The sequence below is a fragment of the Erigeron canadensis genome, chromosome 3 (genome assembly GCF_010389155.1).
Source record: "Erigeron canadensis isolate Cc75 chromosome 3, C_canadensis_v1, whole genome shotgun sequence".
In the NCBI taxonomy this organism is placed as follows: Eukaryota; Viridiplantae; Streptophyta; class Magnoliopsida; order Asterales; family Asteraceae; genus Erigeron; species Erigeron canadensis.
The window spans coordinates 45,837,980-45,895,492 of record NC_057763.1 but is presented as its reverse complement, the minus strand read 5'-3'; the positions used below and the strand labels follow the sequence as shown (position 1 = coordinate 45,895,492).

Here is a 57,513-nt window from a genome sequence, read left to right as displayed (position 1 = left end):
TATGGAAGAAGGACTTAATTTATCTAGCGAGAACGGTGCTTCTACACCTGAAAAGGTGGAGCGTGTGCAAAGAGTTCCTTATGCTTCGGCTGTGGGATCTATCATGTATGCGGTAAGATGCACTAGACCTGAAGTTGTGTTCGCTCATAATATTGTTAGCCGATATCAGCAAAATCTTAGAGTGGATCAGTGAACTGCTGTGAAAAGTATTATTAAGTAGATGCGGGCTACTAAAGAATTATTCTTGGCGTATGGTTGAAATCCTGATCAAAATTCAAATGGTAATAGAATTTGTGATGTTGGATTTCATGACTGATGAAGATGTTTCGAGAATATCAGTCGGGATACGTCTTCATTTTAAATGAAGACACGGTGGAATGCTAGCTAATTGCAAACCACAGTTGCTATGTATGTAACAGAATCTGAGTATATTGCCGTCTCAGAGAAGACGACATGAAGGTTGTCTGGATTAGAAAGTTTATTTTTGGATTTTAATATGATAATCCTCAAAAAACACACCTATGGAACTGTACTGTGATAATTCGGGAGCAATTATCATTGCCAATGAACCTGGGGTTCAGAAAGGTGTCAGACATTACCTGAGAAGATATCACTACGTTCATGAGCAAAGCGAATTGCATGAAATCAAATTACTAAAAGTTCACACAGATTATAACTCAGCGGATCCTTTTACAAAGGTATTGTCAAAAGGAAAGGTTAATAAGTATGCCGTGGGCATAGGTCATTGCTAAGTTATATCATGTAAATCTGTGATTGGTATTTGGATAATGGGATGTTAAACAATTGTTATTTTCAATAAATAAATTTTTATACGCGATATAAGTGGTTTCATTTTTATAATAATTGTGTCCTATATTTGCATGTTTAAATCCATGAATATTAGTTGAATATTCTAAATGTCTATTGTCGATTAATTATATGGGAATATAAATAAAGTAAGACAATTGTGAGAGATTGGTGAAAATATTTAAGGGGATATTTTGAAGATGGTGGATCGTACCAAACTCACATGATATTCAAAAGGTGAATATTGGACTTACCCCACAGAACGAATTATCATTTTATGGATCGGCGTCATTAAATGAAATTCGTGAAATGGTTACTTTATTTATCCTTTGACTTGAGATACAAGTGAGTTATGCATGTGTAGATTGCATTTCTTGATATAGTTCCTATCTGTTCTGAACAAGGCAGTAATAAAGGGCTATTTTCAGAAATGTTAAGAAACGACATGGCCAGACACTTGTAGTCAATACAGGATTTGTTCCTTCAATTTGCAACTGAAGTATGATACCATTTGGCGCCCTCATTAATTAATTGAAGATGTTTGTATGGCCACACCCAAATGAACTCAAGAAGTTGTCTTGACTAATTTGGTAATCTTAATTAATTGTAGAAATGAGAAACATAATCGTTAAATTATGAAATGACATTGATCCATATTCATAATTAACAAGGGTATCTGAACAAAGGGATATTAAAGACTAAATCATTTCGATTTGGCAATTTAAGAATCTATTTATAAATATTTCTGGGAGCATTGGAGTGTTACTAGACGCCAACCAATGTTATTGCCTTTATAATAACATGCTCAAGTGGGAGCTGTTGGAGTGTGATCATTTTATTATAAATCGCATGTCCGGGAATAATTTAAGCTTACGGGGTCACACGAAATGACATGGTAACTCGATAATATTAATTGATATATTAAAGTAATATATTAATTAGTTTGATCACGAAATAATTAATTAAACATAATTAAAGGGTTAATTATATTTAATTAGTTAAAAATGAGGATTAAAATGTGAAAATTAGAAAATGGATTTGGGCCCTAAAACTAAAGGGGCCGACCATGACAAAGGCCTTGTAAGCCTTTGTCTAACTTGTTTTCCAAGATTGTTTAACCTAATTAACCCCTATATATAGAGGGCTTAATTCTAGGTTTTGGTGGTTAGACATACTTTTTCACATAAGCAAATTCTCTCTTTTTTCTTCCTTGCTTTGAAGTGGCCGAAATTCCTTCTTCTAAGAGGGGTTTCGACTTTGAAGTTGAAGGTTCAAGCAAAAGGTTTGTTTGGTTTGTGATCGAGTACTAGCATACGTTATTCGGGGTGTCTAGTGTGCGATCGTAGAGGAGTTTTGCATTAAACCTAAGCATTAATAATAATCTTATTATTATTATCTTTATTGGAGCTTTGCATAAGGTACACAACTCAATTCTATTCTTTATTAATTAATTTAATTGCATATTTGTTTCGATTTCTTCCGTTACGCTTATTCGTGATTATATGGTTATTTATGTGTTCATATTCTAACAAAAAGAACCCTACACTTTTCTCACATTTTATATTTGGTTTGATGACTTCCTAATTTTGATCACTAATCTGGAGTTTGTTAAGAATATGTCAATATGGTCCCTACTTGGTCAATTTTGATAAGTGGCTTTTAATTAAGGTTCACGTGACATTAATATAAGATATAAATTTCTTTGACTTTAGTCCTGATATAGGGTAATGATCAATCCTCCTAATTGTTTAGCTTAAAAATCTTATTAATGGGATCATAACATATGAAAAATCAGGGGGTGAAATTAGGAAAAAGAATTAGTGGATTACATGTGTTAACAAGTAGATATATTAGAAGAATTTTTAGGATGATTGGTTAGCAGGATTTATCATTTTCCTAAGATATATAGTCGTGTACACCACACAAATTATTCATATTCGTACAACATAAACATCATTTGAACTACTCTTCATGAAGTTCAAAACCCGTTTCGACATATCAGTTACGTTGATTAATCATTTTTTTTTTAATATACATTGATTAACTAATGTATTTTACGTGTGAATCTTAACGATACACCATTCAATTAGGTATGATGGATAGATAATCTTGTTCGTATCTACGAGTAAACTGATAATAATAATAATAATAATAATAATAATAATAATAATAATAATAAATTTGGTCACGCTAACTTTTTACTTGCACCGGTGAAATCCTTCATTGCAGAATTCACCACTGATCCATCACTTACGCCTTTCAACCCCATCAACAACCACCCAATTCCACAGTCATCGATTTTATCACCCACTTGTTACGGATGGTCTAAGGTAATTATAATAATGAGATATTGGCCTTGAATTTGTAAATAAGGAACAGGCAAAAACCCGATGAAATCCTTCTTTGCATTTACAGATGCACGAATGGCCTTGTTTTCAAGAACATGTTTTAACACATAGCCATTTATATAATTATATTTAGCCCTCAGATTTTTCTTATTTTTTCTTATTAAAACTGCAAAGCCACAAGTATTTATCAAACGAAAGACTAATAATTTAAAACTTACAAAAGAAATTTTTTTTTAGAAGATCGATAGGCTACAAGATACAAATGTCTATAATCTATTACTGCTATCTTTCATTGGTTTGAGTATCTTGTGGTTTCACCCTTTTCATTTTTCAAGTTACAAACTATATTAGTGTCACCTATATATAGTCTTCTAGAATCCAGATCATATTTGGGCCGATCCTTCTTTTATTTTAACCCCAGACTAATATTTTTAAGCCCAGAAGAAAGTTTATTATACAAGCCCAATAGAAATAATTTCAGTTTTGGTTAGTTATCTGACTTATCGCAAGTTTTCAACGCAGATTCGCGGAATACCATTTTGTATCTAGAAACGGAGATTAGCATCTGCTAGAAATTTACTTTTTTACATCAAAAAAACATATTGAGTAACGATACACATAATTTATTGGTATGTCTGAAATGAATTTGGTTTTGATATATACGAAAATCATTGGATAACTGGTTAAGATTCATAATTTCTTTGTTAAAAGTTTAGGGCACGTTTGGTAGGGAGAATTCCAGAGAAATGAAATAGAGAGAAATGAAATGGACTGAAAAATTTAGTGATTTCCTTTGTTTGGTAATGATAGAGAAATTAATCTGAGAATTGAAAAAAAATCATTTTTTTATGTTTGATAAAAAAAATCTGAAAAATGAACAATAATACATAAACAATTAGACATAGACATAAACCATTACATAAAAAGTTATATTAAAAAAAAAAAAAGTGTACAATTATACAGTAAGTAAAGTCAGTAACATTATCAAAACACCATCTTGTCTATATCCATTCACTCTTTTTTTTTTTTTTTTTTTATCATTTCCAAAGCATGTGGTGATACACAAAGTTCGTCTTTACCATTTGCCCTCACAAAATCCATGAAAATTTACACTTTCATTACTCTAAAAATTCCATCAACAATATGCACGGCTAAACCCCTTTTCCGGTGCTCTTCATCGTCACCATCAACATTACCACTGTATCACCACCATTAATCCACCGAGTGAAGAAGAAGATGAAGACGACGGCGGTGATGTTGATCTCATCGATGACGGCGACTACAATTCCACCTTCTCCGACGTTGCCGCATCTGTGACTATCGCCGTCCCCGACACCACCAGTAAACAGATCGGGTTAGTATCAAATGAGGATTCGATATGTGTTTCATGGGTGATGAAGATGTATGTGGGTTTTTTGTTCAAAATAGGAAAAAGGAATTGAGAAATAGATTTCTCCGTGTTTTATTTTTATAGCTGTAAAAGAGGAAAAAATGATTTCCTCATAAAAAGTAAAGAAATCATGTCTAGTGTAACTTAATTTCTCAGAGAGTTTTATTTCTCCGTGTTGTAATTTCTCCCTTATTTCTTTGATGTACCAAACAAAGGAAATTATATCATTTCCATTTCTCCTATTTAAATTCCCTCTACCATACATGCCCTTAGGTATTAATCTTGCCATTTATCAATACATAAACTTGTAAGCATATTTGTACATTTACAAGTCAGTGATATTAACCATTTTTTAATTTTAATATGATATATATTTGTACCGTATAGTCGTATACTATAGACAATCTTACAAGCAAGTTATTTAGATAACAGGTAGGAGATACCCAATGACAAGTACAAGTCAAACTGAGCATGGGACCTACAAGAATAGGAGGTCAAATAACATGAAAGACTTTAGGCGTCATATATAATAATCAATCTTAACCACTTCCACCATTCACGGGCCTCACGGCTAGCTTTATATTTCAACCAATTCCGCATATTAGCAAATCCTTTTAATACTTTGTTTGGCTGTAATTTCAAGATCTCTTTTACATATCAAGATTAGAGTTGAGGGTTTGGGTTATTTTACAGTTAAAATAATTTAGTTGGCTCAATCAGCGTGCTAAATTTCCTTACTTTTGTTTACGTTCTTATACTCGATCGGCTAGAGTCGTGGCCGCATTGACCCCAGATATATGAATTACTTGAAAATGATTGTTTGAATCTTCTCATGTGCAAATTCATAGTTTATTAATCTTCAGTTGTTAGTGAACGTATTGGGGTTTTTCCTTGACATAATTGTTGGTTAGATCATGGTAACGGGATCCAGTTTAAACAAACGACTATCCTCTCTCGAGTTAAGATTTCACCATTTAATGAGGATAGAGTTTGTTTCTATTTTAAAATCATTTGTTAAAAATATAAATGTAAAAATACATAGTTTTCATGAGTTTTGGACAATACCATTTAGAAAGTAATTAAATAGATTTATGTTCATACATCTATCTATCTATTATATTAATAAAAGAGGATTATAATGACATAAGATTTTTAAAAAATTATATTACCATGCATCTTTTTGATTTAATTATGATATTATCATATTTTTTTATTTAAAATTCAAGATATAATTTTTATAAATATGTATCATTGTTATAGATTTTTATTAAATGTCCACATTATTTTGTAAGATTTTAATCACCCGATTTTTTGTTATAATAGACCGAAAACTATGGTGCTTTTTTTCAGATAACGTTTTTGTTTTTGTTTTTGCCAACCGAATGTGTTTTAACGTGTGTCCACAATTACATAGCTATTGACTCCGTTTAGTTTCGTTTTTTACATAATAATTTATCACAATTTTTCAACTTATCTAACGTTGTTATTATAAATTTAATATGAACATATTTTTTAAAGATATATGGGTATCATTCGGTTTATTTGCAAAGCGTTTATCAGTTAACTCAGATTGAACTCGAGTTGATTAGCTAGTATATAAATAGTTAGAAAAAAGTTTAGTTATATTGCCAAACCATAAATCAAAAGCGGTAATATACACACACACATGTATACAAATAGTTATATATGTAAATGATATATATATATATAGGATAAAGATAAAATGAGAAGGTACCTTAAGGAGAGAAGGGTCGTTTTTAATTTTTTTAAACTTCTATTTTGAACTTTTTTTCTTTTTTTTTTCCACTTTTTTCATTCTCTCTTTAATTAACTAAGTCCATATAAAAATTTTAAATTGTTTTAAAAAATATTCTTTTTTCAAAGGGCGTAGCCAGTAAGCTATAGGCGAAGCCTCTCGGCTTAAGGTGGAGTCATAATAGCTAAGGTCGAAGCCCGTTAGGTAGATCACCCCATCACCAATCACCCCCTATGACTTATCACCTTCTATGACCTATCAATCCCACCAGCTACCCCTTATTAATATCCTTAAAGGCAAAGCCTGCAAGTCCCTTAGCCACCGGATCACACGAGATTAAGTATCTGATGTATAAGTGCGGAAAATCTTATACACTAGCAATCAACAACACGAACACGAATATGAATAAACTGGAACCGTATATTACTTCAGTAAATGCAATTACAAGTAACACACCAGGTTCGGAATACGAAAATATGAAAAAACAAAACGACTGGAAGATTAACCTTAAACATAAGGTTTAATCTCTATTTATACTAAAACTTAATGGACTTGACGGACCTCGAATTTCATGGACCGAGCCCAACTCGAGCTTGACTAGGTCGAGCTCGACCAAGTCAACGGTTGACCAATTCGAGGTTGACTTTATTATACGCGAAAACTTAACGTTTATTACAAGTACATATTCAATAGACTCAAGACAAACTTCTATAATGATGTTGTCACCCGGAAATGCACCAACAGACTCCCCATTGACATCAGCATTTAGAAGTTTTCATCGATCTTCAAAGTCTTCACTTGTAATGAATATAAATAGTAACAGAAATGCCCAATCAAGCACTCCTTGACTATTGCTATCAATTCTGACAATCATTAGTTAAACAATCTGCAATCAACAAATTTTCGTTAACTAATAATATTATGTCTTCTTTTGGTAAGACTTGATCTTTATGCGCTGCACACTAATCTTCAAACTGCAAAATCTCTGTATCCTAATGACAATTAACAAATCCAATACTCAGATTGTAATTCTCCCCCTGAACAATAACATCCAAATTAAGCTCCAAGCAATATTATCACGCCAAACATCATCACTTCAAAGTAATACAGACATCGTTGCCTCCTCATGCAATTCGGATATCATCACTCCAAATATTATGCAAAATAACATCGCTCAATCTATTTTGATCTTCAAGCTTAACCGACATATGTTAAAGAAGTTGAATCTCCAACAATCAGAATCGAATTTAATCAGCTCTCACAATGATAAGAAATTTTGTAACTTGAATTTCAGATATGCAGCACTCACAAGATCCATGTCTTCAACCAATAGTGTCTGACTTTGTCTTGTATCTTCATGAATCCACCAATCACCTAAAGTCTTTCATATCAAATCTCTTCTCAAGGTAAGCATCTCCAAATTACATAGAGAACCACTTAATCTGCAACCTCTTCACTAGTCACCGGATTAATTATCTCTACATCATTGGCATTAAATAAAGGTTTGATTTTCAATTACTCGGCTACAAATGATTAACTTTATCACAAAAGCTTTTCGACAAATTCCCAAACACATGTTAAGCAAAGATCATGAACAATTTACTCGGATTTTCAATCACGATCTTCAATCTTCATCTGATTCATTTGAATCACCTAATCTTAAATCAGGCGCCTTTAATCCAAAAATTCGGTCGGACACATGTCACACGGATTCAAAACCAGAAAAATGCCATGACTAGACCCTAACGAAACACCATGATCTTCATTGCTACGAATACCCAAGAATTTTGCATGGAAAACACGGAAGCTTTGAATTTTTATCCCCCCTTTTTCTCTACAAAATTCTTAAAACAGCCTATATGTTTGTTTTTGGTTACAATATGTCTCTCATTCTCATATTCATCCCACGGTTGTTCACATATGCAATCCAGAGATAACACAATAGCTCATTGCCATAACAACATGATGACACAATTGTTCACATATACAATCAAGAGATAACCCAGTAGCTCCTTGCCAAAACAACATTATGACATAATTGTTCATATATTTCAATCAAGAGATAACCCAGTAGCTCCTTGCCAAAACATCATTATGACACAATTGTTCATATATTTCAATCAAGAGATAACCCAGTAGCTCCTTGTCAGAACAACCTTTTTGGCCTAGTCTTGAATTCCTTCTAAGATTTCTCAGAATCTTCTATAAAGGATAGAACTCTAGCCACCATTGATTCGAGTTGTCTAAATTTAGAACCTAAAGTTGATCAAGTTTTCAAGTCTATTGCTTTATTACAGAATTCGAACCAAAACTCAAAGAGTTTACAAGTTCAATATTCCAACAAGCTTAGACCAAGACTAAATCAAAATTACAAGTTCTTGACAATTCGAAAAGTAATAAATTAGAATCTAAAGTTCATCAAGTTTACAAGTCCAAAACCCTCGATTAACAAATATCAAACCTAAACTCATAAGAGTTTACAAGTTCAATATTTTAGACAAGTTCGGAACCTAAACATAATCAAGATTGCAAATTCTAAAACGTATATTACTCGAACAACTCTCCAATTGCCACAGCAGTAGACATAGGTATTTTGAGAATACGCCTTAACGACCAATGGCTAACGATGGCTTTGATGGGCGGTTTCGCTAGAATAGGTAATAATGTGATCACTGTTTTAGAAAGATACGTATATATATATAGTGCACGAACCTTCGAACACAAAATATTAGAAGGTTGGTCGAGCTAGTAGGAGGTCAAGTTCGAGCTCGAGGTTGAGCTCGACCTGGTCGAGGTCAAGTGATGTTCCCAAAACCATTGGAAAGTAGACTCATTTACAAATTCGTGGCCGCTTGAATCGTCAAAAACGGAGTTACGGTTTGAAAGTTATGGCCAAAACAAAATCAGCACGTTTTTCAGCAGTCAAGCTCGAGTGGTTGAGCTTGGATAGGTCGAGCTTGACAAGGTCGAGCTTGACTAGGTCTAGTTTGACTAGGTCGAGCTCCAGACTAGGTCGAGCTTGACTAGGTCGAGCTCCATACTAGGTAGAGGTCGAGCTTGACTAGGTCGAGCTCCATACTAGGTAGAGGTCGAGCTTGGGAGGTCGAGCTCGACCTGGTCGAGCTCGAGTGGAGCGTCTGAAACTTGACCGAACCGAAAACCTTGAAGAATCGAGTGTATACACCTTAATCGTTGTTGAAACCTTAACCCCGAACCAATAGAATACCTCAACTTGGCTCTAATACCAATTGCAAGTCCCTTAGCCACCGGATCACACGAGATTAAGTATCTGATGTATAAGTGCAGAAAATCTTATACACTAGCAATCAACAACACGAACACGAATATGAATAAACTGGAACCGTATATTACTTCAGTAAATGCAATTACAAGTAACACACCAGGTTCGGAATACGAAAATATGAAAAAACAAAACGACTGGAAGATTAACCTTAAACATAAGGTTTAATCTCTATTTATACTAAAACTTAATGGACTTGACGGACCTCGAATTTCATGGACCGAGCCCAACTCGAGCTTGACTAGGTCGAGCTCGACCAAGTCAACGTGTTGACCAATTCGAGGTTGACTTTATTATACGCGAAAACTTAACGTTTATTACAAGTACATATTCAATAGACTCAAGACAAACTTCTATAATGATGTTATCACCCGGAAATGCACCAACAAAGCCCGTACGATACCCTTACATGTATAACACACTAACTTGGGTTAGAAATCTTTTATTTTTTTCAATTTTTTAAAATTTTTTTATAGATTGAATTAATTAAAAAAAGAATAAAAAAGAAAAAAAATCATAAAAACAAGCTAAATAAAAAATAAAAAAAAAACGAATCTTCTCTCCCTTCTATACTTAAGAACATTCTCTCTGGATCTCTACCATATATATATATATATATATTGATGGTCCATGAATGCACAACTTGTATTATGATTAGCCAGTCAAGAATGTAAAGAAGAAACTAAATAACAATAACATTAACAAGTTCAAATGCAAGAGATCTAAGCAAGTCTAATCATATGTATCATTGATTAAACGATGAATACATGGTCGATATTACAAACTTGACTTACAAGACTACAAATGAACAAAGTAATTGCTAAGTCTAGAAATACTACAAACTTAAACAATTACAAGCAAAGTGACACACACTTTTTATGGTGACAAACACACTTGATATGTTGCGGCTGAGTTGCCTTTTATAGAGGAGGATTAGGGCAACACAGCCTTCCTTTGATAGTGACTTGATGGTGGTTGTCGATCTTCTATTGGCTCGATGTACTTGAAACCAGGAGCCTTTGTCTTCTTTACCAAAATGGCTATGAAAGAGAGAACCATTGTTTTGGTCCCAACTGTTCCTTTGCCATTCAAGGCAAATTCTAGTTGGAAGAGCCACCATGTGACTTTTTGTCTTCATCTGGTTTGAATTCTTCCCGTCATGACAAACAATGTGGGCAGCATACAACCTGCTGAAGAGAGTCACTGGATTTGCTGATGACTCGCTGACAAAACACTTCAGCGAACAAGTCTTATCAGCGAATCCAAGACTCAACATATATGATGATTAATTTCGAGTGGTGAACTGGTGAAACCTATCAATGATAATTTTTTATTTATTTATGTTTTATATTCGGTATTCATCCATACCAATTTGGACGGATTGGGTGTAACTTCCGGTGATCGAATTATCATTGTCATATTATCTAACTTTATACGAGTATTTGTATGAAATTCGATTTATGATACCTAAACCTTAATAATCCTAGATAAATCAGACCCATTTTAACTAATTACATATAATGATTGTTTTTAAGAGATTTTAATACTAAATATTAAAATATTAATTTATAGGCATGACTAATTTAAGGTGGCTTTTGACTTTGATTGATCTCCCGCTTATACTACATTCTACAAAGATTCCGGATGGAAGGAACATGAACAGAAAACATCCAAAAAAAAAGAGACAAAAACTTTAATAAATAAAAGGAGAAACACTTGTTCCAAGCTCCATTCTACTAAAATGATGCAAATTATTTCATATTCAAAAACACTTTTGGGTCTGGAATCCAAAGCTAAATCATTTGTAGAGGTTTGTTTCTTTAAATCGTTGTATAAATTCTTTTGAATTAAAATGGAAATTTCGTTTTAGAGTAAACCGAGCTTTGCTAACACATACACACACAAACTAATTATAAACAACTTCAATGTAGTTTGCGATCCCCAAATTTCAAATAAATGATATTATTTTCGACTTTTATGGTTTAGTTGTTTATAACTTTAGACATCAAAATCACTGTATTTTCTTCATTTTCACAAACAAATTAAGTTAGTGTTTTTTCAAAGAAGATAATCAAAATATTTATAGCCATTAGGTATATGTAAATCACATTAATTTGAAACTTGAATGTGTTCTTTTTAGAACACTGTACAAAATCAATGCCGTCTTTGACAAACAAATGTGTATTTAGAGTAGCCTTTAAAATTTGGGCCCATTGGAAGTGTACAAATATAGAGAAAGGTCCCTAATATAATCCCTCTATCAAGGGTCCAACCACTAACACCAAAGGAGTCAAGGACACCCACCCTCCACAATATTATGCTCTTAAATGCACCACCGAAAGAACCCCCTCCTTTTTTATCTACTCCCCCCCTTTGGTAGGTGAACTTCCAAATTTTCCCACCATTTTACAAGGGGCAGAAACATAATTTTACATATCCACACGTCTTACATTAACTAAGTCATTAATCAAATTAAATTAAACAAAACATTTTTTAAACGCTTGGGTTATAAATGATTTTAGACTGTTTTCACACCCCTAAACTTCGGTCTTAATTAGACCAGAATGGGAACACTTGATAATTAATCAAATCCACTATATATTGAGTTTTCTTGTTTTCAAAGATATATAAAGGGGCTTTTGCATAAAGTGTTCTTTAAAATCATTCAAATCCATTTATAGGCTTTAATTAATCAATAGTTAATTGCTCACATGTCGATAAGTGGTATCAATTATTTGGTTGTACATAATAATGATGTTAGCTAGCTTTTTTTCAGTTGTGCTTTGATATTTAATGTGCTTTATCGGTATATACTTTCTTTATACAGGCAAAATCCAGCCATGAAAAATTGTTCGATATACTCTTTAGTAAACACATTAAAACATAAACGGTTTATACATCCCTAGCTTTCCCTTTGAGTTAACTCAACTAACATAACCGGAAAACTAAATTTCATATTATTTTGATAAAATGCATATTGTTTTTCTTATTAGCAACATTGTAATTAAGAAAGATTACATATCAAATCAAGAACTTTAATAACTTTGATTACAAATGACACATAGATACGGATTGGTAGATGTCATTATTTTGTTAAGAGATATTATATGTATACAAAATATATATATTGATATCTCTAGCAAAAATAGCATCCTATGTATTAAGGGACATTGTACTAATAATGCAAATCAAAACTCTTTCACTATGAAATTAAGAAGCTTCTAATAACAAGCTATGGTAATACTTTTAGGGATCATTCATAAATTCCAAGTGAATTGTTCATGACAAGGTTTTAAATTAAAACCCGTGGTACTTTCTTTCAAGCATTAGTTGACCATGCAAGATTACACAAAGACAAAACAAACACATTTGACTTTATATTTTGTCTTCCTAATAAAACATGACACAATTAACACTTATAACATCAAATAATTAAGTAAAAGAAAGAAGAAAAAAAAACCCACACATATCATCATCTCTTAATTAAGGACCATATCTTCATGCACATAGCTCCACTTGAATCTATCAATAAGTGTGAAAAGACCAAAAACACCCTTCAAGGAGTGAACTCTTGGTTTTGATAGCCTCCTCCTCCATTGGTATTGTATCTATCATATGAATTCTGACTATTGTCATAATACCCTTGTGGGTTCTGATTGTCACTATAATACCCTTGAGTTTCAAAACCATTCCTAACACCCCTTGAGTTCATGTTTGCATTATTATTGACATTAAGCCTTTCACTATCAAGGTCATAATAGTACTTTCCATTCTCCAAAAATCTAGTGTCACTCATCCCTTGCTTCCCAGGAATGTTATACATATTATTATTATTGTTGGTTGCAACATACTTAGCCTCCTCACCCAAATTTCCTTGGCTTTGTGGGTTGTACATGTCATTCTCTCCTTGCTTTGGAATGTTGTACATATTGCCACCATTTTCTGTCTCCATAAACTTTGCATCATCAAAGTTGTTGGAATTGTATGTATTTTCTGGAGCATAATAATACTTTCCATTATCCATAAACTCATCTTGATCTTGACTTTGAGAGCTATACATCTTGGTCTCACCGTTATTATTATTATTGTTATTGAATGCCTGTGGCTCATAGTTATACTCATTAGGGATATCTTGAGTGCTACTATGGATGGGTGTGGTGTAAGCCACGGGGTTGTAGTTTGCCGGTAAGTTAGCCGGAAGTCTAGTGGTGGTTATGGTGGTGGTGTCAGCCGGTGGAAGTTGACCAGATTCATGACCATAAAGACCAAAACCAGAACCTTCGGTTTGTGGGACAAATGTTGGATCTTGTTGGTTGGTATTAATTTGTGGATTATTATTGTTATTGTTGTTTAAAGGGAGTGAATCCTTGGGGGTGTTTGAGACCTTGGCAAAGAATTGGCTTTCTCTTGCATGGATAGTGGTGGATGTGAGAGTGAGTAGAAGGAAGAAGACGGCAATGGTGGTGGTGGTGGCCATTTTTTTTTTTTTGAAAGAAAATTAAAGTTTGTCTCTGTTTGTGTTATATTTTTGTGTATGTGGTTTTCTTTGGTTTATATAGCAAAGTCTCTCCTAATATGTCTCTTTTGAATTAATGTTTTTCAACATGTTAGGTGCAAATTGGAGGGGAAAAATAAGGAAAGGATTGTGGTCCCTTTTTGCATAATAATCACTTTGACAAAACAGCCCTTTTCTTTAGGCCCATTATGTTATATATTCTTCTTACTATATTTTTTGTGATTTCGGAAAATTTGTTACTATGGTCTATAGATATCGGTTTGTTTTTAATATAAGATACAAAATTAGAATATTTCGTATGATAATGTACAAATTTATCGTATTTTATATTTGGTAAACTACATCATTTACAAAGTTAGAGCATTTAGCTACTATTATTATCTTTGAGTAATAGATTTTCTTATTGGTGGACATTATTTATCAAATAAATATTCTGATTTTGTACCATTCTCGTTACAAATCGATCCTATATATATGACTTGTTTTGTTAAATTATTTCAAAGAAGGGGGGTAAATAGGGAATTTTGAGTTTAGAGGGGCACATACAAACATATATACCTATATATATACAGTATATACATATGTACATATTGGAAGGAAATGGGAAAAGTGGGCGGAATGCAATATATTTATGCGTGGATTGTGGGACGGGGAAGGACGGGGGACATAAATATAAAAGCAAAGCATTAAGTGCTTCACGAAGCATGGCAACAAGTCATGTTTAGAGCATGCCCTCATCTACTCAATTCTTCCTTCTATTCATGATTATGATTACGATAGCTCCATCTTCTTCTATATCCATCACTTTTCTTCTTTTTTTTCATCTTCATCATATATATTAACTATAAAGGACACTAAGAATTTTACCAATAGTAGGCTTCAAACTTACATTTAACACGTAAAGTAAATGCATATAACTGAAAATCATTATTTTTTAAATGACGGTTATTTTGATACATGTTTGGAATCGATTTTGATAAATTTTTATCATATTACGTGCAATCGTTACGGACACTTAATTTGCAAATTTATTTATAGAAACAATTTGATCATTATTTACAACGACGAACAGATCATTTACTCGTTTGTCATGACCCGATAAAATTGTATGATACAAATCTAAAGCTTTCAAGATATATTTCATTACCATTTTTGAATTGATTAGTTATATCTGGCGGCTTAAGCCTAATATGACTTCCAAATCGATCGACAACCTTCATGTGACAATTTTTCAAAAACCAAACCCGCCAGTCGGTGGAATTGATCGATGTTTTAAACCGACCAAGATTGGTCATTATGATGGTTTTGTGCCATTTTAATTGCTAACATGAGAATTGATATAACCAAATGTGTTAGACTGTATATAAATCCATTTTTTTTATGTAACATCTCAAGCAAATTTTCTACAACCTCAATTGATATTGATGATAATAACAATTCCATATTCAAAAACTAAAAGCACTAGTTCGTACCTATTAATTAAAAAGGTACGCGTGTTCCTGGAAGTAGATCGATCGAGGAGAAGCAAATTCCATATTCCATATAGTATTTTTTTTTATATAACTTTTTTTTTTTAACGGCAACTTTTAGATGTTAATAATTCGAACTCAAACAAGTATACTAGAAGTTGTCTTATCGTATTGCATGACCATACAGTTAGATGGTCGATTAATACGTTTAAAACCATAATTCATCATCTCAATATGACAATTAGTTTGGAAGAAAAAACCTAACCCGAATATTTGAGTTTTGATGTGACAATGCACATGCATGATGAGTAGAAGACTACATCTAAATTAAACCACATCCTTACAAGTTGTTTATCAAAAAACTTAATAAATTAAATACAAATGTAGTGATCAGTAGTTCATAATTTCATAATAAAAACAAATCCTTTTATGAACTAAAATTTAAACTATCAATATCAGTAGGAGATAATATGTAATGTGAATAAAAAAAAAATATCTTGATATTTCTACCTCCACACAAAATAACATGTGTCATTGTAGCTATTTTGCTCTTCAAAGATATATTAAGCAAAGTAAATGAATCTTTAGAAATTAATATAAGCCAGATCCAAATTACAATAGTTGTACACTTGTACTAATGAATGATGTTAATTGGTGTAGGTATATAAGATTTTAAACTAATGAATTTTATAATAAGAATAATCCTTCTATAATAAAGTTATTATAGGAGTGTGTAACAAGATGATGTTGAATGTTGACATGCTAATTGAGTAGCACATATTTGATAATGGTTTTTTTATTATAGGCTAGCAATATTAATTTGGTTATTTAACTCAAGAAAAGGTTGTACATTTAAATTTTAAACGGAAAAAAAAATACAGAATTAGTTTTGATATAAGCAAAATATGTGTAAAACTTCTTTTAACGTTAGATTTAGGTCTAAACATGCAAATTAAGGACCCAGTCAGTGGCGGCTTAAGGTTTTTTAAGGCCTCAAACGGTATCAATTTTTGAGGCCTAGTTCATTACCATATAAATTAGAGTAAAAAATAAAAGCAAAAAAAAAAATAACTCGATTTTTATTATAAACTACTAGTAATAAAAAAGATATGGATGTTGATACCAAAACCAATAAAAGGCGTTACTATAATGCAAATTATATATCGTAGTTAGTCCAAAATCCAAACATTAAGTCGAATATACAAAATATTGAGGCCTCGAAAATTTGGGAGCCTAAAGCGACCGCCTAGTTCCATAATACAGTTGAGCCACCTCTAGACCCCGTTAGGAAATTTAAGGTCAGAACCCCACAAATTTATTCATGACTCATACAATACCAAACATATATAAGGACAGTTTGGAATTCTTCATACACAAACATTGCTATGGTCATATCCCAAGGATTACTCAAAAAGAAAATCTTAGATAGTAAACTACTGCTAATTAATATTAATAGTGGATTATCCCTTATTCAAATTCATTGATCTTTTACTAAACACGTTTGTAACAACTTTGTTTAAATGAGTATATCTATATGTATGTCTAACAAGCTAGGAAGAATTTGTTAGGTTCAAAACATTATAAAACTGATAGTTTAAACGACCATTTGCTAATTAATTAAGCTAGCACAGATAAGCAAAAGAAGCATGGTACGTTATGCTATCCAACAAAAGAAGTCTATGGTTTGCTTTAATTTCAATTCCTATCAACTTATAATATACATAATATAAAATTAAGTATTATTATTATTGTTATTATTATTATTAATTAAGTTTGTTTGAGAATAAACTGAACAATCGATTGCTTCATAAAAGTAACTGCAACCATCAATATTGATCGATGTCGTTGAGAAATAATATCCATAACAATGCAGAATATTATAGATTCACAGAATATTGGTATCACTTTTTACAGATTTTATATTTCACAGGCTTTAAATATGCATCACTCTTTCTAAACAGAAATATATATTGCATGATGGGTGGAGTCAATTAATTACACTCAACAAATAGTAATCCTTACTGATTCTAGCTTGATGTATAATTAACTAATGTAATTTTAGTATAATAATAATTTAATAATCATGAACTCGTTAAACAACACTATTTAGTATTTACAAACGTCGATCAGATAATTGACCATAATCTCCTTTCAAAAAAAAATAAAAAAATTGACCGGCCATAAACTTGTATGCTGTAAAGTATTTTCTAGCCATGTCTATGCAAATGCTAATTTCCTTTTAAAATACCAGTGGTATCATTTTTTGCTATATAAATATTTTGTTAGTTAACCATTAAATCAATTTAATTATTTTTTGTTGCCTACTTAATAAATAAAAAGCAACTATATTAATTTAATACATACACACACTATATAACTATTCGGTCATTTTATCAATTAAGTGGTTTAAAGAAACAAACATGTCCAATATTGATCAGTTAAGTTAAAAAGATCAAGGTTTCAAATCAGCTCCTACTACTACATATATTCGAAATCTGTAGTTAATATACATTTCACTAATGTTCGATGAGGTCCTTCAACAAAATTATTTGGTTGGAAGAAATAATAGAGATTAGGCACAAGAAATATAATGGAACGGAAGCTTAGCTAGACATAAAAATTATGGTGTCATTTATTAGCAATACCCACCACCTATAGACAGCAGTTGAGATTACCTCAAAAGCATACACACCCCTACCCCCCTTATTACCCCACTTCACCAGAAACAAAACTAAATTCTACAACCATTTCTCTACTATATATCCATTTGTTTTTACTTGTCCAAATCAAATATTAATTGCTTTTGGCCTAAATTCGTTTGTTTGCTTGAGTCATGGTTACTTAATTTAGCTCATGAAGTTATGCTACTTATGTAGATTTTTATTTTCTGATTTTGTTAACTTTTTTATGTTTCTGATAAGAACTTTTTTATTTTGTTTTTTAACATGACAATTAGTCAAGCTTACTGATAACCATCACATTATCATATTTATCGTCTCTAGATGGAATATAGACATATAATTTTCGAAAAAGATGTGTACCAATAAATTAAAACTAAGATAGCTAGCTGTAAGAAGAAGACACCAACGAACGACTCATGTCGCATATCCAATTCCATGTCACCATTATCCACTTATACAAGTACAAATTAAAATAAACCAAATATATTAGATAAAAGAATCCTAGATATCAATTTTATTATTTTAACATCCTACATACGGGTTTTAAATTTAAATGTTTTCCCAAGTATATTTCGAACATTAATCACAACTCGATCGTACAAGCTATATATAAGTTAAGCGTATTTTTCCTTCTTTTAGGACGTTTCCATGATGCTTTACCTTTTACTCCGTGTTAGCCTGTACTTCACTCGATACTAACTAATTAAACGCACGAACAAAAGTAAAACAATAAAAGCGTCGGCACAAAGATGCCCATTACCGCATTAATTAAACCGAAAGAAAATCAAGTCTGTTTTAACCCTTACAAGTCTAGCATCCTCGAAAGGGCCTTTGTTGTTTACTATACTATGTACGTCTTTTAATGTATTTATCATATTACTTCAAAAATAGCATGTGTAACCCATGGTTGCAATAGCCCATTGATGTAAAAGCTACCGCTAATACAACATTGTCTAAGTCTTTAATTTATTTCAATATTCTAATCTAGACCGTGCCACGAATAATGAAAATATGCCACTTAGAGGGGAAGGAGTGGGAGTCGGCTAGGACTCGGGTAACACCATCACGATCGGCTATACCGTTTCCACCCTTCGACTACAACTCGGGTAACACAAAATCGGGTATTAGTTTGGTTTGTGAAGTCGAGCTTGGTGTCCAGATTTCGAACGTTGGAGATCGGTGGGTCCCCCCATATTGAACGTTGATGTCCACTTTTCTAAAAAAAAAAAACTTTTGACCCTTTATTTAAACAAACACCCACCTATTTCAAACTAATTTAAACACTTTCTTCTTCTTCTTCTTCTTATTATTATTACTTTCTTCTTCTTTCCATATCCATTTCACACAAAACTTACTTATTACTAAAATGGACCTTCGTGATTGTAAAATGTCCATCCAAACCCACCTCAATTACGACTCCAAACATCTCTCTGATGTGAATAACGTGATTGCATCCGTTTCCGGGAATAAAGCGACTTACCAAGCCGTGATCGACCGACTTACTGCCCTGGGTTATGCTCCTAACAACGCCGAAAGTGAGCATCTTGTATATCTTCGTCAGAAGATCGACTGGCTGAATCAAGTTATTTTCCAACTAAGCACCGCTTCTTCAACGTTGACCCGTACGGTAGATCACGGGGTATTTTCGCAATCCAGTGTGGGTGGTGGTCAGTACGTACCTTACTACTCTGAGCCGGTGGTATCCTCGCAAGCCAGTGTGGGTGGTGGTCAGTACGTTTCTCCTCAACCCGTCGACAGCTCTCCTGAACCCTACCGCTACATTCACCGCAACGACGGTGACAACACCGTTAACTCGGATTATTCTGAGTGTTAGTTTTCTATTTTAGTAGTTTAATGAAATGTTTTTATTATGTGTTTTAATATTATTTATGGTTTATGTGTTTTTAGTATTATTTATGTATTGTGGTTTTTTAATTTTAATGGAATTATGTTTATGTTTTATGCTTATGTTTTATGTTTATATTTTAATGAAATTATTGGTATAATAAAAAAAATAAAAAAAAATGAATTTGGGTAAGTTTAATGAATTGGGTATGTATTTCAAGTGATTTGGGTAAGATTTGGATAGAATTGGGTAGTTATGAGTTGTAAAGTTTTGATTGGAGAAAAAATTAGGTAAGTTAACCAACTAGTGGACTTCCCATCATGTCTTGGATGTTCCATTTGATTCATAAAATGGCATGGTCAATTAATGTTGGCAATCACTTTAAACGAATAACGATATCTAACTATCTTTACCATATTCCTACAATTATTTGCATTACGAACATGTGGCCAAAAAGAAACCGATAATATTTATGTGAAGGGGTGTGAATTGAAGTTGTACAATAATAATAAGTCTATAAATACTAATTAAAATTATTTAGCAAAAGTTATAAGAAAGTTGAATGTCACACACTATCACTAGCTTTTCAACCTCACTAACACAACCACTTCAACAAATTCTTTGAATGCCACTAAATGGGTTAGTAATGCTAGCTCTACTTTAAATCAAGCCCATGTGCTTGTTAATATTCTTAAAGCCGAACAACATTACTACTAGCCATTGGAGGACGTAGGTCTTTTACATAATGGGAACATTATTACAAGTATAAATAAAGTACATATGGATATACATATTATCTTCTTAATATAAGACAGATCCATGCATAATACTTTAATATAATATTCTTCTATTATTTTATATTAATATTAATATTGTCGGGAGTAAATGTGTAATATCTTCTAAGCTTCTATGCTTAAAAAATATATCTATATAAATAATACTAATTTCAACATCAGGTCACTTTTTTAATCTCAATACAAACAAATACATCAATTTTACATATTCTTACTACAAACACTTAACTTTTAATTCGATATCCATCATTTTTGCCGACGATCCCATATACCAATTATCTTAATGTAACTTAACAAAATGAAATGAAGGACCCATCTTTTTGGCTAAAAAAAAATAAAAAGAAGGAAACTCTCTGATCTCATGTACCGTTTTATAATATAGACCGCATATCGCATGTATAGAACTTATGTTCGTTGACTCATCATTTCACACATGGAACGCAATATATAGTTTTCCACGTGCATTTAGGAAGATTTGAATCGATGAATTACAGTCTTTATTTACGGGCCTATGTGGTCACATGGTGACCGTACCAATTGGTATCTTTTCCCCTCCAACCTGAAGCGCCTGCTGAATGATATCCTGAGCATCGCCACACCCTTCACCACCATCACCGATCACCATATCATCGATCGCTCCCACTGGCTATTTTTCATTAATACTCTAAAAGTTCAAATGTATCCAATTACCATCCATCCACTGTGTTTGAGTCATAGTTTAACAAAAATCTACAAACACAATGTGATTCAAATGTATTGTGATTGTAGTTTCATTGGAGACAGTGTTTGGAAGTTGGTTCGTCGAATTATTCCTAAGAGTAGATTGGATGATTGACGAGAAATATAAACGATTCAACAATGATGGTGATTATCGACGGTGATAACGGCCAGTGGCGCTGGTAATCCTTCCATGTGTATATTTTCTATTCTTAATCCTAGATGGATATTTGATCAAGGGATGAGATTTTCTTTTGATTTTCGTCTTTTTGGATTCCATTTGATTTCAATTCTATACTCTTCAAAGAATAAATTGTTTTGGAACAAATCAAAACAAAAAATTAAGCAGTTATATTCGAACAAATGGAGTATAAAATATTGTACATTTGTACTAGCTTGTCGAAAGAAAACAAGTGACGAGATTTTAATGCAATAAAGATGGATTGTGATTTGTGACGTACCTTTTTTTTTATGTGTTTGACTTGACCCATTTTCTTTATTTTATTCCATTTCCTCGGCAGCAACTTTTATTTATTGTTTATTTTTTTTTCTTTCGGTTTTCGGAATGCAATTTGTTGCGTAATTTGCGGAACCGAGTTTCATCCATTTTCTTTGGGATTACAATTTACAAACACAACACGCTATTTAATCTCAGTTACGGTTTTAACATATTTATCCATAAGATTTTTGTTATTGACAATCTTATAAATTATTTAAGTGCTTTACAATTTATACTTTATTATGTGAAAACTTCAACGAGTAATTTTTTGTATTAAATATTAATTTTTATACATGTAATAAACTAATAATAACAATCCTATAAATTTTAGAGAAATGGATCAGAATGAAAAAAAAAAAACTTTTGTTAGTCTTAATTGATGTTATATATATTAAATTTAATTATTATTTAAAATTTTATATTTTTTTTGTATTATTATCTCTTTGTACCAAACGAAAAGATTTATTCACTTCCTGAATATTGGGGTGTGTGATAGAGTGTAATGAAAAGAGAGAAAAAGAAATGACAAAACTTATTTATTTTGGTTGCACTAAAAAATGAAAAGAGACTGAGAGAAATGAGAATGATTTTTTTGTCTCCATTCTCTATAAATTAGAAAAAAAATGATGAGAATGAAAATGTTTTTATTTTTATGTTTTTTATGTTGATGGAGTTTATGTATATATTATGTATCGCGGGAGTTTTTTGACCCTTTTTGCTTTCCTTGTCGTTCAAGTCTTAAGATTAATCTAAGATTTTGTTTATTTTGCTGAGTATCCTAGATAATGTACTTATAATTGTATTACTGTTTGATGTCTAGTGTTTTGCTATACACCTATTTTTATTATATATTGTCGTTCTAAAAATTAAAAAATAGAAATAAGTATATGGTAATTAAGTTATGTATATTTTTTTATATTATTTTATTAATTTTGTTTATTTATTTAATGTTAATTTTCTGTCTCTACCAAACAACTAAATATATTCTCTTTTCAAATATTTTTTTCTTTTCTATTATTTTCATTATTTATTATATTTTCATTCTTTATGATTCCATTTTATCAAAATATCTTTCTCACTATTTTTATTTTCCACTACATTTTAATTCTTTTTTATTTCTTCCCGCCAAACATCCTCTCATTATCATTTCCTTTATCAATAATTAAATAATCAATTGTAAGTTGCGTTTAGACTAAAATTCCGAGTTTGTCCCAAATTCTAATGTTAATGACAAAATGAAATTTTAGTAAAATTAAAAATAGACATAGATTGACTAAAACTTTAGAGCATCTTATAATCAACATGTCATTTGAAAAAACAAATTAGTAAAAAAATATATATATTCTACATCTGATTTCTGATACATGCAACTAAGGGCAATTTGCCAAAAAAAAAAAAAAAAAAAAAAGATAATCAGATCTACGAACTTATAAGGTTGAAACTACACCAACATATGGTATGGTGATACGCGTATATCATGACTTTAAGCATGCATCACTAACATGTGTATGGTAATATATAACATAAGATAGTGAGGTCTGGATAAAATGATACGAGTAGTAGTTTAATTAAACAAAAGATTAACCAACTTATGTTAGAAAAAAAAAACATAATTATTGGTGTTACTTTTCAGCACCAAACAGATAAGGTAAAAGTAGTTAAATCAAATTCATGAATGAGAAAAAGGTTTATCGTTTGAACTTTAAACACCCAAATTCATCTTTAGCAATTAATTAAATTTGAAATTGCATGATCAAGAGACCGAATATCCGTTCCAAGTGATACATATTAACAAGTACTTGTTAGTTCCATCTTATTTACAAGTACATCGAAACATTACTTTGATCTCTTGCATAAGATTGTTACAACTTACAAGTCACGTATACCAGCTCCTTTGGTTGCAACTATGTGTTAGATAGCATCCCCGGTCTAGAACTCCTAATTGTTGTAACTTTGCTTCATATTGATCAAGAACTCGAAGCATGTCAATTGACTAACAATTTATTTGCATCATTTTGTTACATCATTGGAATATATTTTTGGATTTCGAAAAGAGACCTCAATAAGCTTAATTGTGTTACCGCATTGGTTGTTTGGTAGGAAAAGATTTAACACAAAGAAAAGAAAAAGATAAAGGAGGATACGAAGTAAGAAGGAAAAGAAAAAAAAGGAAAACTCCAATATCTACCATCATTTCAAATGGGACCCTAAGAAGATGCTTTTGTACTCAAAATATGTTGCAAATGATTAAGAAACTGGATGTGGTAACTAGTAGTAATAATGAGTGTTTCGGTTTTACTCTAGGGGTAAATACACACTATACAACATCATCGCCATATATTCCATGACAGTCATTATTTGAAGCAATTTACTTCTTCAAGCAAACTACTAACATTAGTTTTCGTCCATTTTTAAGTTTTGTAACTCTAATTTTATAATGTTAGAACTTCCTGAATTAACAAATTGTGTTCCAATACAATAATTCGAGTTTTTTTTTTTTTTCTATAAAAAAAAAGGGAAAATTACACTTTTGGTCCTTGAACTTGACACGTTTTTCACTTTTAGTCACTAAACTTCAAAAATTGCAAATTATACACTGAACTTGTCACTTTTTTTCACTTTTGGTCACATCGCCCAGTTTCATTAGTTTTGCTCTATTAAGTTGCCCAGATTCGTTAGTTTTTTTTCACTTTTCATCCTTCCCATTATTGTATAACTAAAATCGATAATCGACAAACTTCAGTGATGAAAAGTGTAATTTACCTAATTTTTTTATATATACCTTATTTATCCAATTTTAAATGTTATTATTTTGATTTTTTCTTAGTATATTTTTACTTTTAACTTTGACTCCAAACATTTTTATTTATAATATATAATAGTTGGTGTAAATTAAATCAATGAAAAGTATATTTAAAAATTAGTTCATTATTATATGTTTATAACAAATTTATATAACACATACAAAAATATTTACGGTTAAATCATAAGGCGTTATAGATTATCAGAAAAACCTACAACAAGTTATTTCAGATAAACATTACAATATCATTTTTTTATTTTCGTTTATTAATAGTTAATAAAATGAATTAAGAAAAACTATATAAGTTTATATAACACACACAAAAAAAAATTACGGTTAAAGTAGACATAAGAAGACTCAAAATTCAAACATAGTGACTAAATAAATCTATCTTTATAAATAAATATTTCAATAACAATTATTTCATCGTTGTTTAAAAAAAACAATTATTTCATCTAATCAAACTACTATATAACCAATAGATGGTAAACTGTAAACATAAAAAATTTGTTTCAAAACATAATAAATGAATATGTATTTTCACTAATCGGCCAAAACAATATATAAGATCTGAAGTTTGACCGATTATCGATTTTAGTTGTGGAATAATGGGAAGGACGAAAAGTGAAAAAAAAATTAACGAATCTGAGTAAGTTAACGGAGAAAAACTAACAAAGTTGACGCAATGACCAAAAGTGAAAAAATATGTCAAGTTCAGTGTATAATTTGCAATTTTTGAAGTTTAGTGACTAAAAGTGAAAAACGTGTCAAGTTCAGAGACCAAAAGTGTAACTTTCCCAAAAAAAAATATACAAAGTAGTATCTGAATTTACAAAACTCACCCCTCATCATACTTGAAAAAAGTTTCGAACATTTTGATTTATGAGACATCATATGCTTAAATTAAGTAATCTGCTAGCTTATGTTGTAGAGCCTATTTTCTAATAAGCGCTTAAAAGTAAAGTGGGTCAAACAAAGTTTCGATGCGCACACCAAAATATCACCCTTGAAACACACGTTAGATGCACAATTTTGGCATACGAATTGCAAACTTTAGGAAAACCATAAGCTTAAACTATAAAAAGTCAGATGAAAGCATGTAAAAGGGGTAGATATCTTCGTAAGTTGCATTCGTCTATGGCATATGCAATACTTTGTTTATGGATAAAGGATTTAATACACTACTATTTAGGAAAAGAAAATGAAAAATGGGTCATCATTTCATATGGGGTCTTAAGTCTTAAGAAGATGCCTTTAAATTTAACATATGATGCAAATCATTAGAAATATGTCAGTGGCAATGACCAAGTACCAACAACTAGTGTTTTGGCTTACATGAATCGTCCTTGTGCTTTGTCAAAACTACAAGGACAGTCCATCCGAACCTAGTGACATGAAGTCATGAACAGTCCTTAATATTCCATTTGTTTCACTAAGGCAGCCCTCATCCGTTATACTAAACCGACACACTTTAATCTCCTTTAAATGACCATAATACCCTTTTGTTTAACATTTTTAGTCCAACTAGCATGTCATTTTAAGTATATCTACGCATTAATCAGGCACCTGGGTCGACTAAATGTGTGCTAACATGAGGAAACCTCGAGACCGTCGAACTAAAATAAGCACCAAGGGGGGCAAGGGTAGTATACAGCCCCTCAAGTTCACCTTGGCAAAATCAGAGGTTTCGAAAAGATGCTAAAAGTGACATTTCGCTATAAGTTGTCCCTAAAAAACAAATGGCGTCGAGTTGAGATATATTGATATTGCAATGCTTCAAAGAGTTTCCAGGGATAGCCAAATTTATTTTGAATGAAATGACCTCATTATGAAAAATAAAACTGCATCTACTGATTATGCAACGACTCCTGTTGGATGCTATCATCTGGACATTTTGTATGGCGTTTTGACATTATATGATTCTAAACATAGGATTTAATGAACGGGTAACTGTTACAATTAGAACTCAATTTCAAGCAATCTGATTTTGTTTCTTTATTGTCTTGTTATAATATCTGGGAGGTTGGTTGGATGTTTGGGAGGTTGTTTAGATGTTTGTTGCAAAGTAATTAACAACGCATGCAAGATTCTAAAATAGAATCAAATAATTAAGCCAAGTGAACAACATCTAAAAGTCGACCAGTAAATGAATTCACTCATCGTCATGTACATTCTTTGAATTGCACGGAGAGGAAAAACCCTAATTCTCTATACTAGAGCATTTTCGAATTTGACATTGAATTATTACCTTTCAATGCGTACACTAAATCTTCACATTAAGCATTTTAAATAACTTATATAAGCAAATGACTTATGTCAACTACGTTATTGTTTTGAGCAAAAGAACTAATTTAAGTTATTTTATTCATATGTATAAACTGCAACATAGTTGAAATGAGAATATATATTCCCAATTATACAATGATCAAAACTAGTTCAATGATAGAATTTTATGCCTTTGCAACACAAAAGAAAATAGTTAGGATGGGCACTTACAGGGCTGAATTCCCCATGATTTCTGTGCATAATCTTCAATTGTGCGATCGCTGCTAAATCTTCCGGAACCAGCAGTACATAGTATGCTCATCTCACTCCATTTCTCCTTGTCGACATACGCTTTATCTGCAGCAGCCTGCACTTGCACAAAAGCAACTTTGAGGAAAAGGGATGAGTTGTAGCCATTAGCCAACATTATCTCTAAAAAGGGCAAAGAATCAAGAATTAATAAACGTTTCTTTAGCATATAGTTGGCTTACCTGAGCTTCTATATAGCTAACGAAGTCAGACCCCACGAGATAGAAATCTTTGCCATTTTCAACAGAGTCACACAAGGATTTGAAGTACTCTTTGAATCCAAAATATCCATCCCTCACCATCCTAGAAAAGTTGAAAAAATACTGATATATATCAGACAACACAATATCTTATTTTAACTACATACATTCTGAGATTCTGAATGCAATATTCACTCCCATAATTTGCATTAACACCATTTTGGAAAAATTACATGCTAAAAAATCTTAATTACCCATTTGCGGATGCACAGTTTTGTTCTTTATCGGCAAGTGTTCAAGATTTTAGCGTTTTGACTGATAGTCTCATCTTTCTACCTATATTGATGTTGCCTAATCGTAATATCTGATGCGACTAATTCGACCTGATTAATAGAGCACATACTTCAATACTATGAAAATTGCTTTTTTGGGATTGATTCGATGCTTAAGTACTCATTTTCCTATGGCAGGAATCTATAATAGAAAAGTAAGTAATCTTGGTGAATATAAGATTCAAACAAGAAAAGACGTAAAGTTGTTCTACCTTACTACACGTGCAAATTGAAGGGGTGCTTCTATGGTGGATTCTTTCTCACGCAATGCAGGAACTTCATTGATCTTTGCTCCAAATATGAACTTAAGATGCAAAATACGAATCTTATGAGATAACCGACACGTTGATTACAATGATTTATAACAAAAGAAAACTAATAAGAGTATTTTGGAAATTACCATGTTTTCTGCACCTATTTCTTCAATGATTTCATTTGTTGATCCATCAGCTGTGGCAAGCAACAAACATCCGTTCATTAGAAATTTCATGCTTCCGGTTCCTGATGCCTCATGTCCTGCCGTGCTGCATAGCAACAAGCATAAACAATTATATTAAAGGTTAAGAAAATTCAGTATTGTCCTATATATATGAACGATATTTTTAATTTACAGAGCTAAATTAACTCCAACTTGTTGGGATCTACGCCTCCAGGGACATAATATTTAAGACAGTGATGGTGGCCACCCTTTCCTCCACCATTTTTTTTAACTAATAGAGAGGTTAAGTATTTTTGACAGAAGAACAGATCTTAAATATATTTCACACCTCAAAAATAAAAAATAAAAAATAAAATAAAATAAAACTAAACTTACTGATGTGACTCATTTTATACCAATTTCCCATTTCGTATTTAGTCGTTTATAAGTGATTTAGAGTCGTTTTCGTATACATTTGGTGCGTTTATGGTATTTGTTAGTGTTTTCAGGGTATTAACAGGTATTATGGCACACAATACGGAAGAAAACGACATTTGGAGGTGAAAAATATGCTGACGGATGGATTACAAGGCACGAATCGAGTTTGAAGACTGAAAAGCATTCAGATGCGTCGCATCCAAATTTCCGAGGGTTTCAATGCGACGAGTTCCACTCTATGCGTCGCATTCCGCTGAAGTTCAAAGCCACTGCGTCGCACCATACAGGTTGCGTCGCGTTTATCTTTCCGAGCATTTGGATGCGTCGCAGTGCTTAAGTGCGTCGCATCCTTGTCCAGTTCAAGTCAAGAGCAAAAGTCAAAGTCAACGAATTTTTGGGATATACTGTGTCACATCCTATGACTGCGTCGCAGTCTCTGTACAGGAAATTAGAGATTTTTAAGGAAACTATAAATAGCTTGCTTAATCACACCAAAACCCTATCTTAGACTTCCTAGCCGTTTTTGAGCATATTTCAAGAGGGTTTTCATCAGATAAATCATTTTGGAAAATCAAGAACGCGATTGGACGATCTACGTTATTTGCTTTTCAATTCCTTGTATTCGGTACACTATGACTTCATCTTTTATGATTAGCCATTCCATTTCCATGATGAGTAGCTAATCATTTCATCATCATCTTGATGAAGTGAGACGATTTGTGAAGATTGCAAAATTTTATTAATTCAATGTTGATTTCATTTAACGTTATGTCAAGATCTTAGCGTATTGATTCCTTATAATTTGTCTTGGATTGATTGGTGATATATGCGTTTATATAGCGGGAGTTATTGATTATACATATGTTATTTTGATTGATTAGGTATAAACAATTGGATCTATTCATCATGCATGGTAATGGTAGTTAATCGTTTATTGGTAATAGGAATTAATGTGTTGACGGTTGGGTACAATCCATAGACATAATTGGTATCTTAATAACCAAAACCATTGAGTGATTAAGGAAATTATAAAAGATGCCCTGAGGTACCGTGAAATCATAGTTGTTAAAGGCGAGCGCCTCTTGCGCCTAGGCGCAAAAGGCGGGCAAGGCCCAACCTTAACGCCTGAAACCCTAGGCTCAAGGCCCACTAACTGTATGAAGCGCCTGTCTATACTTTTCCATATAAATAAGCCCTTTGTTCCACTTAAAGAATCATGTATATTATAGGGATATCACAACGTTTTCTTTGTTCCAAAATCACTTGGTATATATCATTATCATCAATATCATCATTCATCATACTGTCTTTAGCTGAAACTTTCTTCATTATCATTTGTTAGAGACACTGAACTTATATACTCTTCTACGCTTTTTTATTTCCGGGTCCGCGCTTTCTTTGCGCCTCTTGCCTAGGCCCCATTTGGGGTCATTGCGCTTCAAGATCACTTTCGCCTTTGACAACTATGAGTGAAATTAGTTAATCAAGAGAGTTGGATAACGTCACAAACTTGACGGGTACGGGATTGGTGCTTTGTTTGAGTCTCGGTTATTTAATCAACTTAAATTGGATTGGAACTTCATTTATGTGCAATTGGAACATGTTGTTGAGCGGATTCAAGATGGATGCATTTTAATATTATTATTTCAAACAAAACTCTTTTCAATTAATTCCTCGGAATTACTAACTTCATTACATTTCTGCAAACTAACTTCTAAAAGCAAAGTGACAATACGGTTACAAAACCCCCAAATTATTTTGAATTGCATTCTTTGAACAACTTCTACAACCTTTTGTTCGATCTTGGATTTACCAAGTTAACTATATTGCATACGAAAGGGTCCACTGCCCGTAAGTGTGTGGTAGTCGGTCTTTAGGTGATTTGTGTTACAAATTTTAAGACTCGATTTCACACATCACTTACAACCCTGGCCAGCCTCTTCGTGATGAATTAAGTATCTTAGTCCTAATACAGCCTTAAGAAATACAAACCTGATGTGTTGTGAAAGGTCACTTCCAGGAATAACTAATTCAGCAACCGAAACATTGTAATCAGGAATGAAAACCTGCAATAATAATAACACTAAGAATACAAAATACTGAAACTCGAGCTATTTTTGTAGCTTACCAGTTTAAGAAGGTCGCCAACATCAATGTCATTGTTTATTGTTTCTGCAACAGCATGGCAAAGCTTAATGATCTTCTTTGCAATCTCATATCCAGGAGGAGCTTTTCCACCAATTATGCATACACGAGGTACAACCTTTTTCCTCTCACTTTCCTCCATATTCTTATAGATACAACAAGTAGGTAAAGAGTTAGAACTAGTTTAAACATCTTCACTTCAAATGTGACATAGAGAAGTACCTTTATGCAGTCATATCGATGAATTACACCTAATATATTCAACAACTGTCTTTTATATTCATGTATTCTCTTTATCTGCACATCAAACATTGAATCCAAGCTAACCTGCAAATTATGCATTACATGATGAGCAATATAATACAAGAGAAAAAGATGAATTCCGTAAAAAGCGACCAATTTTTACATAGAATTCATCAATGAACTTTATAAAGTGTTACTAAAACCATCTCAGAAAACCATCTTAAAACCATAGCCATTCATCCAAGCCAGAATATTATAGGCTTCAAGACTATCCCAAAATGATTATTTTCAAAGGTTTTAGTAAATATTTTAGATTTATAGTCACAAAACTAGATATGATGTGATATCGAGTCTATTTATTACAATGTCCCACAAAGAAATATGTTATCTAGGACCTTCACTCCACTCATAGTTTCAATGTATTCAGCAAGCCTCATTTTATTGGTCTTCTTCACCTAAACACCAAAGTATTAAACAGATATGTTAAGCCAAAGTAAATTAAATAATTGAATACACAACAAATACGCTTCCCAAAGAAACTAAAGGATTTATGACATTAAACTACCGTCATCCATTCTTGTTGTAGGTCAGCATTTGATGCATATTCTCTCAGACCCGCTAAGAGGTTGATATCACGGATCCAAGATTCTGTACCGAGCCACTTCGAGATAAGAGCACACAGTGAGGGATTGCTTACTACGATCCAACGACGCTGAAGTAAGAAAAAAACGATTTAGCCCTGTGAATTATCTAACGTACAGAAAGATACAAACCATTACCTGAGTAACTCCGTTTGTCTGGTACTGAAATTTCTCTGGCCATAGTTCATAAAAATCCTGAAAATAAACCATTATAAGGTACCGGTATATCTTTTTTAAATGGGATATAAATAGTTTGCCAAGGAGCAAACACAAATATATTAAGTATCTTGGAAAGTCTTGTGAGCAGCAAAACTTGCGTCGTTTGTGAAGTAAGTTAGGTAAAAGACGAAATCTTTGACATACTTATGATCATAAATGAAACTTTTAAGATTTACTAACATAGGTGTTGAAACATTAAACTATGAGGTGAAGCCTTTAAAATTGCATGCCGGCCATATCATAAATCGAAGGACAGATCAAAGTGAAGATCCACCGTAAAGGATATAAGTACAATGAAATTGATTACCGGGAATACTCGTGTTTTTAGCAATTCAAAATGAGCTCTGGATACCCCATTAACGGTGTGAGAGCAAACAACGGATAGATTCGCCACTCGAATATTCTGTGAATTCATACAGTGATACAGATAAGGTAATAAAAATAAGTGCCATGTTTGACCCATTCATGTGTAAAACAGGTTGATATGGGTTATGATTTACTGAAAACGGGTCAAACTGCAGAAATAGACGGAAGTGGATTGAATGGTTTCGGGTTTAAGAAGTGCGCTCAAGTACTTGATTTCTTATAACCATTTCAACTCATTTATTAAAATTATCTATCATTTGAAATACATAACATTTTTTATATATATAATGTGTAGATTCCTAATAAGATTTAAACAAAGGTGTTAATTAGTCAATCCACCCTGTGTAACTCAAGCTTAAAATGTGTCCTGTTTTGACCAAAACTCAACCCACCCGTTTTGCCACCTCTACAACCAAAGGATGCAGAATTATATCCGAACATTATATTATACCTTGGTAGCACCTTCCTCAATGATTGACATCGAAGATAGGCGAACATAATCCTGCCCTATCTTCTTTTTCAACTCCTCCATGAATGAAAAGTTTATGTCATATATAATCTGCCAAAATGGGTTCATACCAGGAATACATTGGAACGCTCATATTAGGAATTATAAAGTCATAAGCAAAGATAAACATTATAGCAAGTTACAAATAGAAAATACAAATCGTGCTCCTGCATCGAACGAGTTATATCGAAATGACTCACTTGTAAATGACGGGGTAAAACGTTCTCAAATAGATCTGCAGGGACCTTTTCCAATGCTGCGGGTTGTACTGTATGTGTAGTAAAAGAAAAAACTTGGCGTGTGATATTCCATGCCCTTTTCCAGCCCAAATGTTCTTCATCAAGAAGCACCCTCATGAGCTCAGCTATGGAAATAGATGGATGAGTATCATTCAACTGCAAAGCAACCTGCATAAGGTGGTAAACAGACAATGCATCAACATCAACTAACAAAACTAAAGTAAAACAGAACACTAGAAACAAATGAGTAAACTGAAAATTAAAAAAAAAAAAAGACTAAAAAGGGAACGGGTCAAATGGGTTGAATGAAGTGTCTAGGGTCAACCTGCCTTGTTTCAACCCAAACCCATTATGACCCATTACCCAACCCACCAACCCGCCCATTTTGCCACCTAAGTGTTCGATAAGAAAATCCACAACATGGATATAATATAAGATACCATTCATGCTAAAAATGTAAATCAAAAGAGTCCAATCAGTTATCAAATATATATATATATATATATATATAACACAAGCCGTTAAGGCTACAACCTTGTCCGGGAAGTCATCAAAGTTTCCATGCACATCTTTAAACCTCCGAATAATATCTTGCAATGATGCCGAGACAAAGAAATATTGTTGCTTTAGCCGTAGTTCTTTTCCCTGAAAATGCAGAAAAGAAACTTTCAAAATGTACACAAGTTTAAGCAAATCATCAAGGTGTCAAACACATGTACATATACGTACCTGATAAGAACGATCATCAGGGTATAAGACATTGCTTATTATCTCTGCCTTTTGTCTGTTTACAATAGCATTGATATAATCTCCAGTGTTATAAGACTCCTGCAATAAAGAGGCCTCATTAGATAAATACAAATAAAAAGTAATAAATAGTATCACATGTAATCACACACACCATGTCAATCCCATCACTCGGTTTAGCAGCCCATAAACGAAGAGTGATTGTGTTCCTTGTTCCATACCCAGGTATAGGATTGTCATAAGCAACAGCTTCAACCTGCAAACAAGCGGAAGACAACGATCTAAAATTGAGAATTAAAAAATTATAGAAAAGGGGGAAAAGTTTCATGGTGAAACAACTCACGGTTTCTTTAGGAATCCAAACTTTACACTTTTTTCCGTTCACAACTTCCTCGTTTACGCTTCCATAAAACTGAATTAGTGACAAGTAAAGAAAATTTAGAATTATCACACAAAATAAATATGGGTAAATGAATAAATAAAGAAGTATAAGTGTATTTGAGAATTGAGATAGAGATAAAGAAAGATACTTTAAAACCTTAACAGGATATGATACATGGACCCGCTCTATTTCCCAAGGATTTCCAAAGTTCAACCAATAATCAGGCTGTTCATGCTGGAACCCATCCAATATTATCTGTCTAAATAGTCCATACTGGTAACGCAACCCATATCTAAACATTGATGGAAAAGGTTCTATTACTTTCATAATCAAATTTAGTCAAAAAACATATAAATCTTTTTGATAAATTGATCTAAGGAACATGATGACACTCTTAATTAGCGACTTTAAGGATCATAATCAGGAAATTTCACATTTATCTAATAGGAAGTAAAATAAAGAATAATATATTACCCCCAAGCAGGATAATCCAATGTTGCTAAAGAATCCATTTGGCAAGCGGAAAGGCGGGCCAAACCACCATTCCCAAGAGCTGCATCTCCTTCCTTCAGAAAACAATCACTAGTTTATACCTTCACATATGGAAACTAAGAGCAGAAATTCCTGCCCCTTTATATGAAAACCCACCAATTCAGGTTGTATCTGATACACTAAACATGTTTTTGGATGTTTAAAACATCCTAAACCTTTTTTAATTAGAAAAAACTATATTATCATTTGAATGATATAGTTTTGTTATTTCTCGACCCCACCCGGCTGGACCCGTTTTGACCTGCACTTGCACGTTCACCGTTTTGACCTGTTACTCTACCCCCTCTTTTTAGCACTTCCAGTGAAATCTTTATACATCAAACATGCCAGTCAAATTCAAACTTCAGATAGAAAATAGTTAGCTAACCTGCTCTGCCAAAACTTCATACTCAAATCCAAGCTGACTTAATGCTTCAGCACATTGATCTCGTATGCCTAAATTAATCACACTATTTGACAACGAACGACCTGGAATTTAGATGAAATGAACCACGAAAACATAAAGAAAGAAAAAGTTAATGTTAAAATACAAATTACCAAAAAAATGCAGTATAAAGAAGAAAGAGGGAAATGAATTACTTGCCCATTAGAAACTCGAGCGATAGAAAGTATAATCGTTTAGGATCTTTCTTTTTGAAATGTTGTTGAGTATCATGCCAACGCTCAATCAATCTGTCTCTCACACTATGTGACAAGGCCTACAAATATAGTTCATGTAAAGTTAGATTCTTTTATGAATCGATCAAATCAAACAATCCTTAACGTAAAATAAATATGAAAGAATGAAGGAACGATACGTGCCAAATTCCGGAAGGATTTACATTATGCATCACTTGCTAAAAAAAATTTGATGCACAATTGTCATGGGTCGATCCCTCATTCTTTCCTTATTCCGTTTACGCTAACTAACTCCTAAACTTGTCCTAATAAACATATAAATTCTATTCTGTTAACAATTCGGGCCGAAAAAGAATCAAAAGCAATATACCTTATAAGCTTCAAAATCATCAAAACTGAATCTTGATCTTGCAACTGTGTACTCAACATGATGAAGAATATCTTTTTGAAGGCTTGTTGGATCATTTTTCAAAAAACCATCCATTAATTCAAACATTTTGTCACTTTTATTACCACCAAAAAACCCTGCTTTTTTTACCACAACACCTTCACTCCCATTAATAGCTTCCATTAACAAAGTCTTGATTTTTACCAAACTTTCTTTATCTTCGACTTTTTTACCATTTAAATCAGTAACAAAAAACTTTACCACAAAAAGATCTTCTTTTTCATTAAATTCAATTGTGGGCTTTTCAATTTTAAGCCCTTTTAAAACCCTAGTGATCATTTGAAGCAAGCCCATGTTTTTTTCTTGAACTTTAATAACAAAAACGACACCGTTTGATACATCTTTTTCAACTGTCACAGATGAAGTGTTACCACTAGAATCTTGCATTAAAGATTTGGACACATGTTTAGCAGCATTTTTAACTGCATTGTGCTGAAAAAAGGTAAAAGATGAATGCTTTTTAATTGTAAATGATGTGGGTGTAAATAAAGATTGAATCTTTTTAATTTTTGGCTGATTATATTTTATTGCGATAATACGGAATGGATGGAATAAAGACATTTATGAAATTCTTGAAATTTTGGTTAAGTGTGTGTGCATTAGTGTGTGTGAAAATGAGGTTGTATGGGTGGAGGATCACAAGGGGTGTGTGTGTGTGCGCATTAGTGTGTAAGAACTGAGAAGGAGGATGTCTAGGTGGAAGATCACAGGGTATGGGTGTGTGTGTGTGTGTGTGTGTGTGTGTGTGTGTGTGTGGAGAGTTTAAAGATCCAAGAAGGAAGTCAAGTTGAAGTGAAAAGTTAAGTAACTTTGAAGAAAGATTTATCGTTTTAAATATGTAATTTGAACTTTAATCAATGTAAAAAAAAAAAAAAAAACTAATTGGATGGAAACCCCTAATCCCATATACCATTTGGTACCCACTAATCCCCCGTCAGGCTAGTGTCCAGATGATTCTCAACCACTTAATAATCCTCTAATTATCTCAAGTTTACATTTGACAAGACTCGAACCCATGACCCATCCTAGAAAGTAGCGGCTGGTGGCCACATCACACTATACGCAAAAGCAGCGGTAGTGATGCGACGGCAGTCTGGAGGCGGTGGCAACTGGTGGTCGGTGACTATTGGTGGTGGCGGTAACGTGGAGTGATGTAGGCTTATATAAATGTAATTAATGTAAAGTTGATATATGAGATATTTTTTAAGATACGAAATTTTTAAGATAAGCTTTTAAGATGTAAATTATCTATACTACTATATAAAAGTTATGCCCCCATGTTGAAAAGTTAACATTTTTGAGACATGCAAAATTACTATTTTACCCTTAATGAATTAACTTACACAACCATTTCATTATCTTCTTAAAGATATTCACTTCTCTTTAAAATCAAATAATTTTAATCAAATACGTACACCACTTGACGTATATGTTGCCGTCACCATCCGTCGATGTCACTACATCACTTTCATTGTCATTACCGCCGCATTGTGCGGGTACTATACTCGTCTTATTAAAGACAAATTAGGTCATTTCTGATACTCTTTCTAAAAAAAAGTTTATTAAATGCAATTAGGTTATTTTCAAATTAACTTTCTATATAAGTAAAGATTTATACAAAATTACAAATGGTGAAAGATAATAAATATGTGTGCATATATATATATATATATATATGAGGCTGTTAGGCACTTGAGTTAAAGTTGGGTGAAAAACCCCTCACATATCTTTTTTAAACCATAAAAATCATGGGAGCCATACATTTTTTCAAAATATTAAAAAATAAGCATGTGGGAGGTTTTTCACCCAAGTTTGGTGCATAACAGCCTCATACTCACTAGTCTCATATATAATATATAGAGTTTCCTTATTTTGAGAAACAGTTTTTTTGTAAAAACCATAAGAACTTATGTATTTAACAGCCACATATTCTCATTCCACATATTCCCATTCCACATATATATTACTTATAAGTCAATAATACTAAAAACATAACTAATGTTAGGGTCATTACTGATGTTAGAACATCCTCATTCATAACCTAACTCATTAACATTATTTATTAAAAAATTGTGTTTTTATATACTTAACCCTACTAAAATCATATCAACAACTCAATCAAATTATTTTTTAAATACATTATAATGTTTTATAACTAATTCTTTTTTATTTTAAATATTAATTTTAGAAAAAAAAAACTTTTTATATAGCAACAAATTAATTAATTTAGCATAAAAGACAATTAAATACCTAAAATATTTCACATTCATCAACACATATTAAACAAAATTGAGCCGCGATTAACAATTAAACAAAACTAATACCTCATTTTACAATCTTAACATAAAAATAAAATAAATGTGATATTAAAACATAAAAATTACACACTTATCCATCATATTCAAATTTGTGTATGTGCTCGATCAAGTCTGTTTTTTAGACGTTGTGAGCTTCCACATTTCAAATTTTAACATTTAAAATGCTTTTTAATATCTCTACTACATTATGAAGTATTTATTTCCTTCATTTTTTTAACTTTACACAAGTGAAAACCTCAAAATAACCCATCACTTATTCATAATACCTTTAGAATAAATCTCAACCACTCATTTTTCTCCCTCCTCCATAAATTTTTCTAATTCATTCAAAATCCTTTATCTCAAAAACCGTAAATCAATAAATTATAAAAATTATATGGGTGTTCTTAAAATTCCATGCTCTTTCATTAGAGATGTCATTCGATATACTTTCGACGAATTTTTAAATCCGATGGTGAAGCCCATACGGCTAAGACACACTCTATGATATATCACAACCTATGACCTATTATAACTTATAACCTATCACCCTATCATCTTACCGCCGCACGCGCGGGTACTTACTCTTGTAACATATGAACCATAGAAGTACAAAAACTGTTTTTATTTGATGTCCTTGTTCAATAAATAAAAACCTTGAACATTAATTAGTTTCTTAAGGAATACAAACTTGTACAAATTAGATAATCAACATTTTAAAAACTTGGACGTTTAAACGTTTCAACCGATTGACATCAGAACATAATGTACAGAGCCAAACTATAGAACACGAAGAAAATAACTTGCTATTTTTCAAGATTACAAAGCACAACTATAAAGACTACATGTTTATTTCATTTCTTACATGATTCTGCAAAAAAGGAAACAGAGACTAATTACTGCGGTATAAAAGCTAAAAGCTGACTAAGAAAAAAAAAATAGTTATCATCTTCTACCTTCAAAATTGATAATTAATAATGGCACAGAGAACGTTTTTGATCGCTTTAAGGCTTCAATCGCTATATTCACCAGAATCAAAAGAATCTGAATCATCCGCATTAAAATTTCTTCCATCATTGACATTCCCGTCTACATAACCATGGTTCATAATCTCATCTTCATCCTCTTCTTCATCTTCTTCAACTTCAAACCCCTCCTCGTCGCTAATTTCCTTTCCACCCCATCCACTTTCATTATTTGCAACACCATACCCCGAACTTTCTCCATTTTCCATTCCAAACCTGACTTGATGTCCCTCACCATCTTCATCTGATTCGCTTACTTCTTCTCTGACATGAAAATTAGCATTGTCGGTTTCCATTCTGTCATGTGGATTGTGAATCCATTCTTCAACAATGAAGTTCCTTACGGGGTCTTCTTCGGGAGGCTTGTCAATTCTTTTTCTTCTGATTGTTCTTCGGCCAGTTCCATGTGTTTGTTGTTTGATAGCTTGACTAATTGTAAAAGTCACGTTTGGCCTGCTGCTTCCAGGGATGGATATGGGACCTGCCACCCGTTTCTGCAACTTCCCACCGCCACGACTACGTCCACCACCACCACTACGAGGCAGTTTCAGAGGTTTGCTGTGGTCAGCGTCTAGGGTTTTCCCAATATTCTTCAGAAATGTGAACTTCAATGGAGTTTTCTGAAATGAAACAAGATGAAAATGAGTTTACCATATAGTCAAACACTCCAAATAAAGCTATTCTCTGGGTCTTGACTAGACCAAATATGTGAAACAAAAGATACTGTACTCAAATGTATTTAGAAAAAACTACTCAACTTTTGTTAGATTATTGCCAGAGGGATCCTTATTTCAACCTTCTTCAAGAAAATATTGAAAAAGCAGAAAAAAAAATCCAGCAACTTGAAGAGAATAATATAAAAAACTGGAATCCATATAGAATACATAACTTAATGGAGCCAAATACAGAATCAGCTTAACTGGTTCAGGCGAAACCAGGCTGAAACGAACTCAAACTAAGGTATTTTTAATTCAAAGTGTATAGCCTCTAAAGACATTTTCCAAGTATAAAACACGAATTAAAACACAAAAAGAGTAGTTTGACGTTTAAGGTCAAAATAAATTTCAAACTTGAAATAAATTATTCTTATACAAATTGTGATCTTACTGTGGCACTTACCACATAAACTACCTACATACAGAACTCTATAAATGAAAAAATTATGAAAATATCCAACTTTACTCTAGGTTTTGATGAATTTATTTTTGGTCTCTGTAGTCAAGCTTGTCAACTATATGTTTGCTTGAAAAACAATAAAAGTTTAGAACAATGAAAGATGGGAATACCTCAACTATGACATCGGTCGACTCATCTCCCATCTTAAGCTCGGCTTTTTGTTCAGGAGTATAGGAGATCAAGCCATCAAGCTCTAGAAGCCTTAAGGTCACAGCAGCTGTCGTTTGTGGTATCCATGGTAGTACAGGAACCGAACCCGAGCTTGAACTAGCATTTTCTGATAAGCCAGAGATCCCAAGCAGTTCCTCTGTCGTCTCGAAGTTCAACGACAAAAAGTCACGTTTTATAACACTCTCAAACCATGTAAGAACCTGCAACCAAGTTTGATCCACCTTATCAGAATGAAGTTCAGAACTTAAGGGGCAAGATTCCCTAGAATTTGATTCTGAAAGTTCATTCCCAATATACAGAATGACTAGGAGAGCTTCTGCATGCAAGCTGCACTTACAGAAGACCTATTTTCATGATCATATACAATTACTTATAATGATAGAAAGAGTTTAACCTGTAGAAGATCCAAAGGTAACGATGAAGCATGCAACTTTGAACTCCAAGTCTTCCTATTGTCATCCGTCCACAAAGATTGCAGGGCCTCGGACGGAACTGAAGCCTGTAATTTCCAAACAATATGTCAAAACAGACATAAAATATAGACCTAGTTCAAAATAGATCAAGCTGAGATTAACCAAAACATTTATGTCCAAATACTTTATATTCTATGCAGAAACTAGTGTTACATATGATTATAGAACTTAAACTATTCAATGAGGTTTGCTGCATCAAAATAAAACACGAAGTGACTCTCGAAACCACCACCAAGGTGGCCAAGCGATCTAATTTAAACCTCCCTAGACAACATATTGGAATGGGCAAGGAAAGGTCCACGGGAATACAACCTGGTTAGGCCGTGTACATCTTAGTAAAAGATTAGCACCCCCGGATAACCCAGACAGAAAACAAACTCCATTTACCAAGTAAGACTTGTGACCAATTTGACCTGTTCACATTTTAATTACTTTTTCAGTCTCAGCCAGACTGATTCATAAATAAATGGGCCACACTATAACATCTCATTCGCCCTGTTATAATAGAACACTATAGAAAATTAGAAATCTGTGTCTGTAACAGCAAAATTAAAGGAGGTATGTGATCCTTACCTCCAAGAATGTTAAAAGAGACTTGATCAATCGGATTCTTATTGGATGATTTATATCCCAGTCATTAGTATTAACAACATTAACATCGCCTTCTGGTTCAAGATATCTCAATTTGTCATTAAACGTGCTGAACGACCTATGGCAGCGGGGACAAATAGCTTTATCCAGGCAATAAGTTGCACGACAAAAATCACAAATTCCTTGCAGCGGGGTGCAGCGTTGTTTCCCATGTATCATTGCAGCCAAACTTGATGAATATAAACATTCTTTCCACATCCACTTCTCTAGATCTTGATATCGTCCCATAGCATTTTTTGTCTCCAATTCATTCCTTGCAAGTTCGATGTTAAAAGATGGAGATGGTTCCATTGAATCGGAACTAGAGACACATGCTGTGCTATCGGAGCTTCGGTCAGCAGTCCTAGAATTTCTTTTGATGTTCTCCTTGAACGACATCTCTATTTTTTGAAGCATTATGTGCAAATGAGATTCTCGGGCACCACGTGTATCCAATGATAACAAAAGAGAATCGAATGCCTGCGTTTTAAGGAAATGAAGATCAAACCTATCAGTTAGGATTTAACAAAAACAATTAAACACTATAAGCAAAACACCTTCAGCAGAGTTTCTACTTTGATACAATATTGAGAAGCATAGATTTATCTATTTCGCCATCACTTAAAGAGCCATTTTAAACATTTGACCGATAGTCGAACTAATAAGTTGAGCCGAAGGATATTCTACCATTAATCAAATGACCGAATTGTCCTTCACAAAGACGACAAAATAAACCAACAGAATCTTGTAAAAAAAGCATCACGGGGACCCAGATCAAGATCATCAACTCTTTGCAGAGGTTACAATGATCAAGTAAAACAATTTAGTTTAGATGATCACCAAAAAACAAGAGCATTGCAATTCACAGATTCCAAAACCATAAGTTGGAGATGGCTAGATAGACTATCGATGTATATTAATATATATGTAGAGACATTGTGTTTACCTCTTCTGAATCAATTAACCTCCAACAACCATTTTGTAGTTCAACAAAGATCCTGCCAGACCCTGGATCATGCCTGGAACTAGAAGCAACAAATTGCCAATATCTATTGCGCCTCCGATCCTGGCCTAGCGGCAACGATCTGTACACATACATCTCCTCCGCTCTGTGCCCAATGAAAGCTTTCAACTGCAATCTTGCTCTTTCAGCCGTACTATATCCACTATTATGAATTTGACCCGTTGTCTGGCCCATGGAACCATCAGGAGCTGTTTGTAGTTGCCCGTCATTAGTTTTATTATCAATAATGGGAATCAACGGGCTTTGGCTGCCTTCTGCAGTCACCGTGAAAGAAGAATCTTGAAATTTGGATATAAATTCTTCTTTCATACGCCTTTTATCAAGCTGGGATTCTGCCCACATTTGCTTTCTAACAGCAGTTGCGGCATCTAACCGATCCTGTAGAAGGGTCATATTAGATGAACAAAAGAAAACCCCTCAGGGAAGAAAAGGCAAACTGTTAAAAAAATATATATATTATTCAAATTACCTCAAGAACTACACGTATTATGTTTCCTTCATTGGCAATGCCAATTAAAGAAACAAGAGCATTGAGACGCTCCTCAACACAGAGATCCGAATATTCTCCTTCTGTAAGCCCTTGAACCCAAGTTTCTCCAAATTTTCCTTCATCTATCTCAATATTTCCTTGATCAATGCTGCTCACACCAGCACCTTGAAGAAAAAACAGAGCCAATTTTATATCTTTGAAGCATAAAGAATAACGTCTAAATGGTAAAAACTGGAGGTTGCAGTGGGTCAGCCACGTGAGTTGACTTTTTTGTCAAAACTTCAAACGGTATAATTAGTGTTACGTTTATAAAAAAATTATATAAGAAAATCTCATTATTTGAATAAGATTGTCTAAAAGATTTTATGAATTAAAAATGAACTTTGAACAGCTATTGGCCTATTTGACCCATTTCCTTCTAAGCTTTTTTTTTTTAATTTTACCAGTTTGACCCATTAAAGATAAATTAACACCTTTAATCAATATAATAACTAGTCGCCAAAAAGGAATCCACTTTCTGATTTGGGATACTGAAACTGAACAGAAAACTGTCTTCAGCCCCTAATATTAAGTGGACTCTTTGTAGCGGGGCAAGATTAATATAGTATAAACTCACCAGCATTTTTTATATCTGTTTTCGTATCAGCATCAACATCTTTGTGAACGGACATTTTGACATCTTCACTGAAAAAGTTGTCTTTGTTAGTAGATGAAGCACCAAAATCATCAATTTCGGTACCCTCCGCAACCTCTTCATAATCTTCCTCTTTCTCAACATCCTCAACGTTGACCCCAGCTAAAAATCCGTTTGTGAAAGTTTGTATTTTCTCTTTGGCCAATGAAATTACTTCATCGGCAGTAGCAGGATCCTTCCTATAAGCAGGCCGAACACAATAAGTCGAAGGAGCTATTCTTTCAAATAATATAGGGTCTCTTGATAAAGCAACAGAAATTGAAGCATCCGGCGTTTTGCTTGATGTAAGATCACGGAGCCCAGTTTTCTTCAAAAGTTAAGAAAAAGAAATAAGTCAGATACAATATTATAACATAAAAAATGAAAAATTTAGAGCCAAAGATAAGGTAAAATGCAATCTTTTTTAAGAACCTGAATCTTATCAGCAAGTTCTAAGACGTTTAGGCCCTTGCTTCCCTCAAGACAAAGAACATGATAAGCAGCAAACTTGACCGTTCCAGGAGTCATACGATGCCTAGACTTTTTTTGAAGGTGGACCCCCTTTTCTTGCATCAATGTAGCTGCATTTTCGGCAGCTGAGCCATTCCGTAGCATGGTAATTACCTCCTCACAGCCTTTACCCTGCAACAAAAGCACAGTGACTCGATAGCTATACAAGTTAACTTTAGTAACAGGTCAGGTCCACTTGACCCGTTAACATGCTTTAAAAATTTTATGCAATTAATTATTATTTACAAATAATCTAAATTAAAAACTACACTGTCAAAATACATGTGATATTTCATTTTTAGCCAAGTTCCTAGATTTTATTCATGTTGGCATGTTTGGGATATAAATAACTCAAAGCAACCCCTTTTTTAATAGATAGATCACAATTACAACCTCCTAATTGAACCGCTAAGCTTTATTATCCCATCCGTTTTTCCCTGAGAATAGGAAAAGTGTTTCAAGAATCTAATTGCAAACTTTTTCGGACAGGAAATGTGAAGACCTAACAACACAGACTAACATCCATAAACTTAGAGCCGAAAAAAATGAAAATCATCACACAAAAAAATCAAAAAGAAATAGCAGCATGATACAAACCTCATCATTTTCAGTCAAGCCCGAACATTTAGTTGTATCTTTCTTCAGCTGAGGTCCAAATCCAGCAGATAAAGCAAACTGTCGAAGTACTTCAGGCCATGTTAATGGATTTAGATGTTTAAGCCAATTGCGTAAGTCAAAGCCCCAGTTATAAGCCTGTTACAAGAAACCCTCGGTCAGTACTTATATTTATAGTAACAATAATGCAGACAATTGTAACAACCCACTAAATATATCAAACAATGTGGTAAGAGATAGAGATTTACCCCTTCAACAATCTTGGGATGACCACCTTCAGGATTAGCAACCGTGTACTGATTGGTTCCGGGACCACCAGAGGGTGTCCTTGCAGCATCTTCAATATCTCTTATAATCAGCCTTAGAAGAGCAATGTGAACCTCTCCCAATAATCTTGAATCCTGAAAAAAGGAGGGTCTGAGAAATGAATGAAGAGAATCAAAGTTATCATGAAGTGATAAAACTCACATAATCATGGAGAGCTTGAACAAACTCATCAAGGGTAAAGGGCCAAAGCCCAAGAATGTCAGCAAACGTCATGCAAAATCTCCAAACCTGTGACAGTAAGCATATTGCCAGTGTCAAGTAAAATCAATCAAGAAAGTTTAAGTTGAAATCATGACAGAAATAAAGGACACATGGGAAGGAACCTACCATGAGAAGGTTTCCAACATTTTCTTCAGAGTCAATCCAAGGATGAATGGAAAATGGTCTTTTTAATCGCTCTTGCACAGACTTTGGTGGGAACACACACAAGAGATCTGAGAATAACGCAAACGCATGTAAGTAGTTAAATAGGAAATGTTCATAAAGAAACATTTGACTCGCCTAAAAGTTAAGTGGCTAAGAGCACCACAGTGTATCAAACTTTGTCAAGTATCAAACTTCCAAACCATCTATTCTGTGTATCAAACTTGCATAATTTGCTGACTTCACACCCATGTCAGTTGCCACAACATCAAAATTAGTAACAGGTCACTGGTTTCAGGTTAAATCAGTCAGTGACATACAATGGCAATGAATTATTAAAAGTTTAATATATGCAAAAACAAGTTTTAGAGTTGGACACGTACAGCAGCAAAATGTGACAATTGAATACATTTTGGTTCAATTAAGTCATATAATCTCTAGGGTGCCCCCTCAACAATGACAATTATGAATGAACCTTGTAAGAAAATCCGTGCAATCAAATTATGCTTGATGAGAAAATTGGTATCTACCTCGAAATGAATCAAGATTTTGCAAAGTTTCATAGTCGAGTGAAACAATTGAATTCAACCCTTTTCCAGATACAGCTAACTCTAACAATTCAAGACGCTCATCCTCTATAAGCTCCATAGATTCTTTAGCAATTTTCCGTGCTGCTGCTTTTTCTGCAGCAGCCTTTTGTTTTATCGCTTCCCTCTCTTTACGTTGCTCTTCTTTCTGCCTTCGTCTCTCAGCCTTTACAAAGTCGGACATTTTTGTAAAAGAGTCAAACAAATGCATCAAGCTAAGGGATAAAACTGTAACAGACCCCGCAGTTTTCAAATATACCTTTAAAGATTCCTTCTGCAAAAACTTCTCTCGCCTTTCCATTTCCCGCCTTTCCTCACGTTGAAATCTTTCCTCTTGCCGTTGTCTTTCTCGCAATAACCTTTCTTCTCCCTTCCGCCTCTCACGGTCCTGCTTTTCCATTTCTCTTTTAATTTGCTCTTCCATCTAACAGAAGAAAAAGCACAACCATTACAGTATGTTATAAGTTTCATAAAACAAATTTTATTTTAAAATTACCTTTTTCCTCAACAGATCTTTTTTCTCAAGCTCTTTCTTCATCCTCTTTTCAGAATGGCCTTCCCTTCCAGGGACACCATCATCACTCTGCAAGAAAAAAGGAAAAGAAAATTTTATATTCTAAATGTTGGCTTTGCCTTTCTCAAAAAACTACACACACTTCCTGAATCTGTCACTTTAGATCCACAAAATAAATCTTGTGAACACCCTGCAAGTGAAATGTAGGCATACCTTGCGTTTCCTCCACATTTGCAAAACTTCTTCATTGGGTTGAATGAAATCGTTATCATTCATAGGTGATGGTAGATGTCCCATTTCCCCTTTTGGCATCAATAAGCTAGCACCCTTGAGCTGTCCTGGAGCAGCATAAGCTGGCGGCAACCCGTTTTGAAGAACCAATCTTTGGTCACTTGGGTAGACAACTGGCGAATCATATAATCCAGAAACAGATCCATATAGTTCATGTTTTATATTATGAGCAACCGGCTCCTGGAAATTCACAGCATCAACCTAATATAAATAATGAATAAAAAAATATGTTTTAGTTAGCAATTAACATGTTTATCATCTCATGTTTATGAAGGTGATGAGAGCGGTGAAAAGATGAAGAAAATGATAAAATTTATAGCAAGAATAAAGGACCAACTTTTATTGGGCGCGGATCAGGCTGCTCAAATAAACTTCCATCATATGAATGCCTAGCTTGACTGTGACGCTTTTTCACCACTGTTAAACAAGCAACACCAAAGGAAAAAGATGAAAATTAGAATCAGTGTCAATAACTAACAAGCAAGAAATATAAACAAAAAGATAGATTAATTCCGAAAATCTACGATTGTGGATAATCGCAGACCCAGAATAATTCATAAAATATTCCATCTTTAAGCCCGGTCAAATAGATTGCTTTCACCCGCATCAGATAAAAATACAAGAGAAAAGATTAAATTTGAATACTCTAGTCACAAATTACAGATGCTTATTATATAATTCATTTCAAGCATGAAAAGGCATATTTATTGACTGTCTTTTATCAGCAGTAACAAAAATGAGCAAGTACCTATTGGTGAACCAAATGCACCTGGTGGTGGCTCGTCAAACTCTATTCCAAGAGCCGGTCCATCTTCCCTCAATGATTCACCAAGTTGCACCTCTACACACTCAATTATCCTTCTGATCATCATCTTCTGTTGTGTCAACTCATAAGCCCTGCTATGCACCACCGGTTCCTCAAACTGACTAGAATCTGATTCCGAACCCGAACCTGATCCAGACCTCGACCATGACTCATGGCGCGACCTCGACCGTGAACCATGGTCACTACCACCACCACGGTCAACCACCATCATACCTTGTCTAGATGAATTCATTAACTCCGTCCGTTCTCCACCCGACCCTTCACCTATCGCCCTCTTTGGAGTCCCTTCTTTTTTATCCCCTTCTTTTTTATCTTTCAACCGTCGGTGACAAAACCACATTTGCAACTGCCTGTCTGTTAACCCCAAGTCTTCCGACAATTTTGCCCTTATCGCCTCAGATGGATACATCTCAGCTGCAACAAACACAATCAATCAATAACCAAAAAAATACTCCCATTATTTCACACATAAATATAAATATATATATATATATATATCAATAACAAAATACCCAAATAAACTAACAATTAACACAAAACAAATCTACATATATATACACACCAAATGAACTATATTATAAACACAACACTCAAAAAGCAACTACTAATTCATCAAATCTAAAACATAAGAGCATGAATCACAAATTCATGAATCAAAAAATAAAATAAAAATATTAAAATAAAATAAAATTCAAAAAACACAAAGAGGAAGAAGGACATACAAGCATAAGTTTGTTCAAGCATTAACAATTGTTGAGGGGTCTTCATCTGGCGCTTAGGTTTCTTGGATCCATCAGATTGACCATTATTATTATTAGTATTATTTACATCATTCATATTCCGATTGCTTTCTCCTTCTGAACCAATCTCCATCGATAATGGAAACCCTAAAAATATATATAAATATATATATAGCCCCCAAAATATATATATAACTAGGGTTCCTCCCAGATGCAAAAGATTATAACTTTTTGATACCCAATATCATAACTAAGAAAACCCACAAACGATTTATGATATTTCGATTAATTTAAAGACAAAAAGATGTAGAGAGAGAATGAAAAAAATAGATAAAGATTTCTTGAGAGAGAAAATAATATGAACCAAATAATAATAATAATGATGTGAATGTGGATGAATGTGAGATATTAATATTAAAAATATTAATACAATTGCAAAGGAACAAGGAAAGAACAACAAGAATAATGGTTGGAAGTCCACCCTTTGATCTGATTATTAATCTTCTTCTTTTCATATTTGTTTTTTTTTTTTCTTTATTTTGATTATTAATTAAAGACCTTTTTTAATTTTGATTTATGTTTTTTGTTTTACAAATATAAATTTGGATTTGTGTATTTTAAAACACGTTGGTTTGTGTGTTGTATTCTTGAGGATCATGTATGATAATAGATGTGGATATCAAGACAACGCTATATTGCCTTTTGATCTCTTGATAGGAAAAAAGTAGTTGGAATTTTGGAACTTTTGACTATTTTTTTGTTTTGTTTTTAATAAATTTCAGTCTTATTTTTTATATAAGGTTGGTTGTTGAAAATTGTCATTTTATCAATGAATTTAATTTAATAATTGTCATTTATTTGATGAAATTTAATTTAATGCGTTAGTAAAGTCATAAAGAATGAGAGTATATGGTATTTTGATTTACTGGTTTCTGGATTTTGGGTATACAATATGTAAATCGTTTGTTAGATTGCTTGGAATCTTTTCAAGGAATAGACCCGGTTCTAGAATGTGTTTTTCCCGTTTTGCATGTACTAGTGAAGTTGTTCACAATTCCCAAGTTATTGGGCTATTCGGCCCATTTCATAAAATACCTTAAAACTTCTCAAATTATCTATGTACATTAGGTGTAAGTACTGTTCGTTTTTTTTTTTTGGTTTTAAACAAAAATTCAACCATTATAATTCGGTTTTTGAAAACTAAAACCATTGGGTTTTCATTTTTTTGGTTTTAGTTTTTTCAGTTTAGGTATATTTCGGTTCGGTTTTTCGGTTTTAACCACTTTTGGTTTAGGTCAAATTGAACTTAAAAAAGTTTGTAAGCTTATACCCTATAATTACACCATAATTAATTTCAACAAATTTTCAAAACAATATTAGTAACAATAACACTACAACAATGATAACAAATTCATAAAAATAAGTTATAAAAACTTCAAACAAATTTTATGTACAACTATTTATATGTTTTACACATTGTTTAATTATACAACTATTAAAGCAAATCAATCTTGTTGTGTATTTTCACTTAAACATATAAATGATATTATTATATACACCTAAAAATGCAAATATATTAACCTGTTTACCAAAATTAATAATAAAATGATATAAATATAAAATAAAGTAAACAATATATATTTTTGGTTTGGTTCAGTTTTTATGATTCGGTTTTTCATTAGAAACCAAAACCGAACCATAACTTTCGGCTTTTTACAAAAACAAAACCAATGGTTTTCGGTAATTTTTGGTTTTTGGTTTTTTCGGTTTTCATGATTTTTTCGGTTCTTGCTCAACCCTAATGTACAATATCACTAAGGGCTTTTTTCATTTTCAATTAATAAATTTTAAAATTTAATAGTTAAAGAATGTAAGCATTGAGTCAAATTTTATGGGTTTTTTTTTTACTTAATAAACATAAAATAACCATTAGTTACTTATATTTTACTTAATATATACAAACATTCTTAATACATTCAGTCACTTAATACACTCAGCACTTAATAACTAAAAAAAGAAACGGACCCTAATCTAAATATATATATATATATATAAAACTACTGAGTATTTAAAACTGTTTTTTTTCAATTTCTAAATATTTCTATTTATTTTTTTTTCTTAAACCGTAAGTTAGGGCTCAATTGTTATTTTTTATACATCTAACTCAAATTCTAAAGAAAACTCATTTTTGGAAAAAACTTATATCCCCATTCTTGTGAATATTTTATCCACACAAAGTATTGAAACCAATACCTTAAAATCTCCATTTTTTTTAAATACCAATCAATTTTTAACGTTTGATTAAATTTATATTTATTTAGTCTACTTAATCATTTATATATTAAAATATTCCATGAGTCAGTAATAAACGCGACTTGGGGGGGAGCCGAAAGCGAGTTGAGGAGAGAGATGGATGGAGCTCGCGAGATGGCGAGGGTTACGACCGCCACTACGGCGAGTTGGGGAGCGAGATGGAGGTGGCAAGCTCGATTCTCACTGAAGGTTGGATGAGGGTTGCATGAACTGAACGTTAGGGGAAAGGCGGGGGGTAAGTGTAAATAATTCTTACCATTTTAGGGACTAGATTTACATCATTTTCAAAGTTTATGGGCGTATTTTGGATTAACCAAACCGGTTCTTCCATTGTTATATATGCATATAACATCACACAAACACAAACATTTCTACACCATCAACATATATACACAAACATGGATCCTAGAATGAAAAGCACAATGTCAAAGACGCAAGGTGGTCGTGGACGGACTCAACCCGGTCTAGCACGCCATCAAAAACAACCCGTCCGATCACACCATCACCACCATCGGCAACCACAACAAATGATACGACCACAACAACATCACGTACCAGTCGATCCATTTCATGCGAGTGGGTCGAGCTCGCAACAATACTATCGACCCGAACCAATTACCCCTCTACCACGACACTCTATTTCTCAACCAAATCAATCTTATTCTCTCGATGACCTAGACTCCCTCCCCGGTGCGAATGAGTTTGACCCGTTTGACGGTTGCGTTCAACCAAATCAATCTTATTCACAAATGGAACACGATCAAGATGTCGTGCCCGAAATGCAAATGGAGCAACCACTAGGTAATACCCACTGTTTTCGTGATTTGAATTGATATATGTTTGATACATGAATCGGTTAAAGGAATTGATACATGAATTGATAGCCGAATGTTTGATACATGAATTGAGGTGTGGCTACTGTGATAGATATAGATATAAAATTGACATAGAATCTGTTGTTGATATAGATATAGCCGAATATATATAGATATAAAATTGATATAGGTTAAAAACTATTTAGGTCATGTGTCTACTGTGATAGATATAGATATAGCCGAATAGATATAGATATAGAATTGAATTGATAAAGATATAGAATTTGTTGTTGATTGGAAATGATAAATTTTGATATATAAAAATGATACTGTCGAATATATATATTAACGAATTTGTATTGTTGTTGTGTAGACGATGAAGTTCAAGAGGTTCAAGAACAAGACGTTGGTGTTCCAAAGCGAAGATACAAAAACAGAGCGCCGAAACAACCTTGGTCGTCGGATGAGAAGGAAGCTTTAGCGCAAGCGTGGATTCAAATCTCCACATGTAAACAAGTTGGGAATGAACAAAATGCTAGTTGTTTTTGGAAACGGGTTTTGGAACATTTCAACAAAACCATGGGTAATGAGAATTGAACCCATTATTCTCTAACAACAAAATGGAGGGAATTGAGTGGAGCATTGGTTTGTTTAACTGATTGCACCACCAAGCGGTATATGAATTGATTTTGTAAATTTTGTAATTTGTTGGATTTGCTCAAATGTTTAATTTGTAATATTCTTGGATTGTTAAAGTTGATTAAGTTGTTTTTTTTGTTATAATTGTAGACACGTCTTTGGCAAAGCGGTTGTAACGATCTTGATGTCTTCAACAAGCGTGCGAGTTGTTTAAGAAAAAAAATGGCAAAGCTTTTACTCATAATCGTGCTTGGGAGGTGGTCAAAAAACATGCTAAGTGGTTGGAACAAAAAAACGTCCAAGATGAGATTTCAAACCATGATGACAAGCGAAGGAAGTCAACCGAATCGGGCCAATATGAGTCGGCTAGCAATGATGACCCAATTTTACCGAATCTTAATGAAGACCCATCGCCTCCCATTGATAATCGATCAAGAAAAGGAAAAAAACATGTTCGCGATACGCTGTCCAAGTCAAGTGTCAACGATATTGTTCAAGAGTACACGACAAAGAAGGCTCAAATGTTAGACGAGAACACATTGTTGCATCAACAAGCCTATCAAAAATATATTGCGGAAAAGGAGAAAAAAACCCAACTAATCGACAGGAAGCAACAAAACGAAGATTACAAGTTTTTCAACAAATCGCATCATTGAGCAACGGGGGCAATGTTGGAATGGGTCCTCAATCGAAATCGTACTATTGCCGAGAAGTATGGTTGGAATTGTGACTTTTAGAAGTATTATCGTATTTTAATATTTGTGTAACGAACTTATTATATAAATTGTTTTGTTAGTTTTTACTATAATTTGGTGACTATATTTTTGAAGGGTTTAAAATGTAAAATTATTAATGTCAAAGATAAATAATGAAAATTTTATAAAAAAGGTTGAAAGTTTCGGTTGCCACTAAAAAAGGTTAAAAAAAAAATTGGAGGGTTGAAATTAGGTGGAGTAATTTGATTGGTTATTTGAAGGGAGATGAGAGGGTTGAACCTTTCGGCTCCCACCCCCTTATATATGTAGATTTTAGAGAGTTAAAAATCAAAGTTGACTTTCGGCAAAGCCGCTCATGGTCTCTTTTTGTAGGGTGTCCTAACGGAAATTTACATATATTTTTAAACATCATGCATGTACGATCTCTAGCTTCAAAGCTATATACAAAATATAATATGTTAATTTGGAAAAAAGCTAAAAAAAATTGTTCGACTTAGTAGGTTTTAGTTATAAGCATCTTGGTAATATAATCGCCATATGGTCAGCGCAAGTTTTCCAAGCCTATAAATCGAATTTGTATATCTTAAAATGAAATTGTAAAATTCAAATTCATGAGTTCTTTAACCTTGTCTATATATATTCTTTGTATTATTAAAAATAAGCGTTAGTTTGTTCATTTTAATGAGTGTACGTATAAATTAGAAGTTATTTTTTGTTAAAATGATGAGGGGTGTATAAAATATATGTATAGTTTTATGTTTTTAGCTAACCCGATTGTACCGGTCGATTTAACACAATCCAATCCAATCCTTCTCGACCGCTTAATTGGTTCAGCTAAAAAAAAAGGGCTTTTAAACATTACAAACAAATAGTGTAAAATTTCCAATTAAAAGTCACCTATCTCATAAAAATAACAATTTTTTTATAACACAAAGTGATTTATATAGAAAAAGAAAGAACTTCAATTCAATAAAAAGATATCAGTTAAGTATTCAAATATGCTAAACTATTACCATATATGACTCCCTTATAAAGCAAATTAGCTTTAAGTCATTAAAAACCTGATAAGTCTAAAATGCCCCTTACCTTAATACATCTTTCTATACCCACCTCTACAGTTGGACTAAACTACCTCTGAATCTATCTTATTCTTAAAACAAAATTCCGCCGCAATGCGCGGGTATTATGTTCGTACTACTGAACTAGTTTTACATACAAGTGTATGAAAGTTTTTATATATATGGTTAATACATTGAAAGTAGTTTTAAGAAAGTTTTCACAAAATCTCCATCTCTATCTCTATATTAAATAAAATAAAATTGTGATTGCATTATCCTTTTATTAAAATCTATAATATAATATAACTAAAAGTGGGGGTTGGGATACATTTGACACCCTAGTCCTCCTCATTTAGCCTAATTATCCATCTTCATTAATCTTCTTATTTTTATTTTTTTTTTAATTATTAAATCTATAGGCCGACCTTATTATTAATAAAAAAATCTTTATCTTTAAAAGTCTCCCAAAAATTATTTTACATATGTATACAACCTAGGAATAAACCATCACATATCCTCAACCAAAAACAAAAACCTACGACCAAAACCAAAAATAATCGTCTATCAAGAAGTCGACTACCAGTAGTTTTTTTATATACTTTGTTCATATTTAATCATTATTATTATTTAACTTAAAATTCTTATGTTATTGTTATTATTATCTCTATTGATTTAGTTTGTTGTCCATTATAGGTTCATCATGACTTATTCTTCAACAACCAAAAATAAAACCACATAGTTCATCTTGAAGATCATTTGTCAACACATGTTAATCATCATCTACGACTCCCGTGTTGTGCATGTATGGACTGTTTCAGAGTGTAACAACCTAAATATATAACTTTTCAAAAGTTATATATTTTTCTTTAGTTTTTCATAATTATAGTCTAGAATTGTAGTTTGTGTTTGTCTTAAGTATAGATATAACAAACTATAAATTTTATTATTTAACTAAAGTTGAAAAATAAAAAGTTAACTAGATTCAATATTTATATAAAGTTAATTTTCATATGTTTCCTTCTTTAGTTTTGTTAATTATAGTTTAAAATTGTTGTTTGTGTTTAGATATAACAAACTACAAATTCTTTATTTAACAAAAGTTGAAAAACAGGGATTAACTAAATTCAATATTTTTATGAAGTTAATTTTCATATGTTTCCTTCTTTAGTTTTCGCGTTGATTAGGTTGTTGAATTGGTTCTAGAGATTTTGTCGCCTTCACGATTATTATAATGCTTAATATAGACATTAGACATTGGCTTCAGTATGTTCGAATAAAAAGCAAGAAAATCAAAGAAAAACCAAAACCAACAATTTATCATATTGTTATAAATTATATATATATTGAGGAGCATTTGTTGTCAAGAACAATTATAAACATATATGCAAAAAATGATACGGAGTATTTGAAAAATGATATAAAAAAAAATGTAACGACCAAACTCCATTTATAATAATATAAAAGCTAATTTTATTTTATTTTATTTTTTACTCAGGTGTGCCACATGCTTACATGCATGTGACACATTTTTGAGTTAAAATCATAACATAAGCAAATATGTGCCACATGCGAAATTGCATATGCCACATATTCTGACTTTCAGTTTCCATGTGTCACATCCATAGTGTATGTGTCACACAAATGACCCAAATCCGAACAGAACCTAAAATGTGTCACATACCTTTTTTGTACGTGCCACATATTTTGGTAACTTGGGTAAATTTGGTAGATAATCCATTTGACTATCATGGCTCTTGATGAAGTCTTTTGGGTAAACATGTTGTATTGGTATGTACTTTCTGCAAATATGTCATAATTTGGGTAATTGGATTTCATAATGTTGTCATGATGAAGTAATTAGGTTTTTGGTTTGGTTAATGACCCAAAACAACAAACTTTCAAATAAGTCAGATTTCTTCAAACCCCTTTACACTCTCAAACCAACCACATGTAATTAGTTGTTATTAATTAAATAAAGATTAAGAAAAATTGTTACGAAACACGCGGACCTGAAGTTTAAAACCCGGATTCTAAACACATCATATTCTCCCACCTTACTTGAATTCCAATTTTGTAGCTTTGATTAAAATATTTTGAGATGACCCGTCCATTGGACGGGCTTGAGCACTAGTATCTTCTATGACAACTCCAAAATCTTTTTTAAAATTTTTTTTATTTTCAGTTAAATAAATTATGACATCATTATATTATTAAAGTAGATTACTTAATTTATTTTTATTTTTTTTAAATCTTACCATATTAGTTTATAAATATTTTTATGCATATTCTTAAATTATATATATTTTCCTATCAATATGATAAAGTTGACTCAATTAATTAATTTTTCATGGTTTCATGATTATATTATGATTTTGCTTATTTTTTCTTTTCCTTATTCTTCATTATATATATATATCCTTTATGTATCTAAATATATGAATCATTATATATATATATATATATATATATTCATGACCAAAATATAAATATGTATTTTTAATCTATCCAGGTATTACTTAGGTTTGAAATGTTAGTAGTTTAAAAATGAAAAAGTATATATAAATAATGAATTGTTTTAATTCATAAACATCTTATCGTTATTGTAATATACGGTGGTGCTAATGAACAGTGTCCTTTTATCTTTATCTGATCTTTTAATATAAATACCAAAAACAACAAATATAAAACAACTCTGGGAGAGAGGCTCAGGTTTGAGCCTCCCCACCCCCAAGTTTATTTTTAGGTTTAAATATATTATGTTAAGATTTGTAATTTGCCCCCTCTAGTTTTATACCCTTTCTTTTTGCCCCCTTTACTTTTATGTCATTGCTTTTTCAACCTTTATTTTTCTTTTGGTTTCTTTTTTTTCTCTTGGAAATTTTTATTTTTATCTATTATGTTATCTTTTGTGTTTTTTTGGTTTTTATATAATCTTTTTATATTTTATTGCATTTGTGTTTTTATATTGTTTCAATATTTAACATTATTTTTTATGAGTAATTTTTATTTTGCTTTTGTATTTGTATTTATTCCCTTATTTTTTTGTATATTTTTTGGTTGTATTATATTTCTTTGTATTTTTTTACCAATTGTTTTTTATGTTTTTTATTTTTACCATTTGGCTTTTTTTATAACTTTTTTCTATACTATTTTTGTTTTGTTTTTTTTGTTTATTTGATTTTATTCTTTTTTTTTTTCCCTATTTTTTGTATTATTTTGTTTTATTATGTACTTTTTCAGTAT

At 32.6% G+C, this 57,513-nt stretch overlaps 3 protein-coding genes across 5 annotated transcripts; all 3 read right to left on the bottom strand.

Moving 5' to 3' along the window:
* Positions 1-12,892: 12,892 nt before the first annotated feature.
* LOC122592852 (protein E6) lies at positions 12,893-14,134 on the bottom strand. The gene has a single exon (XM_043765170.1). It carries the CDS (start codon positions 14,077-14,079, stop codon positions 13,159-13,161), a length of 921 nt encoding a protein of 306 aa, XP_043621105.1. The 5' UTR covers positions 14,080-14,134; the 3' UTR covers positions 12,893-13,158.
* Positions 14,135-27,258: 13,124 nt separating this feature from the next.
* On the bottom strand, positions 27,259-36,729 carry LOC122594002 (glycogen phosphorylase 1-like). 2 transcript variants are annotated; one of them, XM_043766475.1, is made up of 22 exons: positions 35,920-36,729; positions 35,515-35,629; positions 35,299-35,399; positions 34,854-34,945; positions 34,536-34,671; positions 34,341-34,409; positions 34,152-34,253; positions 33,980-34,078; positions 33,785-33,895; positions 33,212-33,418; positions 32,955-33,062; positions 32,445-32,540; positions 32,057-32,113; positions 31,843-31,989; positions 31,673-31,732; positions 31,257-31,361; positions 31,018-31,179; positions 30,882-30,955; positions 28,434-28,557; positions 28,246-28,337; positions 27,684-27,804; positions 27,259-27,559 (listed from the first exon to the last, which is right to left on the bottom strand). In XM_043766475.1, exons 1-22 carry the CDS (start codon positions 36,556-36,558, stop codon positions 27,407-27,409), a joined length of 2,970 nt encoding a protein of 989 aa, XP_043622410.1. In that variant the 5' UTR covers positions 36,559-36,729; the 3' UTR covers positions 27,259-27,406. The 2 variants fall into 2 exon arrangements, with proteins under 2 accessions (XP_043622410.1, XP_043622408.1); XM_043766473.1 differs by having other exon boundaries at positions 34,152-34,409.
* Positions 36,730-39,079: 2,350 nt separating this feature from the next.
* Positions 39,080-49,060, bottom strand: LOC122594522 (homeobox-DDT domain protein RLT1). Of its 2 annotated transcripts, none has more exons than XM_043766969.1 (19): positions 48,712-49,060; positions 47,912-48,403; positions 47,501-47,580; positions 47,086-47,364; positions 46,855-46,941; positions 46,618-46,782; positions 46,302-46,524; positions 45,736-45,842; positions 45,550-45,636; positions 45,330-45,482; positions 45,064-45,219; positions 44,389-44,598; positions 43,900-44,284; positions 43,263-43,447; positions 42,716-43,171; positions 41,713-42,249; positions 41,061-41,165; positions 40,606-40,866; positions 39,080-39,939 (listed from the first exon to the last, which is right to left on the bottom strand). In XM_043766969.1, the coding sequence occupies exons 1-19, from the start codon at positions 48,860-48,862 to the stop codon at positions 39,307-39,309; spliced, it is 4,752 nt and encodes a 1,583-aa protein (XP_043622904.1). In that variant the 5' UTR covers positions 48,863-49,060; the 3' UTR covers positions 39,080-39,306. The 2 variants fall into 2 exon arrangements, with proteins under 2 accessions (XP_043622904.1, XP_043622905.1); XM_043766970.1 differs by having other exon boundaries at positions 47,086-47,343.
* Between the last annotated feature and the right edge of the window lie 8,453 nt (positions 49,061-57,513).

Excerpts from the sequence above, each read along its gene's own strand:
- LOC122594522 (XM_043766969.1), bottom strand. The coding sequence starts at position 48,862 with ATGGAGATTGGTTCAGAAGGAGAAAGCAATCGGAATATGAATGATGTA. Across the intron at positions 46,942-47,085 it reads AAATGTGGAGGAAACGCAAG|AGTGATGATGGTGTCCCTGG; the intron begins GTATGCCTACAT and ends TTTTTCTTGCAG. Across the intron at positions 43,448-43,899 it reads AACAGATATAAAAAATGCTG|GTGCTGGTGTGAGCAGCATT; the intron begins GTGAGTTTATAC and ends TTTTTCTTCAAG.
- LOC122594002 (XM_043766473.1), bottom strand. The coding sequence starts at position 36,558 with ATGTCTTTATTCCATCCATTCCGTATTATCGCAATAAAATATAATCAG. Across the intron at positions 34,672-34,853 it reads TTGGATTATCCTGCTTGGGG|ATATGGGTTGCGTTACCAGT; the intron begins GTAATATATTAT and ends ATCAATGTTTAG. Across the intron at positions 27,805-28,245 it reads CAATTTGCACGTGTAGTAAG|GATGGTGAGGGATGGATATT; the intron begins GTAGAACAACTT and ends CAACTTTTCTAG.
- LOC122592852 (XM_043765170.1), bottom strand. The coding sequence starts at position 14,079 with ATGGCCACCACCACCACCATTGCCGTCTTCTTCCTTCTACTCACTCTC.